At 42.7% G+C, this 72089-nt stretch overlaps 2 protein-coding genes across 5 annotated transcripts; one reads left to right on the top strand and one right to left on the bottom strand.

The window, feature by feature from the left end:
* Positions 1–33028: 33028 nt before the first annotated feature.
* On the bottom strand, positions 33029–36632 carry LOC131105148 (prostaglandin reductase-3-like). Of its 3 annotated transcripts, XM_078790921.1 has the most exons (4): positions 35918–36065; positions 35747–35858; positions 34532–35601; positions 33029–34200 (listed from the first exon to the last, which is right to left on the bottom strand). In XM_078790921.1, the coding sequence occupies exons 3-4, from the start codon at positions 34537–34539 to the stop codon at positions 33270–33272; spliced, it is 939 nt and encodes a 312-aa protein (XP_078647047.1). In that variant the 5' UTR covers positions 34540–35601; positions 35747–35858; positions 35918–36065; the 3' UTR covers positions 33029–33269. The 3 variants fall into 3 exon arrangements, with proteins under 3 accessions (XP_078647047.1, XP_078647046.1, XP_057908959.2); XM_078790920.1 differs by having other exon boundaries at positions 34532–35858; XM_058052976.2 differs by lacking the exons at positions 34532–35601; positions 35747–35858 and having other exon boundaries at positions 35918–36632.
* tshz1 (teashirt zinc finger homeobox 1) lies at positions 35577–71315 on the top strand. 2 transcript variants are annotated; one of them, XM_058052973.2, is made up of 3 exons: positions 35577–35808; positions 37483–37999; positions 65760–71315. In XM_058052973.2, the coding sequence occupies exons 2-3, from the start codon at positions 37960–37962 to the stop codon at positions 69293–69295; spliced, it is 3576 nt and encodes a 1191-aa protein (XP_057908956.2). In that variant the 5' UTR covers positions 35577–35808; positions 37483–37959; the 3' UTR covers positions 69296–71315. The 2 variants fall into 2 exon arrangements, with proteins under 2 accessions (XP_057908956.2, XP_057908954.2); XM_058052971.2 differs by lacking the exon at positions 35577–35808 and adding an exon at positions 35928–37331.
* Positions 71316–72089: the final 774 nt, after the last annotated feature.

Raw genomic sequence — 72089 nt, 5'->3', positions numbered from 1 at the left:
AACATCGAAGATTTGAGTCGGTAAAAGTTTGTCTATGGAAATAAATGTGGTGAAGCGTGTTGGAAGTCGCTGGATTATGAGCATTCCAAATGATTCCCAGCAGATGATCAGCAGAGATATAACACCGTTTCTTTACGAGAGCCGACATGTACTTTACATCAGCCATTTTTAACGGTGACATAAACTCACCTCGTCGTGGCCTGGGCATCGCTGTAGAGACCGGGCTGAGTTGTGACGGGGCCCTGAAGGACCCGGATTTGAAAAGCAGCTCGGCGTCCGGCCGTGGTGCAGCTTTAGTGCGGCAAGAGTGAATCCACAGTAGCGTACCTGGCGATATGGGACCCAGCTAACAGCCTCAGGGTCGACTTTAGGGCTCCGACTGCAGGCCAACATTTGCATCAGACCGCATTTCAAGATCTCGGCCGGCCGCGACAACCGGCCTGCGTTCGGGGAGCTGGCGGTATTTGCTTCGGAGTGCAAATCCCCGGTGCCGCTATAATACATTTTGTTATTTTTCTTGGGTACACGGCACAAACAGACACCCCCGGCTTGCTGACACTCCTGAGAAGGGACATTACCATGACAAGTAGTGAGTACATAAATACTGGGGGGACATTTTCATTACTCGCTGTAATGCTGCACACTTCTGTCTTTTCATATATTTCTGAATCTCGCCATATTTTGTGGAGTGAAATGACATTTTCATATTTGTATTTACATTAGAATAAGTACTGTAACACTTTTGTCGTCCATCATTTCTACAGCTATTTCATACATCTATTTTTTTTCTTGTACGATTATGTGAAAAGTATTTCTCAATGTGATTCTATATTTTATCAAGTGCCTTAATGGCATATGTTTAAGACACCTATGAATGTATTTACATAAAATGTCGCATTTACATCTGCAGGTGAGCTTCAGCCGAAGTCTAATAAAGAAGTAGAAATGAATTCAAAGTTTAAATGAGGAAAAGATGTTCACTTTTGCCTGTCAACATTTTCACCATTTTAACTTTCTTAGCAATTTAACTGGGGAGCCGTTGGCGTCAGTGTGATGGAGGGTAATAGCAAAGAACATGTTTTATTACTTAATTGAGTGGAGTTCCAGCCGGCCCTTTAAATGAGGAGTGACAGTAGGCGTTATCGCAGAGCAACCTGGGTAATTATGCGTGGAGTAGGTGACGCTCTAACAATGCTTCCAAACAAGCAGACTTTGGCGGATTAAAGCTGTTTTATTTCCGCTACAGGACACCTGTTTATGTGCGGGCTTATTGTGATGACTGCTTATCAACTTCCGCCGGCTCACTCCAACAGGTCCGGGCGCCACAATTAGCGTATGTAACAGCACGGCAATCAAAAACAAAAACAAGCATGTTTGAAGCGCTCATTCCTGGTGAGAGGTGTAATCATGCTCGGGGGCAATTAGAAAGGTTTGTTGTTGTCTTCAGCCATGTTAGGTACCTGTGGGATGCTGATTGACTCAACAATCTAATTAGGTTTCGTGATGTCGGCTACACAACATGTTGCAATTGGCTGCGAGCTGTTCGTGGCGCACGGGGCAACCGGGTCACAGTCACGAGTGGCTGCCCCTCCGAAGTCTCTCACGTGTTGTCGTTCTGTTGTTCAGACCTCCGGCCTTCTCCCGAGCAAAACAAGAGCTGTCGTCAACGTTGCCTCATGGTTCGTGCGGTTTTGTCAATGATTTTGTCGTTACAGCTGACCGTGACAGATATTAGAAACGACGGATCGAGAAGTAGGTACGGAATTTTTCTTATTTCCGAATGTTGACAAACAATTCATTCATTTTCTACCGCTTATCCTCACAAGGGTTGCAAGGGTTGCTGGAGCCTATCCCAGCTGTCAATGGCGTCAACATTGCCTCATGGTTCGTGCGGTTTTGTCAATGATTTTGTCGTTACAACTGACCGTGACAGATATTAGAAACGACGGATCGAGAAGTTGGTACGGAATTTTTCTTATTTCCGAATATTGACAAACAATTAATTCATTTTCGACCACTTATCCTCACAAGGGTCGCTGGAGCCTATCCCAGCTGTCAATGTCGTCAACATTGCCTCATGGTTCGTGCGGTTTTGTCAATGATTTTGTCGTTACAACTGACCGTGACAGATATTAGAAACGACGGATCGAGAAGTAGGTACGCAATTTCTCTTATTTCCAAATGTTGACAAACAACCATTCATTCATTCATTTTCTACCGCTTATCCTCACGAGGGTCGCTGGAGCCTATCCCAGCTGCCAATGTCGTCAACATTGCCTCATGGTTCGTGCGGTTTTGTCAATGATTTTGTCTTTACAGCTGACCGTGACAGATATTAGAAACGATGGATCGAGAACTAGGCACGGAATTTCTCTTATTTCCAAATGTTGACAAACAATTCATTCATTTTCGACCACTTATCCTCACAAGGGTCGCTGGAGCCTATCCCAGCTGTCAATGGCGTCAACATTGCCTCATGGTTCGTGCGGTTTTGTCAATGATTTTGTTTTTACAGCTGACCGTGACAGATATTAGAAACGACGGATCGAGAAGTAGGGACGGAATTTTTCTTATTTCCGAATGTTGACAAACAATTCATTCATTTTCTACCGCTTATCCTCACAAGGGTCGCAAGGGTTGCTGGAGCCTATCCCAGCTGTCAATGTCATCAACATTGCCTCATGGTTCGTGCGGTTTTGTCAATGATTTTGTCGTTACAGCTGACCATGACAGATATTAGATACGACGGATCGAGAAGATCAGTCAGTGATATCATGCAAAGGAGCGTTCCTGACCAACATGGTTGCTGTAGAAATAACAGACCACCATGTTTGTTGCGCTACGTTGGCTAGCCTGTGGAAGTCAAACCATAAATGACGTCTGCCGATGTAACCGAGGGTTTCAGGATGTCCGCCGATGTTGTAATGTAAATAAATGACGGGAGTTATGGCTACAGAACGCAAGTACAGATTCCGTCTCTGCTAGCAGTCAAGCAGAAACAGTCAAGAAAACTCAACCCACACGGCCTTCAAAGTAAGAGCGTTGAGGGCTACATCCTGATTACTCGTGGTTAAGGTAAAACTTTTGTGTACCTTTTCACGGACATATCATTTATAGTTGTTTGTTTGATATTTTACATTCAGTTATGTTTAAGTGCCTGCAGCGCCACACACCCACGAACACATAAACAACGACATTTGTGTTATCTATGTTATCTAATTGACATGGGACAGAAGATGATGTATGGCGAAGCCACCAGATTCAACCAGTTCAACAGTGTGAGCTCAAACTCAGGACCTCTGTGAGAGCCGAGGAGGCTAACAGTCGAGCTAAAAGCCTGAAGTGTCAACTCGATGCTCAGTATGTACTATAACGTACGCTTGTACATCCGTTACTTCTGGGAAATGCAATAAAACAAAACAAACAAAAAATGAAACCAACAAAATGATCACTTCAATGATCTACAGAAAATGTGAAAAAGTTCCACGTAGTCAGTGTGACCTTCCACGGCGACATGTACTTGATAAATAAGAACAATCTGGAATGGACCACTGAGCATGTATGACAGAGAGTCACAGATGTTACAGGAGTAGAGGAGGGGGGGGGGGGGCAGCGTCCGTGTCACACGTTATGTATGAAAATGGCTAAAGCGAGAAGAAGGAAGGATCAACACAGTCAGGGCAAAGTCTCCATAGACTAATTATTCCTGTGACAAAGTGGAAAGTGTGCCACCACTGTCCCACCCAATCACACATACGTGGCGCTCATCTGAGGAAGGCGCTCTGAAGGCTCCGCTTTCCACGGTGAGAAGAGAAGCTCTGATTAAGGTGGAATCCACACAGCTGTCCACCTTTGGGACCCTCCTTAAGTGGCCTTAAATAAGATAATAAAGGCCCTGTTCTGAGAAAAAGAGGACCGTGTCTGCTGGCATTAGTGCCACCGCTACGTTAGTGGCGATGTATTTTTTTTTATTATTTTTGGGATTGGGGTGGGCTAGTGTGCCGGTAATGAGACAGGGCTGCCTTCCCTTGCCGGCCTAATTAATCCTACATTTTCATAGCATAAAACGATGCCCACAGTGCAGCCTTCCACTGGCCAGAGAAGAGAGATGTCAGACGAGTCTCTATCCGTCCTCTTTCCTTCTATCCTTCCCTCCTTCCCTCCTCTCTCCTTCCTGCTGCAATTTATTACACTGGTACCCCGAGTGAAGTGAAACCTCCCAGTATGGACCTATCTGTCATCTCTTCATTATCACCAAAACACAATGCCTTCCATATTTGCTCTACATGGGACTCCGGCAAATGACTATTTTTATGAGACACGATAAAGGAAATGCTGCCTTATGTTCAAATGTTTGCCTCTCTCAGGGAAAGTGGCGCGAACCGAGTGCTGCGGATTGCCGTATGTGTCTTTGTGTGTTGTCCGTACTCTCCGAAGTGACAGTGCGCTGATGGAGTGAGTCATATAAAATGTGTAGCTGAGGGTTAAAATGCAATAAAGCAGTCATACGCGGCCGTGATAATAACTCTGAAGAACAAAGAGGAGGCGCTCATAATAGGCGTAGTTTTCATGCTTCATCTGTATTTCACATTGTTTCCGTCACATTATGGGCCAGAGACTGATAGTTTGGATATCGACCCCATACCAAGTCAGTACTCATACATTTTATTTATTTTTATTTTTTAGGATTGCTTTAAATTCAAACTTCTTTTTATAGACACATTTCTTGTGAACAATTTAACAATTTATCAATACAACAGTGGTAGTTTTTGATATGGGACGCAAGGGCAATTGCCCGTGGCGGCGTTCTCTAGGGGACGCCGCAAGGATGAGGTAAAAAAAAAAGAAGTTAATTACCGCTCCAACACCCAATGTCTAAGCTCAGTGTGTAACGTTTCTTTCTTTTAGACTCTTTCAGCTATATGCAACTCACTCCAGATTACTAATATTATAATATTTGACACCAGAACATTACCACTGGCTAGCACATGTAACCAGAAGTGGTATAAATGAACATATTGTACGAAATAACCTAATAATAATTACAAATGTAGTGTCCTATACGCGTACACGTCCATAGTACATGCACATACCCAACAGCAGATTCAGAGAAAAATAATAATAATAATAATTATAAACAATATATATAATATATAAAAATGTGTAAAAATTAAAATAAACAATAATAATTTTCATAATATTACGGCTTTATTCCCATAATATATGTTTTTTCTCAACCTAATTTATAAAAAAATACAAATTGATTTTGTTTGGTTGGTGTGATTCTCATGATATTTTTTAAAAAAAAACATTTTATATTTAATATTTCAACACTATGCTGCTAAAATGGCATTATTTTACACTTATCACTAGAATATGACTTTTTCAGTTATTATTTTTGGGACAATACAGCTGTTTCTTTCATTTCTTTTATAATTTTTAGAACTCATTTTCAACAACTTTTGTGTTGTATTTATGACTTTATCCCCATAATATTTTTACTTCATATTTATTACAATCTTTATTCCAACATTATATACTGTATTTCAACTTCATGATGCCAAAATGAATTTATTTCCAACTTTCTTCTCTTAATATTTTGACTTTATTCTTGTAAAATTATTGCAGATGTTTAAATTTTTGCGGGCGGCGTATGCGGCGTGTGCGGTGTGTGCGGCGTATGCGGCGTGTGCGGCGTGTGCGGCGTGTGCGGCGTGTGCGGGCGGCGTGTGCGGGCGGCGTGTGCGGGCGGCGTGTGCGGGCGGCGTGTGCGGGCGGCGTGTGCGGGCGGCGTGTGCGGGCGGCGTGTGCGGGCGGCGTTAGCGGCGTGTGCGGGCGGCGTATGCGGCGTGTGCGGGCGGCGTGTGCGGGCGGCGTATGCGGCGTGTGCGGCGTGTGCGGCGTGTGCGGCGTGTGCGGCGTGTGCGGCGTGTGCGGCGTATGGGTGCGGCGTATGGGTGCGGCGTATGGGGGCGGCGTATGGGGGCGGCGTATGGGGGCGGCGTATGCGGCGTATGCGGCGTATGCGGCGTATGCGGCGTATGCGGCGTATGCGGCGTATGCGGCGTATGCGGCGTATGCGGCGTATGCGGCGTATGCGGCGCTCCGTGCTCCGGTACTCGCCGCCATCGAAGCCTCGCCGCAGAAGGATCCCTCAGATGATAAAGAGAGGAAAGTGAAAAGTCACATCCTGTCACGTCTTATGATCTGCAGGCTGAAATGCGAGGCCCAGAAGGCCTTGAGGGCGACATCCTCCGTATACCAACACACGGCGGGATGAAGGAGGCGGGGAAATAGGGCGAGGCTGGCAAAAGGAGCGACGGAAGATTTAATGGTAAATACGAACGTATCAACTGATCTTGTCCCTTCCCGTCTCGGCGAAAGACCGCCGCCACTCCTCTTTTTTTCTATCTCTCCCTCTCAATCGCCGTCTGTGTGAGACAGATACTCCAACCTCAAAGTGACAGGCCCTCAAACGACTTGGCGAGGAAACCAAGCATTAATTAAGTCATTGCCGGACTGTAATTTCCTTGAGAAGTGAAAAAATGCACGAGAAAAGGTTACTGAGACCTTTTCTGTGTCAAAATTACCATTCGTCATGAATATTAATGCACCTAATGAAGACAACCTTTGCTTCATCAAGAATGTTCTGGAGCAGGGTGCCACGCTGATAGACTCTCCCTGGCTGTTTTTCTCCTTCAGTCAAAAGGAGAAACTGGCACACACACACACACACACACACACACACACAGTGGTTTACACATATGAGTCACGTACATGAATGGTTTCCTTTATGTGGTGCAATGCAGCCTTTAAATGCAAGGCGCCAAATTTGATCAAACAGACCACCGAGGAAAGAATGCAGTACAGATGCAACAGTTAAAGTAAATGTTACAAGAGGTCAAAATAACCAAAATCATAACATGTTCATAAACTTAACGTTCGATATGTGACATTAAATCTACTTTAAGTCGTCGGACTCAACTTTGAAAGATTTGAAAATAAAGTTGTCTGGCTGTTTATGCTGGAGTTGAACAATTTGCTTTCCATACATAAAAAAGACATTTGTGATGCCGTAGGTGCTTAAAGATGAAAGCGTTTAGCTGTCAAGCAAAGAGAGGCTCTTGTTGGAAACGTCTTTTTTTTTCTGGAAGTATGTGATCTTATTGGCAAAGTCTTCCATTTGATCTTGTATCGGGTCTTATTGGATCGGGCAGGTCAGCTATCTCGTGTCTGGCTGGCTGTGATGATGTCATTTAGACGTTAATAAGTTGCACTCCTTGGCTGTTTGAGGGTGTTTTTATTGTTTGTTTCGATCGAAATTTTGCAGAAACATAATTTCCGATGTGCAACCTAAAAAAAATCTAACTTTTCATTTTCTAGCGCTTATCCTCACGGGGGTCGCAGGGGGTGCTGGAGCCTATCCCAGCTGTCTTCAGGCAAGAGTACACCCTGGACTGGTGGCCAGCCAATCACAGGGCACATATAGACAAACAACCATTCACACTCACATTCATACCTATGGACAATTTGGAGTCGCTAATTAACCTAGCATGTTTTTGGAGTGTGGGAGGAAACCGGAGTACCCGGAGACAACATGCAAACTACACGCAGAGATGGCCGAGAGTGGGATTGAACTTGGGTCTCCTAGCTGTGAGGTCTGCACGCTAACCACTTGACCGCCGTGCAGCCCTCCAACTTTTTTCCCATAATCATGTAAGAATAATTCCTGCATGATGGGGAGACCCGTGCCATCTTGGCCTCCTCACTTCTCACCATCTTTTCATACTCCTTTTGATACGTTCTACAGGAAGATGGAAGGGTCATCGGCTCAACTCGTCTTCCGTGTCCCTCCTCCAACATCTCATCTCATCACTCCATCCAATGTTGTCTTTGATTTAGTCGCGGACACCCACAGAACACAGCACAACTTTACTGTCGAGATTAATCGATTTGAATGGTTATGTTTTTAAGACTTTTTTCGACTTAAAAATGGATCAAAATGTTCTTGCGTTTTTCTTTTGAATTTATGGTACCCTTAATTTGTAATATGATGACATCTTACCGATATAAATATTCAAATAGGTCAGGTAGAGATGAAAAAAACAACATTAATCCTTAACACAGATGAATTTATTCGGTATTTTAAATAGTTTGAGATCCTAAGTGTCCAGTGCATTGATAAAATTGTCCAAAACCCAAAATAATTAGCAGGGAATTTGTTGTCTATGTTATTTAATGTGTCTCATCTTAATCATTGGAATTATTTAATTTTAAAAAAGCTTTCATCAAAAAATGTTTTAAGCCTGGTTGGTCACACCTGAAAGAGCTAAAATGTCTCTGCTTCTAATTTGGATCATGTCATCCATATATGGCGGTGTTCTCGTAAAGGAGTTCAGAGCCTTCCTTTCCATGTCGTCCATGTTGAGGTTGGACACAGAAGAAAATACTGGTCACACAGCCCACTCCTTTAGAGGATAAATAGATTAGCTCTTGCACCGAGCTCTCAGTCTAGAGCTGTCCTATCTAGTCTGAATCAACATTTAAACAAGAGGATGGAACATTTCTAAGGTAAAGTACTTAATTTAACTGAACAAGAGCAAATTATTTCCTATTTGGAAGGTCCTGCTGTTCATATTTTGACACCCACGCCTGCCACACCTAACACACAATCACCGCCATCACAAGGACGTCGATGCAGTCATCAACACGTTTCAGAACTTGAATATACATTATAACACTCCCAATTTATTATAACACTCCCCGTTTACCAACAAAGCTGCACAAAAGGTGTGAAAGTTGTATCAACACGTGGCATATTACCAAACTTAATTATGGCCTCGGTAATGTGTCACCGCTTCACGTTGGAAACGTCGTCACTGAGCAGCTGGGGGTTTAAAGCTTTTCATGTCAATGTCGACCTGTTTTTTGGTTTTCTATGCATTTTTTTTATACATAAAAGTAACATTTATACATCATGTCATATTGCGGTCAGTTGGGTCGCACAGGAAATAGTCAAAGCAAAACTTTGGCTGCTTCAGGAACTCATGAAGCCAGCTTGAATAAAAGGCGGAATGTCGTCGAAGACAACCTGAACAGTCCCGATGTCACCTTGCTGTTTTTTATATGACGTATTCAATTCTAGATTTTTAATGTGCTACTTTTGGTGGCATGTTTTTGATTTTATATCACTCTCACAAATATCAAGCACTATAAATTCCACACAATATTCCCTTATGGCAGGGGTCTCAAACACGCAGCCCGTGGGCCAAATGTGGCCCGCAGGACACTATTTGAGGCCCCCGCCTTGATATGAAAGTTTAATGTTAGTGCGGCCCGCGCAAGTTTGATATGGATGCTGTATGGTATCATGTACCCAGAAAAAATGATTACGTTTGATTAATGTTCATGTTAAAGGTTAAATAACTGTTAATAGTTATCCTCCCTATCCGTGTGGAAGTGGTAAGTTTTTGGCTATTTAAGTTTAAAGGAAATAACTTGAAGGCTACCGTTTAGGTCGCTAGCTCTCTAGTTTGCGAGTTAGCATGTGTCTCAAGACCCTGCAGTTGCGCAATATGTTGTAAATAAAAAGAGTATAAATGTGACTATAGTCGTGTTTTGTCATGTCTACAGGGCTCTAATAATGCTTTGTTCATTTTAATCTGAAAAAAATAATTTGTCTACCCACCAACTATATGTGGTTTCTTAAGTTTTTATTATTTGCAGTTTTATTATTATTATTATATTTATTTATTTATTTATTTATTTATTACTGATTGATTGATTTTCTTTATTCCTGATTTGTTTATTTATTTTTCATCTTATTTTGTGTAGAAAAATAAAAAGTAATATATTTGAAAACAGTGGAATGTTTTATCAGAGCTTTTCTTGTAGAAAATTGGAACCAAAGCGAAGTTTTTTACTTTTTTTTTGTTTCTAATAAATGCGTTTTGTTTTTTTTTGGAAAACCTGATGCAACCCAGTCTCACCCAGACCCTAGCTCCAGTGGCCCCCAAGTAAATTGAGTTTGAGACCCCTGCCTTATGGGATTCAGAAAATGCATCTTGGGGTATCAATTATTACTTTGCAACAAACGAGATCAGTTAGAACACTTAAAAAAAAAAACCTGGACAGTCAACTCAGTCAACTAGCCGATGGACTGCATAACCAGTCAGCTGAGATGTGGCACCGTCACGTTGTTTGTTAGAAACAGACACCTGATTGGACGCCGCTAATGATTGGCACGCAGCTGCTCCAATGCGACGACTCCAACGTGATTTCATTGTGACCTAATTATGTACTGATGTGAAATAATATAAATCAGTCTTATTCTTCAGTTGAGTGGACTGCCAGCTGCAGACCGGAGATGCTGAGCAGATGAAATGGTGACAGCAATCTCATATAAATGGCTCCAACATTGGTTGGATGGCTGATCAATAAACCCACATATCATCAGCTCTCCTGTTTGAGAGGAGCGTTTGTGTTTTAAGCCAGCTGTTTTATGTTAGCATCACAAAGATTTTTTTTCCCGCATATCAGTTCCTGAGAAGATCTTGGAAGATGCTTGCTTCTAAGCAATGCAATACAACAGAGGTGTAACACACAAAATGATTTTCAGATGTTCTCTTCTTTGAACGTTCTCGTTTGTGCATTTGGACTTCGGCCCATGGAGGGTCCCCAGCCTCTGTATTTGCAGAGAACAGTTCTACCAAGGAAGCCCATCACTTCAGGACTAAGATGCTCATAAGACAGATGGAACAAACAATAAAATATTCCATCCAGCATCAGACACTGACTTTTTATTTCATTTTTTCACCCATTCTGACTTGGTCAGAAAAAAAATAATTGGTCAATTACAAACACAATGTTTTTTTTCTTTGTTGTGATCTGCATAGGAGTCACGGCCATACATTATCATGAATAATACATCCATATCTCCTTCATAGCCACGGGTGGTAGGGATTAGATAAAGCGCCATAAATAAGCTTCAAAGCTCGCTGTTTGCCATTTTGCTACACCTCACCATGGAAGCCTTTGCTTTAATCACAAACTTAGCCTTAGCTGGTAGGGCCCTTTTGTTGTGATTGTGCTGGTGTCGCCATTAGTGTAGGGTGGCACCGTCTGTACACATACCGTCATTTACCCAATTAACACGGGACTCACACTGGGAGTCACAGAGAACAAAGCTTCCAAAGGGAGGCTTGCTTCTTACTGATGCCTGCCATCAGAATGACTGCAAAGAAAAGCAAATGTATTAGGATTAGCATTCGGCAGGTTTATTTTTAACACGTACATATTTGTTGTCTTTCTCTGTTCAAAGTATTTCGATATATATGAAAAACATATACGTATGTCTGAGGGTTCCTGAGGTGATCGGGTGTTCTGATATTTGCATTATTTTTGTATGTGTGCTGTGTCTCAAATGAATGTACTAATGTTTGCGTTGTACTTTATATGGAAGCCATAAACTGTATTTTCCGGACTATAAGTCACACTTTTTTTCATAGGTTGGCCGTTCCTGCCACTTATACTCCAGAGCGACTTATAAATTGAAAAAAAGTGTTTATGTTACATAAACACTGGACACCTTTTCTGTTTATTTTTATTTTTGGTGTAGCTGAATAACCATTGTGTTAGCATAGCTTACACCTATTCAGCCTGTTCTCTATTCTTTTATTATTGTTAGAACTTGTAATGTCTGTTTTGGTCAAGTAATTTGGAAAATAAATTACCCACAAAAAATGCGACTTATACTCCAGTGCGACTTATGTATGTTTTTTCTACCTATTTAAGCATTTCTGGCCTTGTGTGACTTATACTGCGGAGCGACTTATAGTCCAGAAAATACGGTAATCCATAAATGTGTGTGTGTTTCTTCATAATAAGATCTGTTTCAGCGATCAGCACCACCAGTTGTAATGTTGTAGACCACCCATCTGTTTTAGGACTCATTCATTCATTCATTTTCGCGGGGGTGCTGGAGCCTATGCCAGCTGTCTTCGGGCGACGGTACACCCTGGAATGATTGCCAGCCAATCACAGGGCACATATAGACAAACAACCATTCACACTCACATTCATACCTATGGACAATTTGGAGTCGCTAATTAACCTAGCATGTTTTTTTGGAATGTGGGAGGAAACCGGAGTACCCGGGAAAAAACCACGCATGCACGGGGAGAACATGCAAACTCCACACAGAGATGGCCGAGTGTGGAATTGAACCCGGGTCTCCTAGCTGTGAGGTCTGCACGCTAACCACTCGACCACCATGCAGCCCGGGCCACTTTATAAAATAAAAAATATGTAAATATTCTCAAATGCATGAATAGTTGCTAATTAACCTAGCATGTTTTTGGAATGTGGGAGGAAACCGGAGTTCTCACATGGAGAACAAACAAACTCCACACAGATTTACCGAGGGTAAACACATGCAGTGTTTTAAGACTACCTTACACAAATATGTATATTTGTGAATATGACATACAGTAGGTTATTATAAGGTGAACGGATAATGAAATGCTATGATCATGCTGTTTATGGCAGAACACAAACAGATTAATTACATGAGGTTGGATGTTGCATCATTAGACAATTATCACCTGAGGTAAGTCAGTTGGCCGCAGTTTACCCTTTGTTTTTTTTTTTTTCCCTGTGTGCGCCTCCCCTGAAAGCCATCAACTCCCAGCAAATTGGATGAGGGGCAGTGAGACATATTACACCCTAAACACACAGTGACAACAAATCTGCAATGGCAGTAATAAACTCTCATCTATCAGGAAGAATGAGGAATGAAGGATGCCGCCCGGTCACGGCGTTGCGGCACATTCAGAGGAGAGTCGAACCGCGAGAGCAAAATGACTGATGTGTTTAAACTTCATTTGTCCACCAAGAGTCAGCAGTGACGAAACACTTGTTTATTCCTCCGTGTTGTGTTTTCAATTACTGCGAAGTGAGAAGGTTTATCCTTGTTGCCCCGCGGTGGCTCCTATGTGAGTTCGGCCATGTTTGACGCCCCCATAGTATCTGAGTGGGATGTAGTGGGTAGCCTCGGCAACCGCCTTCGATTAGCTTTTCAGCAATTACAGCAGCATTCATCGATGAGCTCTGCATAGTCTTCAATCCGGTCTTCCCAGAGGACAGTCGGAGTCAGAGAACGACTCGTCTCGAAGGACACATGTTAGCAATTAGCTGCTCTTGGTCGGAAGATAAATGTGTGGCACCACTTTTGTGTTTGTATGGTGAGGACATTTTATAGTCAGCAGATTTCTAATTTAATAATCAATGTCATGTTAGTTTGTTTTATTTTATTAGTTGTGTGTAGCATGTATACTTCTTATTTTTTGAGAGGATTATGGTAACACTGGCAACCCAAACGATGGCAACTACAGACTCTGTTTCTGATTGTTCATTCATTCATTTTCTACCGCTTTTCCTCATGAGGGGTGCTGGAGCCTATCCCAGCTGTCTTCAGGCGAGAGGTGGGGTACACCCTGGAATGGTGGCCAGCCAATCACAGGGCACATATAGACAAACAACCATTCACACTCACATTCATATCTATGGACAATTTGGAGTGGCCAATTAACCTAGCATGTTTTTGGAATGTGGGAGGAAATCGGAGTACCCGGAGAAAACCCACGCATGCACAGGGAGAACATGTAAACTCCACACAGAGATGGCCGTGGGTGGAATTGAACCATTTCGAACACAAGCAAGCAAAAACATGGTGAAACCAGAATAAATTAAATTAAATAAAATTAAATTAAATTAAATTAAATAAAATAAAATTAAATTAAATTAAATTAAATTAAATTAAATTAAATTAAATTAAATTAAATTAAAATAAATTAAATTAAATTAAATTAAATTAAATTTATAAAACAAATTATTTAAATAATAATTTTTCTGCAGAACTTCTCTGTATCCAACCCCAACCCACTCTGCTTTTTATTAAAGCCTCGTATTGCTGGAGCTGCTGTGACATAGTCCCCATGATAATGACCCGGAATGACCCATATATGACTACCAAAATAATTTAAAAAAAACACTGGGCGGCACGGCGGTCGAGTGGTTAGCGCGCAGACCTCACAGTTAGTAGGACCAGGGTTCAATTCTATTGAAATTCCAAATTGTCCATAGGTATGAATGTGAGTGTGAATGGTTGTTTGTCTATATGTGCCCTGTGATTGGCTGGCCACCAGTCCAGGGTGTACCCCGCCTCTCTCGCCTGAAGACAGCTGGGATAGGCTCCAGCACCCCCTCGCGACCAAATGGTAGAGGGTGGAATTGAACCCTGGTCTGCTAGCTGTGAGGTCTGCGCACTAACCACTCGACCACCTGCTTGTGATAATGTGTTATTTTCATAGACCCAGCAATAAGGGCGTCAATGTAATTTGTAGTTTGGCAGACGGTTCATACCACAGCATCCATGATATAAACATCAAAAAATATATATAACCTCTGGAGTATTTAGCATACTTTCAGACATCAGCCAATCAGAGGATGCTGAACACCTGCTGGATGGCCCAAAAACGCAAGTCCGAAGTCTAACTGGCTGTGTTTCTGTGACATGGGCCAGCACTCCTCATTCTGATGGCTCTATATTGACATAGCAACACATAGAAGCTGAAATGTAATTGGACCAAAAATAAAAAATGGAGCATGAACTCACACTACTGGAAGCTTGCTTCAAAATGAGACTGTTGGGAATTAATTAATACAATTTCACGGACAAACACCATAACAAATACAGATCAGTGATTCTTTAGGCCACCAGAGAAGGCTCTGCTGGCCACACCGCCGCCTTAGAAGGTATCAGCCCGTTTCTTGAAGTCCCCATTGGCGCTGGTCAATAAGATGATCCCATGATGAGATTCAGCAGACACGGACCAACACAGAAGACATTTCATGTAATGATTCCAGTGAACTCACATTTACCTCTCGCCAGCACCGTGACCTCACTCTTCCACGGATGATCTTTGTTGCCATGGAGACTGGCAAAACAAGTGTGACACTATTTTTGAGCGTTGTCAGTATGTGATAAAGTAAATGTAGCCCCGGGATCGACACCGAGCCATATTGGCTACAAATCAATACGTTCTGTGTCTTGCATTGGTTTGGGTAAGCTGTAACATATCAGTCCTCACGTACACACACACAAACACACACAAACACACACTGGTTGGGTTTGTGTGTCTGTGTGCATGTGTGTACAGTGGCTTGTCATGTGAGGAAGAGAAAGATGTTGCATTGAACAAAAGCCAGCCGCAGTGTTTGGACTGCTTTATTAAAACAATCTTTGTTTTTGATACATGGAAGGAGAAAACGAGCCAAGCTGACAGAGCATAGGCTGGATGTCAATCTAAAATTGGACTTTTGTTGTTTGGGTCTTGCTTTTCTTGAAATTTACTTTCTCATTACTGTGTAAGGCCTTGAGCAGAGGGGGGAGAAAACCGAACCAGAGATGCAGTGACTGAGCCCAGGGGCCCCCGAGAACCACGGGGGTTCCTGCTTTGATGGAGGCCTGAGCATCATTAGAACAGATAGCATGATGGGGTCAAAAAACTTGCCTTGCACAGTAACCCAAGAAAGATACACTGCTAAAAAAAAAAAAAAAATTTACAGCCAGCTTTTACTGTGACTTGTATTCATTTAAGACAGTTTCTCACTCGCTTTAGTGCAGAGGTCTCAAACATGCGGCCCGTGGGCCAAATGTGGCCCGCAGGACACTAGTTTGAGGCCCCCGCCTTGATATGAAAGTTTAATGTTTGTGCGGCCCGCGCAAGATATGGATGCTGTACGGTATCATGTATCCAGAAAAAAATATTACGTTTGATTAATGTTCATGTTAAAGGTTAAATAACTGTTAATAGTTATCCTCCCTATCCGTGTGGAAGTGGTAAGTTTTTGGCTATTTAAGTTTAAAGGAAATAACTTGAAGGCTACCGTTTAGGTCGCTAGCTCTCTAGTTTGCGAGTTAGCATGTGTCTCAAGACCCTGCAGTTGCGCAATATGTTGTGAATAAAAAAAAAGTATAAATGTGACTATAGTCGTGTTTTGTCATGTCTACAGGGCTCTAATAATGCTTTGTTCATTTTAATATGAAAATAATAATTTGTCTACCCACCAACTATATGTGGTGTCTTAAGTTTTTAGTATTTGCAATTTTATTATTATTATTATTATATTTATTTATTTATTACTGATGGATTGATTTTCTTTATTCTTGATTTGTTTATTTATTTTTCATCTTATTTTGTGTAGAAAAATAAAAAGTAAGATATTTGAGAACAGTGGAATGTTATATCAGAGCTTTTCTTGTAGAAAATTGGAACCAAAGCGAAGTTTTTTAAATTTTTTTGTTTTTAATAAATGCGTTTTTTTTTTTTTTTGGAAAACCTGATGCAGCCCAGTCTCACCCAGACCCGAGCTCCAGTGGCCCCCAGGTAAATTGAGTTTGAGACCCCTCCTTTAGTGGAAATACCTCTAAATATCGACTTAGCGTATGGATTGGAAAAAGATAAGAACTGTGGAATATATGACATGAATTAAAAAAGTGTAGGAAATAATCATGTAGCCTATTGCTCTTCTCTCCAAAAGTTCACTCCTTGATGTAAGCGTCTCTGTTATGGGCATCATAAAAAAATAATAGTGTTGCGCTTCAATTTTTTAATAAAGTGTCTCGGAGCCTTTAAGGCGACTGGCGTATGATAATAAGTCTAAGAGGAGCAGGCTGTCCAAACAGCAAAGAGAAGGAACAATTGTGCTTTAAACCATCCCTTGTCCTCAAAGGTCAACCATATTTTTGGAATATCGCCGTGGTGGCCGACACTAAATCTGTCCAAAGAATAGGCAGCCGCACCAATGAGAAAGTGTGGAAGATAAAATTTGGCAGCCTTCCTAATTACCACACTATATATAGGTGAGGCTGTTCTCAAGGTGTGTTTTATGTTTTATGGGGTGACTTTAAGTCCCTCTTATGTTAGAGCATGTTATAGAAGGAACATTTGTGAGGCTGATATTTAACATTCATAAAATCCAACGCTGGATATTTCTTTATGAACTGCGTCAAGCCCCTTGTGTTGAGCGTAGTTTCATCACTCAATATTCCAAGATTCTATCAATAGCCGAGCGCTGTGTTATGTTTATTGTTTATTTTTATGTATTTTCAGTTGTTGTTCTTCTTTTGATATATAAATTAATTACTCTGAAACAAATTCTACACTATTTTCTTTTACAAACATGGATTTTTACAAACAGAATTGAATCTGATTCACAGTGTATTCTTTAGCCTGGTCGTCAGGCTAACGCTAAAGGATAGCAAGGTGGTCGTGTTTACGTAATCCACCCTTTTGTAATTCCAGTCAAAATTCACGATGATATATTAATTTATGTTAGCCTCGTGTTTTGAGTCGGGAATGAGTGTCAAAGTTCGTGCTTCCACGGTCAAACAAAGTTTTGTGTCTAAAGTACACAACTACGGTGTGTTCAGGGACCTTTCCGACAGTGGTAAGCTGTATGTATGCTGTTAATTGTTCCTGTATTGTTGTGCGAGTTCATCAAAGTTCATTCACACAATATACATATGAATAGTTCATGTTTATAGTTCACCATTTCAAATACAAGTTCTGTTCATTTCAATTTTCTGGGAAAACTATCATTCATTCATTCTTTTTCTACCGCTTATCCTCACGAGGGTCATGGGGGGTGCTGGAGCCTATCCCAGCTATCTTTGGGCGAGAGGCTGGGTACACCCTGGACTAGTCGCCAGCCAATCACAGGGCACATATAGACAAACAACCATTCACACTCACATTCATACCTATGGACAATTTGGAGTCGCTAATTAACCTAGCATGTTTTTGGAATGTGGGAGGAAACCGGAGTAATGGTAATGGTAATGGTAATGGTAATGGTAATGGTAATGGTAATGGTAATGGTAATGGTAATGGTAATGATAATGGTAATGGTAATGGTTTTATTTCATTTGAACATGCATCAGATTACAATTGAATGCATCCCATAATCAGTTCACAGTCCCACATGTCCAAAAGGAGTAGGAAGAAGCAAATCTTATTAAATCCTACCCCTCCATCTGGTACTTTTACAATCAGTAACTGTTACATTTGCTCACTTCCTGCTTTCCATAATACAGTTTAAGATTGTTGTTGTTGTTTTTTTAAATAATGTACCTTTTACCGAAGTACGAGGTGAGTACGCGGAGAAAACCCACGGTGGAATTGAACTCGGGTCTCCTAGCTGTGAGGCCTGCGCGCTAACCACTGGTTGCACTATGCAGCCGGAAAACAATCAAAATAAAAATACATATTTCTGACCAAAAATGTGCAAATCTGCGTGGCTAATCATAAATGTGCAGGCATCCACTGTAAACATGGCCGAGAATCCTTAAGAAAAGCTCCCTAAAATAACCATTGTATCAAATATGCAGGATTTAGAATTAAGGACATAAAAAAAAGTTCAGATTGACATTTGAGTTTAGACTGGCCTCTCATCGGCTTCTAAATACGAGCATCACCACACCTGGATGAGCCGTGTGTATGCACACACAGTCACACACTCCAAAACAACTGTCACAACACAATCCGCAAACATTGGGGTACATGGCACACAGAGGATACTGTAAGGCCGCAGGGAAAAAACAACATTATGGAATGACTGATGTTGTTTCCAAGGCTGAATTGTTCTTCATAATAAATCCTAAACTAATAGATTTCCATGTTGTTAAATAGATTAAGCTTGAGTTGTAATAGAAGACCAATAGAGTGCCCTCAACACTATATCTTTCATTCCTTTTGTGTGTGTGTTGGTGTCAGCGTTTTGGAATGAAGGCGTCTCTCTTTTTTTTCCCGTGTGTGTGTGTGTGTGTGTGTGTGTGTGTTTCCGGGTGGTGATGAGCCCCTGTCTCTGACACGATGCTGCTCTGTTAAGGTCAAGCCCTACAGAATGTCAGGGATGATGACACGCACTGAAAGGTTTCATCTAATCCCTCCATTTCCTTTCTCCCCACCGCGTCCCTCGAATCGGACAACCCCACCCCTCCACCCCCCTCCTCCCTCCATCTCCGGCCCGCTTGCTCACAAGACAGACATATACCAGCCTTCACCTACAGTCTGTGTCAAGACTCGTTGCGGGTGTGTTTGTCGAAGTGTGTATAAATAGTGTCAAGGCAGGCCATCCCACTCGTGAGGCCAAATCAGAAATGCTCGCGGCCCCTGTCTCTTTGTCTGCATGGTTAAGCTAGTCTTTCTAACGCTGTTGTCCGATTCACATCCTTTTTACGAGATGTGAAGGATTAAGGTGAATGTAATTTTAGAATGCAACCCCGGGGCCGTTTGCAGCCAGCGATGATTGGCCCGCAGCACATAAAAAAAAAACAGCAAAAATTGGGAAAAATAGAGCAAAAAGACACAAGTTTTAAAAGCTGAAATGTTGATAATAACACAAAGATTTGGTTTTAAGTGTATGGCATTTTTTGGGACACTTTATTCATTCATTTATTCATTTTCTAAGGCGGGGTACTGGTGGCCAGCCAATCACAGGGCACATATAGACAAACAACCATTCACACTCACATTCATACCTATGGACAATTTAATGGACAATTAACCTAGCATGTTTTTTGGAATGTGGGAGGAAACCGGAGTACCCGGAGAGAAACTCCACACGGAGATGGCCGAGGGTGGAATTGAACCCCGGTATCCTAGCTGTGAGGTCTGCGCGCTAACCACTCGACCGCCATGCAGCCCGGTCCACTTTATAAAATAAAAAATATGTAAATATACACAATTGCTTGAATATTAGCCAATATAATATTTGGGTACATTGCACAGATGTGGGGACTTGAGCAAGGCAGTAAATTCCCTAAAGCCCATTATGTTGATGTTGAAGATATTGTGGCTCGATCGTATAAACGTCACTTTTAAGGTGCTGCCCCTCGGCAAAGATGAAGTCGTGAACGGACGTATACAAGTATACAATACAACTTTTGAGGCGTTATGTTTAATTACTGTATTTTCTGGCGTACCGGACTATAATGTGCATGCTAAAACATGTGGTCTACAAAAAAAAGGCAACAGAGTTTAGCTGAACTTTATTCGACTATTTAACAACACACTCGCCGTATTTGTAATTCATCAAAGTCCTCATCTTCTGGATCTGAATTGAACAGCTGGGCAATTTCGTCGGGTTCCCTCTCATCATTGTCGGAGTCGGTGTCATTGTCAGGTTGTTCACCACTCTCACGCCATTTGCAACTTGACTTTGAACGCCCCGTTTACATCGATGTCCAGCGATTGGAGTTGTTTTGTTAATCCTCCTGGAATGACGGCAAGCTAATGGCGGGGCAGACATTAAGCGTATGGACTATATGTATTATGTGATGTTGGTTTATCGTTGTCGGGTACGTATTACCCCCTCCTGTGTCAGTGGAAAATGGTCCATAGATCCATCAGTCAATCAAGTGGAGCGCTTAGCAAAGTAACAACATTTTTACAGATTTACAGACGTTGACAGTGAAAGTCGCTGCTACAAATACAGCATAGACATGTAAATATGGAGTCAGTTAATTTGTTCAGAGTGCGGTCTAATGCCCATCATATGACACCAGCGAGAGAATGGTTTTAACAACAAAAATGGTCCTCATGGCTTCCAACGTTACTGACATGACAAGGAGATCCCACCTGAGATGTTCTCCACACGGCACGGAAGATCTGGGGTGGATTTTTCCTTCAGTTGAACAATGAAACTTCAGGTTGTGCAGGGGCGTCCAAAGGCGTTAACAGGTTTTCTATGCTCTAACTAGGGAAGTGTTTGATTTATGAATAAGGAATCCTATTTCACTGAAATGTATTTATCACAGTCGGCTCTGGAACCAATTAACTGTGATAAATGAGGGATTATTGTAGATTCTGTGTTAATACAGCAAAATTTGTACAGACAGAAAATCTGTTTTGGGATGATCCAATATGATGACCACCAATTTCTTTGAAAATATTTTTTTTTTTGGTGTAGGTTGTTCCCTTTTCAGATTTTCCCTGCAAAAAGAAAAATCCTATCTCCCGTTGATGCTCACCGAACTGGGGTCTAGTGAGTCATACTGAGGTCATGACACTGATTCAATGGCGCTCTCAATGGCATTGGACTTATGGGATTCCACTGTAATAACTAATTGTGCATATAATCCGAATTATTATCTAAAATCATGGTTGTAGTGAATTTGACTGCTTTTTGCACACACTAATTAGAAACATTGCAAATGATCAAACATGGTATCTAAAATCTGACTGAGGATGGATGACGCCTGGTTTTGTTTAGCTAAGCACAGAAGCCGAATGCTGTTTTGTACCAAAAGTAAGGAAACAATGCTAGACTCAAGATGTCTGCCTTCTTCCGCACCTTCCCAAGCTGTCATTTATCCTCTCACCTCTGTGGATTGCGTCTGCAACAGCGGAGGGATGGTGGAGATGGAGCGAGCAGAGGGAAGGGGAGGAAATGAAGGATTATATAAAGAAGAAGCAGCACTTGACGGTAACTGGTTGAGATTAGTGCCTTAGGGGTACAGCAGTGGCTGTGATTTTGATACTGCGCCCCCAGCTAAACGCTGAAGGCCGCCTTGCCTGGAGGAGTCTGCCTTCACCCACAGGCAGTCAAAGATTGTTTTCTTACCATCTCCTCCTCCTCCTCCTCCTCCTCCTCCACCCCACAGACACCTGTCATCTCCAATGTCAAAACTCCACTCTGAAAGGAAAAGACATCGGAAGGAATAAACAAAAGAAACATGCTTTTTTAAAATGGCACACTCTGCATACAGATGTGGGAGGGAGAAGCTTGCAGGATCTCACAGCAGTTCACCACAAATTGTGCCCTGATGGCTAGCAGGGGTTAGCCTGCTCAGCTAGCATTGATAAGTTTGTTAAATTACGCAAAAGCTATGCTATCGTTCATGAATGGACCAACACACAAATGGACAAACCTTTATTAAAACTCAATCTGTGGTCCGTGCCGGGACACGATAATCATAATAACACGATAAATAAAAATGAAGTCAATAATTGCATGTCTATGTGTGCTTCTTTTTCTCCTCTTTCGACCAAACGAGAGGTTTTACTCTGCATCTCAATACCTAGCATTGGTTCTATATATCGGAATGAATGGAGTGAAGGAATCTTGGCGGTCGAGTGATTAGCACGCACTACCTTCAACATCAACATAATGGGCACCCTAAATTTAGGGAATTTACTGCCTTGCTCAAGTCCCCACATCTGTGCAATATACACAAATATTATATTGGTTAATATTCAAGCATTTGTGTATATTTACATATTTTTTATTTTATAATTTGGCCCAGGCTGCATGGCTGATGAGTGGTTAGTGCGCAGACCTCACAGCTAGGAGACCGGGGTTCGATCCCACCCTCGGCCATCTCTGCGTGGAGTTTGCATGTTCTCCCCGTGCATGCGTGGGTTTTCTCCGGGTACTCCGGTTTCCTCCCACATTCCAAAAACATGCTAGGTTAATCGACGACTCCAAATTGTCCATAGGTATGAATGTGAGTGTGAATGGTTGTTTGTCTATATGTGCCCTGTGATTGGCTGGCCACCAGTCCAAAGCCTGAAGACAGCTGGGATAGGTTCCAGCACCCCCGCGACCCTTGTGAGGATAAGCGGTAGAAAATGAATAAATGAATAATTTATTATATTGTTTGTTTATTGTATTTGTTATATACTCTTCAGAGATTGATGTTGCTTTTGATATGCTGTACTCACATTGTTATGTCATATATTATCAATGCATTAATGAAACAAAATGAAAAAGTCAATTGGTAAACCCAAATAAATGTCACCAGACCTGGGTCAGATGATGGGTGTCCATCAAGTGGTTCAGAGTGCGGTCTAATGCCCATCATATGACACCAGCAAGAGAATGGTTTAACAACAAAAATGGTTCTCATGGCTTCCAACATTACTGACTTGACAAGGAGATCCCACCTGAGATGTTCTCCACACGCCACGGAAGATCTGGGGTGGATTTTTCCTTCAGTGGAACAATGAAACTTCAGGTTGTGCAGGGGCGTCCAAAGGCGTTAACAGGTTTTCTATGCTCTAACTAGGGAACTGTTTGATTTATGAATAAGGAATCCTATTTCACTGAAATGTATTTATCACAGTCGGATCTGGAACCAATTAACTGCGATAAATGAGGGATTGTTGTAGATTCTGTGTTAATACAGCGAAATTTGTACAGACAGAAAATCTGTTTTGGGATGATCCAATATGATGACCACCAATTTCTTTGAAATTTTTTTTTTTTTTTTGTAGGTTTTTCCCTTTTTTCCCTTTTAAGATTTTCCCTGCAAATCCCGCAAAAAGAAAAATCCAATCTCCCTTTGATGCTCACCATACTGAGGTCATGACACTGATTCAATGCCGCTCTCAGGGGCATTGGACTTATGGGATTCCACTGTAATAACTAATTGTGCATATAATCCTAATTATTATCTAAAATCACGGTTGTAGTGATTATAAGCCTTACAAGTGTACAGGCGAGTTCTTAATGAGTTTATCCTCAATTTCATATTAAATCCGACTTTGGCCGGGAAATCAAGAGTCAAGGACCTCGGCCACCTTGAGCAAAGACAACAAAGCCAACGGTAAGAAAAACTAGTCCGATCGTGATGGTGAAGTCGGCCATGTCTTCTTCGCAGACGCACGAGTTGACGTGACACTGGCAACCTTGCCAGGCGGTGTTGTACCAGTCAATGGGGGGGCAGAGGACACCACGGAGAGTAATGGCTGCTCCATGTCATCAACCTCACACCGATAACAACACGCCGCTGTTTCGTCTGCTCTCTTTTCCCCCCCATTTTAATTCCTTCTGTTTGTTTGTTTGTCGACCTTGCCCGTGTCATCTGACCTCGCTCCATCCAGGGCCGTGAAAAGAGGAGGGGTACGCTGACATTTGCGCAAAGAGAAGGAACAAACAGCACATACAAAAAAGCAACCGCCCCCTCCCCTCTGATAGATTTACTCCAAAATATGTGCATGCCTTGGATGTCCGGCCGGTTCTCCGCTGCCATTGCCAAGGAAGTGTCAAGGTATTGTGACAACTTCAGCGACTGTAGAGACGACGGGTGACCCTCAGCCAGTGGAGGGGGGGGTGTTGAATCCCCCACCCACCCTGGATTCTGACAGATGTCATATACCTCCTCCATGGGCACCTTCTGTTTCCTGTTCACCTTTCTCCATCCTGCAGCGTTAGGGCTCCTGTCTCCACCTCGTCAAAATGCGCACACACGAGCAAACACACAAAGAGGGAAAGGACGAACACCAACATAATTCAACATGGTGTTTATTTTCTAATTAACAACCATAATAGAACATTGTTGGCAAATTATTCGCTAAGAATTCATATTTCCCATTTCAATCAACATCTTGAGCGCACAGCTGCATCGACATATCCTGACGAACAGTATGTTTTTGATAAAAGCCCAACATTGGCTTGATGCTTCCATTTTATTCTGTTCATCTGTTTGCACTGAATCTTTTTTTTTTTTTTTATGTGCTTAAATACTTGTTTTAATAGACAGTCTTGCGTCTGTGCTCCCTGGCGTTCACATCGCCTTCTCAGGGGTCGTTTCCTGTTATTTACCAAAGGATTTTCGCTGAGAACAGTTGGTATTTTAGTCTTAGCACACCCCACTCAAAACCTGTTTGCACAGATTTTCCCATCATCCTTCAGACCAGTTTGACAGAAACACTTCAACAAAATGAGATTCTGCCTCGTTACATTGTCTTATACTGTTATATCAAATGTGTCGCCTGCCCACTCTTTGAATAACAAGTCCAACAAAGCAAAATGGCTCATGATATTAGATTTCCATAAACCTTCTGTTGGCTGCCTCCTCGCAGACATTGTGCATCATCCACTCCAAACGCTCTCCTGGATGGAAATGTGCAGACTAAATCAGATCACGGCGCTAGATAATGTTCACTTCTCACACCCCAAACACTGACACGGGTACAAGACGAAGGGGATCCTGTGACTAAACCATCAGTCATGCTGACATTTTGCACGAGTGATGGATATTCTAATTTCCATTTTCCATACAGGTACAAAGGATTGATGACGATTACTGGTCGGGCAAGGTTATTTCCACTAAACAAAGGAAGATGCCTCCAGTGTCACTAACATAAGGAAAGCCATTTTCGGAGCTTTGACAATGATACTTCACATTTGGGAATTGATTCAAGATAAATGAGCTAAGACGAAGTAAACAGCTTCGACAAAGGTGTTGCTAACACAACAATTGCCTTCCCTCTGAGGGGACTTACGACGACTTCTACAGTCACTTTTGTGATGGGCCTTGACACCCTCACCTTATTTTCACACAACCTGTTTCTCACATTCTGTCATTGCTACCACCTCCGTAATTATTTTTTTTTTTATAACTTTCAGCTTCAAACTGCATAGACTTGCAGTTTATTTACCACAGCATCCTCCTCAGGCCAACTCCTCCAACGCTTATCTGTCAAACTCTTCAAAGACAAGAGTTCTGCCAGTGATGTGTTTGATGAAATCCTCTGACATATCAACGCTGCAGGCTCGTACAACTCTCCACAACAACAATTTTCAACATTTTTTTTTTCTTTTTATGCTTGACTTTCACCCACAAAAGTCTCTCACATTGGTGAATTTAACTCTTTGAGCGCTGTATATGCCGTGCTGGAGTATAGAAGTATATGAATATGCAATATGGGCAAATATAAAAAGGGGTGTCAACGCACAGGAAATGACGTCGGGTTCCACACAGCAACAAGGTTGCTACCTCAGTGTGTCCACAATCTGGATTTGTTTGTTCTGCCTGCAGACGGCAAAGTGCTGCAAGGGGGGAGTAAGGCATTTTTCTTTAATACTTCTGATCTAAAATATGTTTTGTTCATGCATAACATTCTGAATGAGCGCAGTTTTTTGTATTAAACAAGTATTTATTAAGACTAACCGCTTTCTTGTTGATACTAAATTGACACAAAGAGAACATTTTATGTTTGTTTACAATTGGTCATGATTTTTTTTTCAATTACTTAATGTTTAAATTTTGCATATTATCATATTTGTTTTACTTTGTACAGTGTTTATTTGTGAGATGCATCCAGTGCCATCGCAGTAAACAAAGTATAATGTACTCATTACACAAGATGTGACCTGACATTAGTTTGAGGGAAAGTGATGAAGTGCAGGACAGAATCGGTATTTTGGATATCGGTAAGAAAGCCAATATCGAGCATCAAACATTAAAAATACATAAAAAAAATAATGATAATGAGCTTCACAATCAGATTTCAATCACATGTGGATTTAAAGAGCTTGTTCATATTTCTCTAAAAAAATATTTATTATTAACAAAATTTATTTATTTTCAAACTCAATTTCAAAATGTGTTTCTCTCGAGTGTACAGACATATGCAAATATTTTCTTGATTTTCGTTCTTTTTATATACTGACTTATTCAGGGCTCAACATTAAAAACAAAAATGACTTGCCCATGGGGGGTCCTTAAGGTGAGACCTACTTGCCCGAACTTGCCCCATGTAAAATGAAAAGACTGCCATAATGATATCATCTAATTTTTGTGGTATCACATGAGAATCTCAAATAAAGATTAAATAATTTATTGTGGTTGTTTTCCTACATAGATCAAGCATCAATATATGCTGATAATTCATCAGATAATAGTACTGATGCATTATATTTGGAGGAATTGTGGAGATGTATGTTAACATGGCATGTCATACTACCTTACACATGGTAGTCGTAGTAAGCAGTGATATTTATAAGTTGTACACCGCAATGAAACATTATTGAATAGACACATTTGCATACTAGTTAAGTGTTTTTAATCCATAAAAATGGTCAATGGTCAAACAATAATTTGTGAAGCAAAGGTGAGAAAAATACACAGAGAGATTTTGCAGCTTGTGCAAAATCAGCACTTGGTATTGGATCTAATCGGTGGTGTTTCATTGTTACCAATTAAAATTGTCACAGCAATGTGATTCACTCACCTGTGCCATCATTTGATTGGCTGTCGCTAATAAAATACTTGTTTAGGAGGCACTGATTCATCACTTTTTGGTGTTTTCCTTCATAAGTTGTTGAAGAATTAGACCATGTTGGCAGGGACGCCATGATAGATGTTTTGGTAGTGAAACGATCGCTGATTGGTTGATCGTGAACGGGTGTGGGTAAAATACGGACCTCGGTCTAAATAAACGATTCTGATTGGTCCATTTCAAGATTTGCAAGGATTGGTTTGCAAATTACCAACCGGAATTCCGCAGTTCGTGTTTTACACCCAACAAGAACCGCTTTTAAAAAAAACTTTTCGCTATATGGCATGCCAAAGTGCACTTGCCCGACGGGAATATTTTGTTTTAACTTGCCCCGGGCCATCGGTACATCGTTATTGTCGAGCCCCGCTTATGGTGGTACTTTGCTGCACTGAGCTCCTTGGTTGGACAACAGCAGCAAAGCCTTCTACTTGTGATTTCCAGTTTTTCCTTTCCTTTCACAGCTGAATCTGGACATCAGCGTTCTTAAACCATCCTGCACTCAAGACTTTTCAAAAGAGCGAGAGCTCTCTTCCACCTCTGTCCTTCTGCGTCTGCGTATGGCACTTTATCTCTCACTCTCTGTGCAGCCCCCTTCCCACCACGTCCCTGTCCGATGCTGTCCTCCCAACCATCTGTCATGTAATGTTTATGGGCCCTTTTGCTTTTGTGTCTTGATGACCACTGTCACAGAGACCCGGCCATTACCGATGCGGCCTGATGAACGATGTTACCCAGACGCAAAGCTGACACCCTTGTGTCCTTGGCTGCAGAGAACGCTGTCTGGCTAGCCTTCCCGGCCAGTAAAGAATGAGGACAGGGGGACCTGGGGGAACTGGACTGAGGACCTGTCCGTTATCCTGACGACAGGATGCTCATATTTCTTCCCCCCCTTTGCAGCCCCGTCTCTCATTTCCTCTTTATCCGGCCAATGGAATGATGGCTGGTCAGCATGGCGATGGCGATGATGCTGTCATTAATCGTAAAAGTGTTGAATAGTGTCCTTACCTCTCACCTTAATGCATATCTACATCCTCCACAGATGTAGTTTGGCACCCCCCCCACACACACACACAGAAGTTGCCAGATAGGGTTAATGCAGGTGGGGAAATGATGAATGCTGTGTGCGATTTTATCTGTCAAATGAAATTGTTTGTATTTGTTTTGGTCTTTTTGCAGGTGGCGTAGTAGCCGGCTGAAAGTACGTTTTATCTCACCGTGTTATGTTATATGATTCAGTTAGCATGCAGTTGTATCATATTATTAAAAAAGCTCTCATCTAGACACTCGTGCACTTGACCACAACCGACCCGACATCCTTGGCAAGTTCCTTTTGACAAATATGAGATACAGAGCGCACTAACAATTTAAGTTCTCATCACAAAATTAATTTATTACATATTTACGTAATACGGTTCTATAATTACAATAAAAATTTTAAATTAACACCTCTCTATGTCAATTAAAATGTAGCTTAATAAATTATCTTGACATTTGTAATGAACTAGTTTATGATGGTGTGTGCATGTATTTATCTTAAATGATCCAAGGTCGTTTTAATTAGTATTTTTGAGCTCCAAATACACAAGTTATGACTTCTTGGGGTCCGAGCACAAAGTGTGCAAATGTCCTTTTGTATCCATCGTGAGAATTATGTAATGCAGAAATAAAATCACCCAAATTAGCATGCGAATCGGGAATATTTTAGTGGTGCTGAAAACACGGATGTCCAAAACTCGGTCTGAAATTAACCGTATTCACTTTGTGCTCCGTTTGGTGTAACCCACCAGTTTCACCGAATGACAAAAAACTGGTGGATAGGATGACCGAATAAGTCAGCATAGAACTAACTCATGTTTGAAAACACAAAAAATCGCCGAAATTGGCATGCGAATCGGAATATTTTAGTGGTGCTGAAAACACGGATGTCTGAAATTAACCGTATTCACTTTGTGCACCATTTGGTGTAACCCAGGGGTCGGGAACCTTTTTGGCAAAGAGAGCCATGAAGGCCAGATATTTTAAAATGTGTATCTGTGAGAGCCATATACATTTTTTTTAAACATTGAATGCAATAAAATGTGTGCATTTTTATGTAAGACCAACAGTTTTAGATAATGGGCTCTAATTACGTAGACCAGGCACACTACCCCACGCCAATGGGGTGTGGCCAGCACACTTTCGTGAGCAGCGCAGTGTCTAATAATAAATCAAATACTTGTTGCCATTAATACAACTTCTGCTGCTGCATAGTTTTGCACCGTACTCCGTAGACGTATTTCATTATTTTGGCCATCTTCGTCAGAAGGCTTGGTTCTGTAGCTTTAGCTATTTGATTAAAGGAGGAAAGTTTACATTTACATGTTTTTTGACATCTCAATGACCGAGGTAGACTACAGCATTACCCAGTAATAATCAAGTTTTGGTGTTTGACCTGGAAAATATCATCAGGAAAGATAGATATGGTTGGCCGTATTGCAGCAGAATATAGATGGACGTATTAAAATGCATAAGAAAGTTGTTGATTTTGAATATTATTTTTAACAGTCATTTCTGTGATGGTTTACTTTAAAATGTTAGCAAAAATACATTTTTATTGTGGTAAGAAATGCTTGAGAGCCAGATACAGTCATCAAAAGAGCCCTACCTGGCTCCTGAGCCATAGGTTCCCTACCTCTGGTGTAAGCCACCAGTTTCACCGAATGACAAAAAACTGGTGGATAGGATGACCGAATAAGTCAGCATAGAACTAACTCATGTTTGAAAACACACAGGAAGCCAGCTATTTTGTTTAGAACCAGTCCCAGACCTCAAACTTTGTCCAAATGAACCCAAATCCAAACCATGGATCCTCGACAGACGACCGACGATAATTTATGATTGGAGTTGAACCTGCTAAGTGGACAGATACATTCATCAGACACAATAAAAAATAATCACGTTACAAAGATGCCAGTCGCCTGAAAGAAAATAAAACTCTCATTTCATCAGCAGGACCCGGGGACGTCATGTGTTAGACCCCCCCACACTCCTCCCCCTTGTCTCTCCATCGCTCTCTGAACATCTTCACCGGCTGCTATAAGGCCACTGATGAATTCTTAAGCAGATCACACTGATAATTGTATTTCATAACTGTCACTTGTATGAAGGCTGCCAGTGTGGTCGGGAGCTATTTGCGTCTCAGTGTGTCCAACCACCCCCGTCACCCCCACCCCCCCAACCTTCCCCACCCTGTCCAGCACCCCAATCACCAGGGATGTGTTTACTGTCTCCGCCGCTGAATAACTCAATCAGGGGGACACATTTATGGATGACACCTTTATTACAATTAATCAGGGGGACTTGATTAAGAAAGTTATTTCTCCCCTTCATTGAGACTTCCACAAGTGGTGGCGATGAATATTGTAATTTATGTCCCACTGAGCTCTCGATGCTGATGATGGACAGAGGAGCTGACACATTTCCATTCGTTCCGAGACATGTAGAAGTGTGCGTATGAGAGGGAGAAGAGATTGTGGGACCCTCGCGTTGGTGCAGAAATGCAAGCAAGGCCACAACAAACACAAACCCCAGTCATTCTGTCATGCACAACTCAGCAGCGTTTGCAGTTTAATAAATGACTTTAATTGGCTGTAGAGATGTGCTGGCTAAAGGAGGCTCAAATATTCCATTTCTTTCCTGTCTCTGTCACACACACACACACACACACGGACTCACACACACACACACACACACACACACACACTCTTGAATGAAGCCATCTCTTTACCTTTACTCACAGTTCCTGGGTCTGCTGTGGCTAATTAGTTGAGTGGGGTTTTAGGTTTGGTAATTAGACAGAGGCAGGAGTGACGGGGGCTGTGGGAGTTGGGGAGTTGATGGTGTCTGACTGACTGCATGGAAAGAGAGTGGACTGTCTGGATCCTGGCAGTACCAAGCAAGCCAGCCAGCGTCCCTCAGGCATCTGGTGGTGGAGCACCAGAGCTCCACACAACAGCGCTGATGTCTTTGTTTTGCGCCACATGTTACAGCAGGCAGAAAAATAGGTTTGTGAGAGTAAAAGGGAGAGACCTTGGAGAATTCCACTTGCTTTCGGATAGGACACCCTCATCTGGGATAGTGAAGTGGGATAGGAAGTGAATACTACATGAAAAAGCTGTTTAATTTCTAATGTAAATGTGAAACCTTTTAGATAAGATGACTATTTCTCTTTCGATAAATACAACCCGATGGATAATTAAGATATGGTCTTCTGGCCACTACATTCGGTACACCCACAAAATTGGATGCAGTATTATAAATATATTTAAAAGCTCTGAATATTTAAATATGTTTAACACTGAAAATGACACATTATGCAAATTGTGGCTGTACACAACAGATTGTTGCCATAGCTCTTTGACAGTGTCAAAACTCAAAACTGTTATAGCATTTCTAATTCAGCTTATTTTATTGCACCTACTGAAGTGGCATGTATTTAAAACTAAGTGCAAGTGGTTTGTGAATGAACATTTAATAGGCAACGCAACAATATTTATAAGTAAACGGCAATTAGGCTAAATCTTCGAATCAATAGGAACAAAAACACACATAAAAACTGTCCCTGGAAGAGACTTTCTCAGTCTTTAATGTCTTGTTTACTCCCAACAATTCCAGGTTGCTTCCCTGTTGCCGGTAAGGAGCCTCCGACAGCAACACAATCCAATTAAATAAAGAGTGTTGTCTCTCCAGGTTCCTGTGTTCTCTAATTGGGGCTGTGACTGCTCACTAATCAGCCGAGGTACAGGTGGGCCCTGGAGGACGCACAGACAGGCTTCTCCTGTTAATTGAAGAGATGCTATACCTGGCCTACTCATCGCCATGCAACGTAGATGCAAACAGAACTGTAGCATGCTAAATTTATCTAAACATCCCGTGCATCATCTCCCCTCTCACCTTTTTGTGTGGCTGATGTTTTGTTTTTTTTCATAAAAAATACACGAGCAAACAGTGGTGTTACAGAGGTGATTGCGATAATTAAATGATCACCTGCGCTGTTGATCAAATAATCTTGTGTTTCTCCCTTAATTATACTCTTTAAACCAGTCAAAAAGGACATTTTTGACTTGATGGTAATTACGCACATGAAAGCTATTAGGGGCCTCAAGGACCCCGCAGTAACAATACTTAATTTTAATTAACCTCTGTTAGTATTTCCAGATTTTTTTATTTTTTTCCTCCACAAGTGCTGAAGCCATCTTGGCCAGGTGTGTTGGTTGATTTCCTGTCCCGTCTGGTGGTAGTCGCTGCCGTGCATGCTGGGTCACACCTATAATGTACATCACGCTGAGTTATATTGTGAGCGGCCACCTGGATGAGGAAATAACACGTGAAGCGTACACAAAGTCTACATCCGTACTTGCCAGATAGGAAGTTTCATTCACTACTTCATGTAAAAAAACTATTTTCCTAAAAAAAAAAAAAAAAAAGGTGTAAGCTCATTATACGATACAAATACACTAAGCGGCCTTTATGCAGCATTTAGTGTGGCTTGTATATGATAATGAAAATAACGTTAAAAAAAAACAATTCACAGTAACGTTCCTCTGCATTTTGAGTGCCAGTTAGGTGGACACGTTATTTTTTTAATTATGTACAGCTTTGGGGCATGCGAAGGCAAAGATTGATGGTGTGGATTGTGTTCCTGTCAGCAACACACAGGCAATAAAATATAAGGCACACCTGGAGCAGTACTAACATTTGACATAACAACGTGAGCCCTTAAAAGACAAACAATGAAGTCTATAAAACATTTATAGTAGATAAAGTGCTGTAGAGTGCTAAAAGCAAGCAGAGTGAGGCATCTGGTCTGAAATGAGGGAAAGTGGGTATGAACATTAAGAAAATGTTGCATCATCCACTATAAAAAGATGTTAGCTCTATAAATTAATAGAACACTTTATCTATAATACTAAATTGTGATTGTGCAAAGAAAAGAAAAAAAATCTGACATTTACAAAATTTGACTCACTTTTTAATTGCAATTACGTACATTCAAGCCTTGCATAGCTGTTATTAATATTGCAAAAATATATCTATTCTGATTTACATTATTAGATACCTTCTTAAAATCATTCATGATTTCAAAGTGAACGTTTAAATTTACAATTTACTTTGAGAATTAGAGGGAGGTGCCACTTCCACTACAACCTTGCCCAGGTTCTTCCCCGCGTACATGTAGTCTACTGCTCTGAAGACTGACTCCAGGCCAACAAACCTCCCCTCTTGAGCCAAATCCCCATAATCCACCTCACACACAAGCTTCCCCTTGGCAAACATCTGCATCATGCTAGCCAGAGCCTCCTTGTAGTCGCCGATGAAGTGGGGAAGGAAGAAACCTCGAATGCTGGCTGATTTCTGGAGAAGTTTTACAGGTAAAGTTGCTCCTCTGAACTGGGGGATCCCCGACGCAGACTGGTATCCTGAGATGAAGCCGATCACTATCAGACGTCCTTTTTGAGCCAAACGATTGACTGCCAGTTCAAAAACATTGCCTCCGATTGATTCGTAAACCACGTCTATGCCTTTTGGGTACTCTGTCTTTAGGATCTTGGCCAGGTCCTCTGTTTTGTAGTTTATTGGCCTGTCGCAACCGATAGATTTAAGGAAGCCCGCTTTCTCATTGGATGAGCAGGTCCCGATCACGTGGCAACCGGCTTGTTTGGCAAACTGCACCGCAAACTGTCCCGTTCCTCCTGCAGCTGCCGTGACCAGAACTGTCTCACCTTTTGTGAGTTCACCCAAACGTTTCAAGGCAATGTAGGCAGTAGCGCTGCTAACCAGAAGGGTGAGGAACTCAGGCCTCACCGAGGGGACAGGCACGCTTAGCTTGGCGGGAACCACGGTGTACTCAGCAAAGGCGCCGCTGTTGAAGTAGGCCACCGCGTCCCCGACGGTGTACTGGGAGCTGGCACTGAGACCGAGGCCGACCACCTCGCCGATACCCTCGAATCCGGCATCGAAGGGAGGCTGCACAGACGGATCATAACGTCCTGCCGAATAATTAATATCGGAGGCGTTGATTCCCACAAAACTGAAAGACAATGACAGAAACAAAAAGCTTGGAATGAAAGATGAGACAGAAACCGTTGACGTGATGACCCGACTTGAGATACATCTGCACTTGGATTTGTTCTGGCAACGATCTGCTTTTTCTCTTGAGAAGAGTAGCAAACGCCACTGACAGGAAACGCTTGTATCACCGAATACAATGCATGAGATCGTGATTCATTGCCTTCAGACACCCACAAAAAACTGCACTTTGGAAACCATGCATAGTTGCCTCAACCCGAGGACTGTTCATCTTTGGCAACAAAAAAACATGTGAAAAGGAAAGTGTATAAATAAGCAATTTACTGTCTTACATCAGCATTCAGATCTTATTATTGTGCATGTTGTATGTGCATTCGAGCCTGCAGATAACGCTCCTGCAGAGGAGAGATGGGTCACAGTGGGAAAAACAACTTAATCATTGAAATAAATTTTATAAAAACATTACCATATTAAAAATATAAATGTTAAATGAAACCAAATGAGCAGATAGTTGTGACACTGTAACCACATTTATTGTAAACATTTGTGTCTCTTACAGCTTCAACACGAACCTGTTAGACTTTATTGGTTGTCATTAAAACATACGCCATCCATCTATGTCGCTTATCCTCACTGGGGTCGCGGGTATGCTGGAGCCTATCCCAGCTGTCTATGGGCGAGAGGTCGGTTACACCCTGGTCTGGTCGTAACACATACACAACAAATGAAATTGTGTTGTTTATTCTATCAGTTTATTTTGGGGCTTCACTGCGATATTTATATTTTATTTGGAATTTGGTGTGTCATCACAATGGTAAAAAAAATAATGACATCATGCATTTAATATTAATAGTACTTAATTAGCCTCAATAAGAATTGTGCAAATGTTGATTCAATTTGATGTAAATACTTCCCGATTGCATCACTACTCGACCTCCTCGCTCCTTGCCTAATCCCGTATCGTTGATACCAACAACGGCCAAGTAACCTGACGGTCAAAGGTCTTAGTTTACAAGCAAATAATCACAATCCTGCAAGGCTATATAATGTGATCTTCACTCAGACTGGTGCAAAACTACATTTTATTGGGCCGTAAATGCCACAATATAAAACCTAAGCGGATTGTGAAAGGCGTATTTAACATAAAACCCCAGGTCAAGCATGCATATCTAATAAAAAAGCAAAGGTAGGATATTGCTTTCAGCAGGATTTATCACTTCAATCCTACCAGTGTGTTTAGTGCCATCATCTTTTGACCTGAATTGTGAAAAAAAAATAGGTGCTTAAATTGGCTTCAGGCATATAACCAGTCTTCTGCCACTTTGAAAAGGAGAGAAGATGGTGCAGCATCTCCTTCCTCCCCCCATCATCTCATCTGCTGGTACTAGTGGGCCCCCCATGACTTTGTGTTTGCAGGTTGGTGACGTATACAGACATGAGGACAGAGAGAAAGGGTGGGAGGGAAGAGAGAGAAATGCCGAGATGGATTGATAGACAAATGCAGAGAGGGCGGAACTTGGAATTACAGTACAGCTCTTATTCCTCACGTATTTTTTGCCATCTTGTGATGAGGATGATTGCTGCTTCTGGCGGACATATCTGAATCGAGGTAAGTCAGGCTAAAGCCCGATTCCTCCTCTACAACTTCTAAACAGCCACCTAGTGAGATGACATCATTAGCGTTTTTGTGTTTAAAATGTACAAATGTGAGAACTTACCGATTTCTGACGAGCAAGTCCGCGTCTCCGGGTGTAGGAACCGTAACAGTTTGCACCGACGCCGCCTCTCTAAAATTGGGACTCAGCTTGTTTACAACCACCTTTTTCATGCTGCTTGGTATGGAGGATCCTTTAAAATCAATGAAGTGCGCCGAGTAGGACATGTCGATGATAGGGCGCCTCGGAACCGGAAGAAGTCCACAAAGTGAATCGGTGCCTCTCCGTCTGGAACCGAGGGAAAACAACGCCGCGCTCCTGGCGTTTCTTGCCCACATTGGACCGGACATTGCCCCCGAAATGTGACAAAGTTCACGGCCAACTTGACGTGCTGTTAGCTTGCTAGAGGCTCGTCCTCTCCGGGCTTACATCATACAGGCCGCGGTCGTGTTCAAACAAGCCAATTATTGTTTTCTGCTTCGGATCGAAAATAAACGTGCTAATACCGATGGTTTGTAAACGAGTCCACGGTGCAGTGGAGATGGAGTTAAACCCTAAACGTTTGGTGGTGGTTGAGCCGCGGAGTAGAGCACATCAGCGCCACTGACTCGCTCGTCGTCGGTGTAGTCCTGTAAAGTCCCTCCCCCTTCCTCTTCTTCCCGGACACAACATTCACTTCCTAGTAAGGTGAAACAAACCACCTCCTCTCCAAAAAAACACAACAACGGGACTACCGTGCTTAATAATATAACACAATAAAGAAAACAACGTGTTTAAGTGACGTCTTGGAAGAGTTATGGGGCGTTCGCGGACCCATGTACCTGTAACCTTAGCCTGTATCGGTAATTGAATGAGCAGCTGTTAGCATTTTAGATTCACCCAACATATAAATATATGTGTTTTTATTCACATCGTAATATCGCATGTGTAACACAATGAACTCGGGCTTGGTCGCCGCCTTACTTTTTTTGTTGTTTTCACGAATATGACGCGACTATTTCAATATGGTTGTGGTTGCTGTGCTGGCTTTTAATGGCTACAAGAGGATGTGCTGTGCTGCTATTGTCGGGGTTGATTTTTTGCAGCAGGGAGAGAGAGGAGAGTGTTGGTTGGGTAAGGGGACAAGACAATTAAAAAGATTGACAGGTAGCCTCCTCTGTCAGGGCTGACGCTTGTGGAGAAGGGGAGGAGTAAAAAATGTAGCAGGAAAAGCCACTCGATGCGTCTGTCTATCAGTTGAGACGGTCTGAAACAGCTTCTGGATCCATTGCGTTTCCATTTTGACTTATTTTTTTTAGGAAGGGGGTTCGAGCTCGGATGTGTCCCCCCTCCCTCCTTCCTTTTAAGAGACAAACGTGTTAGTAGTCCATGTCGCCAAAGCTTTGGATGCGTCTCAAGTGTTCCTTCTCACCGCATCAAACAGACTCCGTCCTCAAGATGCAGTGATATAATCATTCGTGCCGTTCCTTGAGCGTAGGTAAGAGATGTGTTTATATTTGGTATGTTTTTTTGAATCGGAGCGAAGCAAAGTCCGGACTAGGGGGGCTGAATCCGGGATGAGGTGGCGTAGTGGTGACTGGACTGACATTAACCCAACTAATGCCTGTGTGTCTTTTATCTCTTTTCAGGTTGCCTGACTCTTATGGGGGGGCGAAACGGACTCGCTTCTTATCAGATTGGACTTATTTGTTTTGCGTGTAGTTATTTTTGAGTTTTGTTGCGCGTCAAAAGCGCAGAAAACTATCGCCCCTCAACAACTCCAAAGATTTTTTTTTTTAAATTCGAGCGGAAGTGAAGGGAAAACTTTGCCTTTTGAACTGTTTGTTCTTCTTTCCACGGGGAAAAAATGAAGGAAGATGATATTTGATGGACATGAAGGTCCTCCGAGCTGCTCCAATCCCTTCGTAATTTTTCAGCTCCACGTCGCTGGAGCCGATCCAGCTATTAAGTCTAAAAATATCAACCAGTGTGAAGACAAGACTGACATTTTCAGCTCTGAGATCAAAACGTGCTCCCCCCCGTAAAGGGATGATTTTTCACCACTGACAGACTACCAGTTCGTTGTAATTCCTGCATGAGAAGCACCGTGGAGGCTGACGGTCACTATGCCGAGGAGAAAGCAGCAAGAGCCGCGGCGATCAGCAGGTATAACCCGCCCCCTGCTCCAAAATCATTCTCACCCCTCTAGCCGAATTGCTTTTTATTATTCATTCATGCTGTCTATCTCTTCACATACTACTTTCTTTTGTTGTGCTGCATGCTTCAAATCATATGATTACGTGTGATTTACAGTTGTCTTACTTTAACTATGGCACTTGAACCTAACCTCTAGTTGTAATTGCAGAAATGACACAAACCCTGTAAGTTGATCCACGAAGAACATTTCCAAATTAAAATAACTGTTTTGTGAATTAAAGGGACCATTTGAGGTCCAGGAGTATGATGAGTGGGGAGGAAACTAGTGACAACATTTTTTTTTCTTTTGTATTATTTTATTAGAGGATTGCCGTCATTGATTTGACTGGTGATTGATCGCCTGTCTGGGGACTCTCTGATCTGTTCATCCCTGATAAACTTCAATAAAGTCTGGCATCAATACTCTTGTCAGGTTTAGCACACCCCCCCCCCCCTGTGATGTCTCAGCCAGGATGAGAAAAAAAGTTGGGTATTATAGTTGGAATTATTTTTTGTGGGGGAAATCATAGAAAAAGGATGGCGTGTGAATACTTTCTACATTATACTAAATACATTTTTGCAGATTTTTATTCTTATACTCTTCTGAATGTTGGGATTGTATGAGTGCATTCCCATCCAGATTCACCCCACATCCTTTCCAAGAATCAGTCTAGTATCGTAATCGATATCCAGTGCCGGAAGGGAGTCTAATATTTACTGTGTGGCCAGCTGATAAACCCAGGTGTTGGCAGAGGGCTGACACCATTGACTTCTAGTGGTTTGGATCTGGACTCCCCCCTTTTTTCCTCTCGTCTCCCTGCAGCCTTTAAACAAATGTAAATGAGTGACAGGGGTTTCTACCTCTGTGCTAATGAGGCCGACTCTTTGAAGTTAGGCATTAACAACTGGAGTGAACAAAAGACAGTTACAGAATTTTAAAGAGATTTTGAAATATGAGGTGCAAAGCGAGTCGAAGAGGAGGGCCAGCCGAGGAAGACTTTGAACTCGGCAGGTTTTTATCTTTAAGCGTGGTGCTGCTGGTGATGTTGAAGAAGAGGAGGAGGAGGAGGAGGAGGATGTGAAGGAGCAGAGAACATGCAACCAGTGCTCGCAGTTGACTTATTTTTCTCATGCCTTTCTAGCAAAGCTGTGCTCAAGTTCGAGTTTTGGTCCGTATGGGAAGACTTTTCCTTGCAGGGTGTATGCGTTGCATGCTGGAGTTTTGGTTGTTTCCATATACGACCAGTCTGGAAAAGGTCACCCTGTTGGAATCGGAGTGACTCCCATTAGCCTTCTGCATGAAAACATGACATCTCTTTGACCCCTCCATTCCCCACCATCCTGCCCCCCCCCCCCATCCCTCTCTCTCTCATATCACACACCCCATTGATCCATCACATTGTCCACTGAGTGCCATCATATGTTACAGTGGTCTATCACAACTTTGCATACAGGATATGTTGTATTACGACAGTCAGACAGCGTCATCTGATTTTTTTTCCCTTTATGATCCCAGTATCTGCAAATAACCAGTACACACCAGTACTACTAATTTTCCCAATTGGAGGTGGTCCTGACCTGTGGCTTCTTTTTAGTACATTGAAGACCGAGCTTAATGTATAGACAAAGATTCTAAGTCAGAGTTAAAAAGTACAAATTGTCCCTATTTGTTAATGTATTTTAGCGATATTACTGTAAATATGCATGTGTCAGAACTCTTAATGTATTTCAATTCAAGTGCTGCAGTTTTACATTTTAAATGTATTCATTACCGGTATTATATTTAGTTTATCAACACGTCCATCTACTTTGTAAGAACTTGCTGGCCAAATATAATCCTTCATTTACAGTAAATATTATTTTGAATTTTATTTTACAGGAAAATATTCTTACTGTAAAATAATACTCTACATAATAGTTTTAAAGCTGTTGCGTTTTCATATATTTGCAAAAATTGTCCAAAAATAAAGCTATATTTTGTTGACGCGGTACTACTTTCTTGTCATTTAAACATTTTCCGCTATGAATTCGATACGATGAAAGTGATCAACAAGTATGGCAAATAAAAACAAAAAAAGGCATTTATTTCCCAAGCACGTGTGTGTGTGTGCTAACAAAATTATACACTCAGTGCATCCTTGAGCGACTTCACATTAATGAGAAGGCATAATGAATAAAACAAAATAGAAAGATTAGAGCATTGCTCTCTTGCACTAGGGGTCAGTTTGTTTTAAGGATGATAAATAGGAAGGTAAGAAGGACAGATAACACTTATTTCTGCGGAGCACGATGGTAATTATAAGACTGTGTGTGTGTGTGTGTGTGTACATTTGGAGTAGGGAGCGATGGGGGTAAGGTTGCTTCCGTCGGCTTCATTAGAGAGAGCCCTAATTATCTGTGTGGCTGATGGATTTGTGACAGGGCCTAACGATTAATGCTGACAAATTCAGTAAGGTGTCAAGTCCGCAGCTGCCTTGATGTAATCAAGCTGATATTATACAGTCCCCATAGCCCCTAGTGCAGCACCAACTCAATTTGCCTGCGCAGGTGACAAATGGACTTTGCTACCTGACTAATCACGTCAAGAGACAATGCCAGTTAATGACCTTTAGTAAGCCCTCCCCACCCCCGCTGCCACCCCTCCTATAACCTTGTAATAAGCAAGCCGGTGCGACCTTAGCACAACACAGTGATCCTCTTGGATTTTGTACGGTTTTCCTTTAAATGCTTCCATTTTCAAGGCATCTTTTCCAGTGTGTTTTCCTTTAATGAAGTGAATGTGGATGAACATTTACAAAGGTTGCCAAAAGTTTTTTTTTATTTATTTTTGCCCTAATGACCACTCCAAACGTCTTGATCTATTCTGTGGACTGTTTTAAAAATGCAGGCATTCTGTTGACGTGTTTACAGTTTTTGCATGTGTTGTCCTCCTTGGAGTAAATCACCCCCAAATCAAAACACGGCCGCCATGTACTTTGACTGCATGAAAGTAAAACTGTGTCCCGACTCAGTTCTGTTGCCGCCTTGCTGAAGGCCTCCTGTTTATTCCCAGCTGGAGGCTTGCTGTGCTCAGGGATTAATGATTTTGCATGCTTGGGGTGGCTAAGATTACACAGCGACCTTTATGCTCTTACTTGACGGTACTGTTATGTGATATTCTCCCCTTGAAATGATCAGCAATACCGGGATTTATGTACCCCCCACTTGTTTGTCTGCACCGGTGCCCCGAAGAGCGTATCATCTATAGTGGTGCCTGTTCCTGTTGATAGTGAATATTATATTTATTGTTACTTTAAAACGTACATTTTTAGCAAAAGAGCAGTCCTACATGATGTGATCTGATGTTTAAGGCTTTATAAGTTCTAAACGAAAAAAAGTGTCTTCAAATTAAATGCTAAACGTGTGTTTATGTGTATGAGAGTGTCCTTAGTCAGGTCTGGTGTTAGTTTTCCTGGAATGAATAACTTGATCGCGTGGAAAAAGGTAACCACACCGTGTTAGTTATCCTCTGCAGGAGGAACCGTTTTCAGAGTCATTCTCCTCCCCCCTTTTTTTGTTCTCCACCGGAGCAAAAAAAAAAAAAAAAACAACCTCAAAGGGGACCTCCACTTATTTTACCTCCGACTGTCAAATCTGTTGACTCCTCCCAATCACGCGGGAGCTAGAACACGTATTGATCCGCTGCCGCCTGTTTTATTTCCCTGCTTTAGTCGTACAGTGTGTGTGTGTCCACAGTGTTCCGTCTGAGTGTGTGTGTGTGTGTGTGGCATTCAGACTCGGCTCGAGGTTACTATAATTGGAGCGGTCATGTTGTTAGCAGGTGGCATTGATCAGCCTCATCGATAGCCACTTTTCCTCCTGGGTCACCTCACAAATAAACTGTTACATTTACATTCGGGGCTCAGGCCATTCAAAGGTTAAACATTGTCTTACTTGTATATCACCACAAATGGGTAGTTTCATTTCTCTGCGCTCGCTGTGCCCCGCTAGTAAAAAATATTAAAACTATAGTATTGATTATTAGTGACAAATGGTGAATATGACTGATTTTGGTGTGTTTTTTGTGGCTAAGGACATATATAATGCAAAATATTCAGTATAATACCCCTCCTTGTTTCACGGCATCCTTACCCAGAGCTGCCCCCAGGCCACTGCCACCACGGCTAGTAGTTGTGTTGCTTTTGCTGCACTTTACATACACAAAAACACATGCACACACACACACACACACACACACACTTCTACCTAAAGCTAAAGTGGAGCCGGCACATGTCTGTGGGAGGTCATAACGGAGGTGGGTTAGTATGACGGCAAATTGTATCATTAAAGTCGCCAGATGTGCTTTGTAGCCTGCCTTGCAGCGCACAAAAACACCACCGAGTCATGAGATCCTAAAAAAAGCTGAGAAAATCAAGTTTAAAACAGATATAAAACTGGCCTCTGGGCAGGCTGTAGTCAGGAGTCAGTCAGGAGTAAGGCGGCTTGTCAGCCTGACTTGACTGCCATAAAAAAACTATTTCTTCCTGAATAAAAAAAAAATATATATTTTTTTACTTTTCAATGTTGCTGCAGCAGAACTAAACTTTTTTTTTACTTTAGTGAAATTAAGCTTGGATGGAAACCTTTGATACATGATCCATGCTTGCTGTCATCTCTTCTTTATTAATGGTTACTCTTTTTACTTCATATCAACAGCAAAAGTGTTAAGATTTAAGTTTCTTTAGAAAATGTTGATACGCTATGTGTTTCCACCCCCTTTGGCTTCTAATTTAAGACATGAGCGAGATAAGAGGGGAAGCGTTCAAGAGAAGTAGTCATGCAACATTTAAGGCGCAAAAAATGACATCTCAAATTTTCTTAAGTAAAGTATTACATATTTGTAGCCAGGGTACATTTGCCGTCTTGATCAGCGCTTTGGCCCCTCAAGAGGCTACGTGGAAGACAGCTAGAGCCAAATTTAACATGTTGCTTCTATCAATAAAATATGAGCAATTACAGAATATTTTGTCTAATAAGTATTTGAATTCCTCAGCGCAAGCAAAAAAAAAAAAAAAAAACATGTAGCTTACCCACTCATTACATCAGTGAGCAGGGGGAGTGAGAGGCAGCGCTTTGATGCCAACAAACAAACAAGACAAACAAGACTGGCCCTCTACAGAAGAGTCCTATCCAGGGACACCCAAACCCTGCTCACTCCTCCGTCTCTTGATCCTCTAATGCTGCTCTGCCGCCTCTCCATCTCTCTTTCCACCTCTCATCTCTTCTTTTTCCTCTGCACTTCCCGCTCCTTTTTTATTCCTCGCTCTTTTCCACTCTCCTGCATGATTTTCCTCTTACATCCCTCACCCTGCCGGATAAATACTTGTTTTCCGACACTCAAAACCAGACAAAATAGTCACCAGGCAGCCAGAGCTTGGGCTAATTGAAATACTGAGATTTACATTGAATTTTTTCAATGCCCTTTGCTGTATATGATATGGTTATGCGGTTATTGTTTGCTTCTTTCGACTTTTTGATCCGCATACCGATTTTTGGCTTGAGCCGTTTATATTCCGGATGCCCATCCTGATGAATACCGATGATGCTTAAACCCGAGGAATTCGCTCCAGAGTCCAGAACACAAATACTACACCACGGCGGGCACTATGGTTATGCGGTTATTGTTGTTATATGTCATGAAATAGTTAATCTTCTAAACAGTGTTCTCGTGTATACAACAGTTCAACATTTCTTAATTTAACATTACTGTTTATAGAAGGGATGCAAGATTTATGATGGCAGATAGCATCAAGCAGGAGCATCAAGGATGGCTTGTGGTTGGATGCCATTGAAAAGGGTGGGGTGGGGCGGGCAGCTTTTAGGATGGGTATTATCTCTGACAGATGAATGAGACGATGGACAAATTCTCCCCCAACAGCTGGGACCGCCACCATTATCTTGACAGGTGTCAATTAAGAATTACTGCTGGCCAAATGCCTCCACCCCACCAACTCCTTCGCCGCACACATACACACATGTAAGTCCCTTCATCCCAGCAACACGAGCGCCACACACAAACACACACACACACAAACACACACACAATGTCCAGCTGTCGACGTGCGAGAGAAATAACATTTTACCCTTGTCAGCGTTGTCACAGACCCCGAAGCCTACTCGTATTCCTATTTGAAGCAGCAGCCAGTGGCAGACGCTCGCTGATCAATAGCTCAGTTTGCTTGTGATCATGAGGATGGTTTTGTCAGTCTCTGGAGGCGGGGGGGGGGGTGTCCACTTTTTGACCCATCATGGCCAAAGTCTTCCTCTGTGTCACTCTGCTTACGTCGCCAGAAATATGCAAGAACTTTGGTTAGTGTTGTTAGTCTGTTCCCGAAGGTGCGACTCAAACCAAAACGTACTCTAACCAAACCAACTCTTCCAATAATTACAGTTAATCTGGACTGGCAAAAATGTTAACACAAAACATTTTTCAGTACTTTAACAATTACAATTTTACATGCAGACGCATGAAAATAAATGAAAATAAAAATTGATTGATTGAACATTATGATCACCCTCACATTTTCAAAAAGAGACTCTAGAGATACTGCAGTCCAGGTACACCAACAACCTTTGAGGCTCACATTCACACCTACGGGTAATTTAGAGTCCTAAACATGCTTGGTTTCAGGCTGTGGGAGGAAAACACGCATACCCCAAAAAATCCCACACAAGCACAAAGAGAACATGCAAACCTCTCACAGACATGTCTGCCATATTCTGCCCAAGTGGTCATAATTGGTGTACCAAGAAGTCTATGTTTTTGATATACGGTATACTGTATGTATGAAAATCAACATACAACAAGACATGAGCTGAAGACCAGTCTTCATTGCGGCAAATAATAAATAGTTGTTAAGCTCATGTATTTCTAATCCACAGCTTTGGAGAAACAGAGAAGCCACATGGATGCTGCAAGTTTGCATTCTCCATATAGCATTCTACATTTCCAAGTTTTAGTTTCTGCTGTGGAAGAGGACTTCATGATGCCTTGCTTTGTGATTGTACAGTAAAACTCAGATGATTGACTATTGTGGTTGTCTTGTGCGTAACAGATACACATTATATTTACTGAAATAACCACATTTCTAATTATAGACCATATCAAACAGACCTTTTTAGTCTTATATGAACTTTTGGCACATTGATTTTGGTGCTGGAGTTCTGTAATTTATGCTGTATACTTCCAATGCAGACTAAAGATGAGGCTGCTTTGTAGAAAAACAAAGAGAAAGAGTGACAGTGAAGGAGTGACACGAGTACAGTATGTGGATTTGCATGTTCACTTGGGAGTTTTGGATTTCCGCTTTAGAAATAATGATCCTCAGATAAGATAGTATTGCTGTTATTTTTGCTTATTCTACTCAATTTGCACATAGAAGGCCTTATAGGGTGCATGGTGGAAAAAGTGGTTAGCATGTAGGCCACACAGTCAGGAAATTGGGAAGACCTGGGTTCGATTCTCCGCTTGGGCATCACTGTATGGAGTTTGCATGTTCTCCCTGTGCATGGGTTTCTTCCCACATTCCAAAAACATGTTAGGTTAATTAGTGATTCCATATTGTCCATAGGTATGAGTGAGTGTGAATGGTTGTTTGTCTGTATGTGCCCTGCGATGTACCCTGCCTCTCGCCCAAAGTCAGCTGGGATAGGCTCCAGCAAACCCGCAACTCCAGTGAGGATAGAGCATAGAAAACGGATGGATGGATGGATGGAAGCCCTAAAATGGAAATTTGGGCAGTGTTTGGAGTTCACTGTCTTTGCCCCCTTAGAACACACCAAACCATGTCCTTCCATTTCATTGAATTATTTCTTTAAGACTATCTCTTCTGTCTCAAACTGGCAATGGCCTGCTCTGGGTGATTCTCAGACCTGAAAATATTCAGCCTGAAAATATTCTCCATCTCCATGCAAATCACTTAGCATGCATGCACTCTTATCATTCTTGCTTTGCTCCCGTTCACCCTAAACGTTGTGTGTGTAATCAAAGTAAACGGCGGCTAAAGCTAAAAGGGAAATGCTCTTTGTGGAGATGGATGGAGGGATTAAATATTAACCGGATGCGGCTGACTTAAGGCAAGTGTTTTACATAGCTGCTCTTGCCGCAGATGCCGTGCATTGATTCCATCTTTCTGGCGCCCTTACCCATTTGGCTTCTCGCCATTCATTTTTCACTATCATGGTACTGGCTAGGCTTTTAGAACAGAAAGGGAAACCAATGACTGGTTCACTCGTCCACCTCGAATCCCCCCCCCACTTCATTGTGTAGGGGCAGGTGAGATGGATGATAGCAATTTGAAATTTTGTTTGTGCGTGTCATCATGGAGATTGTTTTTGGTATTACCATGGTGTAACAATTCCGGTGATTAATAGAGGTGAATGTGTTCAAGTGGGAGAAGAGAAATAAGGGGCGACTTGATGTTCACAAGTTCTCTGTTTTCCCCGACTCTCGACTTGTGAATGTGTTGTTTATCAGCTGACCTTGAGGGCTGACACTGCTGCCTCTGGCCTTGCAAACTACCGCACACTGCCCTTCTTGTCATGTCACTTCCCTCGTTTCCTCGTGCTGCTTTCTTCATCTTGTTCGGCTGTGATTATAAGAGAGAAGTCAAGTCAAACTTTTTTGCCACAGAGGAGACTAAATGAAAACAAAATGCCCACAGTGGCTTCAGTGTTTATGTAGGTATTAGTGGTATGAATGCTCCTCCAAGGGCGGTGACCGTGTGTGTTTTCAATGTGTTTGTTGTCTACATGTGTACGCCAATATCCTGTGGGTCACAGAGGCAGCTTGTTAACAAGGGGGTGCATACCAGTGGTGTTTCAACCCCCTCTCAACTGTACACACACACACTTGTACACACTGCCGTTGACAGCATTGTGAGGGCCTTCTCGTATTTTTAAATGCAGTGTCAATGCTGCCATACCCTGCAGTCGTCTGACATCGGCACCACTCATCACTCAGCCCTAATGATGCCTTGCCCCCCACACCCTCATGCACACAATCCAACCCGGCCAGAGAACACATCTGACGGGGTCGTGAGCGGGTCACGACCTCCAGGTGGCTGCGGTCCGGACAATCACTGAACTCCATGTAGTATGTGTTTTTGTTTTCTTTTTCTCTATTTGGCTTAGTTTCTTCCCCCTCGGCTCACTTAATATGTTTAGATAAAGCGTACATTAGTAACTTAGGTCTATTATTAATATGTCTGCTATTCCACCAAGACTCCTATATAGTCTGTGTTTAAAGCTTTACAGTCCGTCTATTTGGCATACTGCTTAATCGGCGCATGGGCATGTAGGTCATATATAGCAGGGGTCTTAAATTAAAATCACGTAAGGTCCATTCATGCATATGTTTTCACATCGAAGGTCCGAAGGCCTCATTTTGCCTCAAATTGCACCAAGTAGACCAGCTCATATGAATGTCAAAGTGGCGTTTGAGTTTGCCGTCCACTTGTAATATTATTATATATACAGCGTGGGACAAAAGTAGGGTTACAGTTAACACAGTTGAGTTTTATGTGTGATATATGTGTGGGTTCGATTCTCCGCTTGGGCATATCTATGTGGAGTTTGCATGCGTGGGTTTTCTCCAGGTACTCCAGTTTCCTCCCACATTCCAAAAACATGCTAGGTTAATTGGCGACTCCAAATTGTCCACAGGTATGAATGTGAGTGTGAATGGTTGTTTGTCTATATGTGCCCTGTGATTGGCTGATTACCAGTCCAGGGTGTACCTCGCCTCTCGCCTAAAGACAGCTGGGATAGGCTCCAGCATACCCCTGCAACCCTAATGAGGATAACCGGTATAGAAAATGGATGGATGGATATTTTACATAAAGGTTCAGTATTATTATTATTAATTATAAGGTGATAATGAAGTAACTGTAACCCTACATTTGGCCCACCCTTGTATTGTAGCTCCCATTCAGTCTAATTGGTCATGGTGTCTGTAAACCTCCATCACTGGGTCCGTATCCGGACCAAGGTCCACTATCTGGTGATGGTTTAAATATGGATATATGCTTCCCTCCAAAACATAGTCCTTTGTCTTGGTGTATTATGTGAATTGCTTGCGTATCAGGCGTCGCTAAGGAACATCCTTCGGTCACGGCTGACTCGTGCATGTTTTTTTTCCTCCCTTTTTGGCTGTTAAATCTCCAGAGCACTGATAACAGGTCAGCCGTTGAGAGAGAAACCGTGTGTGTGCGTGCGTCTCAGGAGGGAGGATATGATCAGAGAATGAATAAGAAAGTGTGTACAAGAAGAGGAAAGACAGAGATTGGTCTTATTATACTTTAGCCCACCCATTGTGTGGGCGATGTATGCTGCGGAGGGGTCAATCGGATGCTGTGATAGGCTGTCCGCCAGGAAGGCGGGTGGGGGCAGGTCTCTGGAGTACAGCTCATTGGCTGGGTCCTTTTGCACTACAAAATAACATCTCTACATCTTTTAAGTGTTTTCATCGTTTGAAGATTGATGGTGCAGGCTTCTTGCTTTTCAAGTGCTTGTGTTTATACTGTGCCTTTGCGTGTGTGCGTGTGTGTGTGTGTGTGTGTGTGTGTGTGAGTGGCTTACTTTTCTAAGTTCACCCCCGGTTCCTGTGGGAGTGTGTGTGTGTTGTGTACAGTTTAGCTGCATGTGCTCATCCTCCAGTCAAACACATGGATGACAGATGACCCAGTGGGAGAAATCAATCATTCTGCACAACTGGAATTTTGTACCCCCCTTCTTCCTTCCTTGTTCACCTCCCCTCCACCTCCTCGCCTGCAAAAAATGTTTTCCTCAGGTTTTAGCCACAAATCTTTGATTTTACTGAAGATTTGACTTCTGTAAACGATCAGAATAGCAATGTGATTTGTTTGTTTTGTGCGCTTGTGCACAAGTGAAAATGAACTTTAGGCTCAAACTAGCTTCATGCATGCCTCTCTCTTACTGTAGGGGGAGAGAGGAGGTGGGAGCTCACTCGACCGGGGGAAACCTAAATCCTCATATAAAAAGGCCATGCACTCAGCCCGGGCTGAGAGGAGGCGGGAGAAAGCAGGGAGAGAAGGGACGAGAGAGTCAGACATACACGGGCAGAAGGAGAGAGAGAGAGAGAGAGAGAGGGGAAAAAAGTTGATTTCCTTTTTCAGCAGAGCCATACATCACAGGGCCTCCCAGCTGCAGTGTCACAAGCTGACAGAATGACATGTGTCATTTATCAAAGGGGCCAGGCGGGGGCCTTGGGAAACGCGCACCACAAAGCCTGAGAGAGTTCATTCCAACACTCAACCCTCCCTCTCTCCCTCGTTCCCTACCTCCCTCATCTCTACTCCCTCAGCCCGCCCCCGCCGTTCACTCTCCTCATTTTCTCTCCTCGTTACACCCGCCCTCTTTCCCAGCGACTACCTCGACCCTCCCTGTTTGCTTGTGCCAAAAATTGGCCCTGTACTGTTTTTGTCTTCTGCGTCCGTACTCCCTAGAGCTGTGTGTACCAGTGTATTGTTGTGCTTACGATTACGAGCCCACAAATATGTACAGCGTGTTTTCTGCCAGTCCACCTTTCCATTCATTTTTCACCAACACTAATCAACACGGCTTTATTCCCAATGTTCCTAAAAACACGCCAGCTTGAAGACATTTTTGAAAACCTTTTCGCCCTTCAACATCGTGAGCTTACATTGACATTCTGCATACCTGCCACAGAAGTGTTGCTTGACAAGGAGATTACTGCTTTACTGACAAGCTATCCCCCCCCCCCCCCAGTCTGAAGGGTCACAGAACCGCGAGCCCTCACAGCCTGTTAAAGAACATATTACATTGCAAAACAGCATGTAAACAGGAGCGCCTGCTGTAACTGACACGCCAGTTACAATGTCCGTCTGGGCCCGGTAACGGCATACCTTTACACAACTTTTGGAGTTCATGTCTTTAGTGCCGCGTGTTCACTCCTCTTCCAGCTTCCTCTCATTCATCACCCGCTCACCTTTCATCTGGAGCCCTCATCCACCCCCATCACCGGTTCCCGCCAGCGTTAACTCCATCGGAGCCACAGCCAGAATCATTAAATCAGCTCATATCCTTATAACTTTTACTGCGGTGAAGTTATTATGATCTAACTAAATAATACAGGAAATCTATTGAGACATCATTTTTTTTGCAGAATGCTACTAAATAGACAATTTCTGCAGACATGTGAGGCAGTCTGATGAAACTCTGTGTGAGATTGTTCAATAATTAAGGCTAACTTTGGGCAGCGCGAGGTGGTGAAGAGACAGAAAACTGATGAGGGAGCCTTCCTGTTTCCTTGCTTTGTGTGCGGTGGTTAAAAACCGTTATGGGTCATGAAAGCAAATATTCAGTGGCAGTGTCACTGAGAAGTGACCCTTCCTGGAGGTCACGGATAGTTCATTCTTTTTAACTCCCCAGTCAGTCCACTAAATCCTTCCCACCACCCCCTCTTCTGTACACACAGCCCAAGGTAGTGTGTCATGTGGGAGTTGCGATGCTAAGATTTTGAGTCGTACAATGGCCAAGAAAAGCTTTTGGTCTAAAGCGGTGTTGAGTGTTGAGCTCAATGGTGGAACTAAATACTTACTCCTTGGCCTGTATTGACAATAAGAAAAGACGGGGTTAGCTCCATTCTTTACAACATTTTACTATGTGGGGGATTTTTTTTTGTACATTAATTGGCGAGATTGGAAGTCACTGTTGTTCGACAGGAACAGGAAATAGCAGCCCACTTTCATATGCCTTCATGAGCCTGTTTATTTTCTCAACCAGATGTAAGATGATAGAAATCACTCAATCAGCCACCAAAACCCTAAAGCCCAAACATATTCCATGCTGCCGCCATAAGGTCAGGCAAGAACCCCCCCCTCCTCCTCTCAACTCCGCCTTCGACCCCTCTTGCCCCAACATCAGCATTTCAGAAGATGGATGTGTCTTTAAAGTAAAGATTGATTGTGGGTATCAGTTATGGCACCATACATCACCGCTGATGTGATTCAGACGAGCAGGGTTGAACAAAAAGGTGGGACTCCGGAGCCCATGTGTGGGTTCTGGCGGGACAGCACGGATGCAGTTTAATAGCTCGAGGATGACAGCGAGCGCCTCGCTCGTACGTCCATAAGTCAGCCTTGCTTGGGAATTCTGGCATGTGTTTGTTGTGTCTGGCTGTTTCTCATCTTTACTCTTATCTGTATGCGTATGTGTGTGCGTACGTGCATGTCTGCATTGATCTCCTGTGATGCGATCTGCTTTCAGAGTCTTTTCTCATCTGACTCTGATTTACGGCTTCATTAGGATCCTTGCACTCCCGCCCCTTTCTTTTTGTCTCCCCGTTTCCGCCAGGTCACTCTTGGCGAAACACACATGCAAACGCAGCAATTATGAAAAGCTGCAAGTAAAGGACATTTCATCCACATACTTTGTGTGGTTCACTTGGGTACTGTTTGTCATCTTTTTGAATCATCTCTCATTGTTTGGTTTCCTTTGCACCTCATTGTCCTCGGCGAGTTAAAGCACTGTGTCGGTTTTAGAGTTGCTTCCCTACCCCCAGGCAGCCCCACTCCACTCAAAAGAGCTCTCATTGTGTGTGTCTTCTTTTATGGTGCTCTCTGAAAGAGAGGGATGCACTCCAGTCCGCATTCAAATGCACGTGGTAAAGCAGCCAACAGAGCAGGACAAACACCACAGGTTGTAAATGCTTTGAAAAGGTGTTTTTGTGTGTCAGGGTTTGCACGTGAGGATGTGTTACTTTGAAGGCGTACGTCAGTGCGCAGGCTTCAGCAGGTTTTCACTTTCAGCACATAGCCAGCTTCTTTATTCTTTTTTTTTTTTTTTTTTTCCTCAATCCATCTGTTGTCTGTAGTTGCCTGGAATGACTTTCTTTCCACCTCCACGAAGCAATGAAGTTTTGCTTCTTATATATTTTTTCAAACCTACACCATTATCAGAAGTCAAGTCATGCAGACGTGTAAAAAAATGAAGAAGAAGGTAATCACACTTTGTGCCGGTGCTTTTGTCGTCAGTCCGTGATGGAAACGGGTCTAAATATGAGATTAGAACCTGCCGCTGACTGATGCTATTAGGCAGATATGCCATAGACTTTACTATCTCCCATGAAGGATTAGTGCAAATTATACTGGGAGACAGGCCTGATTTCTCCTCTGCCTGCCTCGATGTGGGCATTTGAGGCACTCTAAGTTGACAGCGTCTGTCTCTGCTTAGTTCTCCGAGACAGGTTGTGTGACAGCTGATGCCAAGCGAGGGCTTAAAAAGTGCGTATGTGTGGGTGTCTGTTTGTGTGTTGGAGGATGTTTGGTCTGTGTGTGCACGCGTGCCCGAGTTTGTGCCGGTGTGTGTGGCTATGCAAGTTTAGAATTAACTGACGGGAAAGTGTGCTCTGCATCAATGACATTTTTTTGCTTTTTTTTTTTTTTTTTTTTACATGAGGAAGGTTCTCTTTGAGAATGCCGAAAATCGGGGAAGGCTCATTATAAGCTCAGTAGCTTTAATTCTACTCACTATCTGACTTTCTTTTACAATAATTGAAGTACCTTTATGACTGGTCAGTGATGCAATTTTTGGATGAGGACGGAAAGCAGCTGCCTCATTGTAATATATTTGTAGGCATGCTGAACGAACAGGAAAACACTGATTAAATAACTGTTTTGTTCATAAAAGTCATCCGTAACAGTGAGTGTGTGGCATATATCATTTTGCATTTGTGTTTGAACTCTAATTGATGTACCTTCTCCCATTGTCACCTCTGAGGAATGCTGGCAGAAACATGCAAATGCTTCCTGCTTGAGCCACGCTGTCTCCTCCGGGCCCGCTGATTTAGTACGGCGACATGCCCTTTAGTATTTGGTTGTAAACTGAGATGGATTTATAGGCCCGAGTCTTGTTTTTCTCCCTACTGTCTCTGCACTTTTGACAACAGACCAAGCTTCTCCTTCCCTGCCCTCAAGATGTTTCTATGCTCCAGCTGTTAGCCATTTTATTTGTGACTAAAGCAACCATTGCGAAGCTTAAATGCAAAAACAACAGGCAGCCTAAAATAAATATTTTTTTCCAAGTCCATCTCTAAACGCCATGATTCCCCATTTGACCTTTTCTCATCGGGTTTGTCCTTCTGTCTAATTGTAGTCAGATATCTGCTCTCACAAAATATCTCCTCTCTCCTGCTTAGTTGGTGAGCTGTTATGCTCGGCAGTGCAGAGTCAGCAAAACTGGAACAGTTGAGTGCAGAGGAACTCCAACTGTGAGGACACTCGATTGCGTGCACAAGTGCAAAGCAAAATTCTGCCTTAAAATAATAACAGTTCAATCAGTCTGTATTGACATTGTTAAACATTTAAGTCACCTTTATTTTACATATAGATTGCATTGTTGTAGAACTTCGCTGCATTATCCAATATTTTTTATTCCATTTATTATCATAATATTTACAAGAAACTTATTTATTCGGTCTGCTTTACTTTTTTATGATTATGACGTGGTGTAAGCAGGTGAATTAGAATGTTGCGCCGCTAATAGCAAGTGATCTGTGTGAAGGATTTGGACTTCTACTGAAACATACCATCTCGGGATTGTAGTCTTTCACTTTAATACTGATCTAGAAATAGTAAAAATCATACCTTACGGCTCGTGCGTGGAAGCTGGCTGGGTCAGCGTAGTTTAGCAGAGCATGCTAGTGCTGCTGTGTGTGTGTACACCGTGTTGTGTTTTACAGCTTGAGCATTTTAGGACGCCCAATGTCATCGTGCATGTTCTGAGTGAAATAAAAGCCAAAGATACAGAGGGCACTTTTATATCTGCGTCCAAACTTGTCTCATTTAAAAGTCAAGAGACATTCTCAACACACATTTTTTTTGGGCTAAAATAAAGGTGTCATAAACAGTCGCTTACATCAATCAAATAATTGGACATCTGTCTTACATTACTGATGTAAGACAGGATTACATCATCGGTGCATTGGTGATGACATCTTCCTCAACGGTAAACATTACAGCATTACAATGTGTGCAGTGGCTGACATCCCATTTGAACAGTTAGCCAAGGTTTATCTGTTTTTGAAATGCTGGGTCAAGTTATCTAATGATGTTGAAGCTTTGTACCCTCTACCTCCCCCCTACACACTCAAAAACATCTTCATTAACTTGAAATTAATTGAACATAATTAATTGGTTAATTCCATACACCCATTTTCTATGCTGATTATCCTCACTAGGGTCACGGGGGTATGCTGGAGCCCATCCCAGCTGACTTTGAGCAAGGGGCGGGGTACACCCTTGACTGGTAGCCAGCCAATCACAGGGCACATATTATTATCATTTAATTATTTCATAGTAATTGTTGGTTAAAAATGTGTATTTGTAAGTTTGACATGAGTACTAATAAATAGATACTATAAGTAATCATACATAATCATACTACATATGTTTGATTCCAGTTTGATTTTGGAATCCTTCTGTTTGAATACGTCGAATTTGAGCTTCACTTTGATTGTTTTGTTTAATTTAAACACTCAACCCACCATCCGGTCCTGTCAATAATGCAAACTCGGCAAAACACTTCCTGTATTTGGTACGTCTGACCATCAAAATAAAAGCAAAGCGCTAAATCATGCACAGTTAGACCACAAATTCACGCATTAAAAAAACCCTTAGCTTGGTGAGCGGATGTTGCACTGCCAGTTCGTTTTGCTATGATACGGGGTTAGCAAGCAGCAATTAACCCTCTTAACTCCGCTGCAGCATTAGCTGTACGCTGCCAATGAGTTGATGGAATGCATAAGTAAATCCGTGCAAACAGGATGTTATCGTTGGCTGGACAGTGTTCATCATTGTGGTATAGATGGTTCCCACTTGGTGTCACATGTCAGTCACTGAGTTACATAGCAAAATGGTACGAAATATATTGTGTTTATTATATTTAAAGTTCAGGATGGAGTGTATTTTGTGTTCTGTATTTTCAGTGCGCGATTGTTTGGAGGGAACGCTGTTTCCTATTTTCTTTGCAGAGGATGCTTCAAATCAGTTTGAGTTTGCTTCTGCCAGCTTGGGATTCAGTGTTCATTTATTTATTTCCACAGCTCCGTGCTTTTATTTCCCCATATAAAGACAGTCTGTGTCCGAGCGTGTCACTGCTTGATGGATTGCATAGTCCTCTTCGCTCAGGAGAAAAAAAAGGGGGGATGGTGAAAGCAAGAAGAAGGAAGGCAAGGAGAGGAAGCATTGAGTAAGTGAACGAGGAAGAGTGGCGCGGTGAGGTGCAGCAGTGAAGGACATGGCAGCTTAGCGCTGGCCAAAAAGACTGTGCTGAACACCTGCTCCTGTCTCCAACGCCCCTTCAACCTCCTCATTACCTGTCAATCTATCACAAGGCAGCCAGATCAAATGTCCGCAGAAGCCAGGCTTCGCGCAGGGGAGGGAGGAAGACGAGGGAGGAGCAGTGAGGAAAGAATGGGGGACAGAAAGTAAACAACCTTTCAAAAATGGGATGAAAATTTGCATTAAAGTTTGCTATTATTTACAAAGGTAAATGTTATTGGCACACTAGTGTGTTAATACAATAATAATTATTGTAAAAAAAATATTTAAAAAAAATTATTACAAAAATAATTACATTAACCAAAAATGAAAGCGTAAAAGCAGTTATATCAATTCAGTGGTAGTTTGCCTTTTTTTAGTAGTTCAGCATTTTGTCTTGTCATTCCAAGCCACCCTTCCCCACCTACTGGCTTTTGATTGGCGCCTCTATGTAAAAGCATTGAATCCTCTGACAGACGTGCTTCAGTAGGAGGTGGAGCCTCCGGTTTCAGATTACAGCGATAATAAAGTATAGCTGCAGGTGGACTTTTTTTGTCTGTTTTGTACACTACCGACACATGGTATTTTCCATTGTGCTCGTGCGTAGATTTGTATGAAATGTGTGTTGATAGGTGACGGTGCATTTGTTGACTTAAGACTCGTTGTATGTGTTCCTGGAAGAAAAAAAAAACAAATGAATTTGAACTCTTCAAGGCGTATTAGTGCACACATGACTAGTGCTGGCCTCGCTCTCTCCTCCCTCCCTACTACATCCTTCTTTTCTCATTCTTTCCCCAGCTCTCCCACCTCTATCTCGCTGTTGGTGTGTGAGCTGTGGTGATTTACGGTAATTATCCATCGTTGGGTCATGTATCAGGCTGGCCGTTGCTAGGAGATGGAAGCAGCTGCTACTGGCTGTTGTCTTGTCCTCAATTGTGTGTGTGTGTGTTAAAATATATGTAATGTTTGTGTGCGTTCTGTGGGATGTGGTGTGTGCTTGGGGGTGTATTTGTTGTCCGTTTGTGTGATCAATAGTTGTACATGATAAATATAGGGTCGATAATTATTGGGGCGATGTGAGGAATTACGACGTCATATCAATAAATCTGATAACATAAAAAAATAGCTGATCATTTTTTTTAAATGCTCCAATGAGGTGAGATTAGTGTGCTGTAGATTGAGAGGGTGTGCAGATCAAGCGCTCCTTTTTTTTTTTACGTGTGACGTGCTGTAAACACATGTGGCAAACAAACATGCCGTCGGTCATGTGGGACCTCCCCACTGCATCACACTTCACGTGGTAGTCCAATTCCTGTTCCCTGGGGGGGATAGAAAATAATTGAGAAGCACTGCGCTAGTCAAACCAAATACTCCTCAAATACTTTTTTACGACGACAGAAACATTGCCCCGACAGCCCACAAAGACTCCTGACCACCAGAGAAGAAAGAAAGGTCCGGGAACCGCTCTCATAGCTGCAGATCCTGGCCAACAAACCACTTTGAGCCGCGGTTTATACTTCTGAGCCGCTGCTATTTTTTTAAAAATGTGTTGTTAATAGTAGTGATGTCATAATATTTTATAAGAACAAATCTACAGATACATTGACACAGTTTGAGTCGCTCTTAGCACTTAGGCGTGCACAAATCAGCTATTGGTTTTCGGTATCATCCTTGAGAAGTAGAAGGTTATTGGTATCAGCTTGAAAAAAAGTGATGAAGTGATGCAGGGATTTAGGACGTGCAGGCGGTTCTGAAGAAAGCAGCGCATGGAGGGAAAGATTACAGGAAGTAGGGATCACTTGGGTGATGACGGGGTCAGAAGTTGAGAGAGGCCGTTTGGAATACGAGTCTGTAGTTAGAAGACGGGTGTCGGTGTGTGATACAAATGGGAGCTGTAATCAAAATGACACTTAAAATCCAACACAATGGTTATATCTGCTTTTAAAAAGATAAATATGCTGCATTTTTATTTGTATAGTAGGGAAGCACAATTTAATAGTGTAATGATAAATCATAATGATAAAGACAGATTTTACATACTACTGCATATGCAAGTGTTCCTAATAAATTGTACAGTGATTGTATGTTTAATATGTGAAAGCAGATTGCAGTTTTAAAAAAGGAAGTCACACCAATAGGGGATTTGTTTTTGATAAATAAGACAGGGGGAGTGTTAAGGGGCCAAAGTGGAGTGTATTTCCTATTGGCAGGCAGTCATAACACAGATGGGTGCTGGACCAGGTCCAAACTGGAGGACCTATTTTGACTTCCATTTGGTGTTGTAATCCACCATAGCCATTGTGTTGAAACTGTTTCAGTTTTCATGACCTACACCAGGAAGCAGACGTCCAGCATATAGCCCACCCAAAGGTCACGGACACACACACTGCAAAATTACAGTGCATTATTATTATATATACGTGTATATATATATATATATATATATATATATGTATATAACTGAAGTTGAAATGGCAAGATGTGTGAAATGCATGTGTATTCAAGCCACATGTCCATATGACACAGCAACTGTAAATACAGCCTCCACTCTCCCATACAAGCCTAATTAGCACCAGTTAGCATTTGTCATTGTGTTTAGGGGAGAAGATTAGGAACACCTCTCAATTAATCTGCAATCAGTCTGTTTGTTAATTAGCTAACCTGTTCTAAGTGGCCTTCAGGGCTCTTGTGTAATTAGCTGGGCTGCTGGGAAGCAGGCCTGCATGTTGACATTGACCTGAAATGTACACACATGCATGCAGACACACACACACAGAAATACAGTTGATTGTACAGTATGTACGCTTAACGCACAATACATGTTTAAACAGAAGGTAGCAATTCTGCATTACTCACATTCTTAGAAAAGCAAAGCGTAAATACGATATATACACATTTGCACGTACACTTGGACGTATTTCATCCTTTTCAAGTGCAACAACATTCACCAAATCCAATATCTATGTCAAAGTGTTTTTTTAGCTCACTTCAAAGCCATTTGTTTACTCTGCTGCCTCCTGACATTGTCTATGGTAATTAAAGGAGCGGCCTGAAATTTATGGTTTAATTATACAGGGCTTGTTATGCAGAGAAGACCAGGATGGAGCTGATATGCTCAATAAAAATAAATAAATTCCTCACTTGTTTATTGAACCTTCATTCCCATGGAGGCTGCGGTCCTTTCACACGTTCAGGTGTGTTACCGCGTTTATGTGCTTATGGGTATGCCTGTGGGTGTATATATATGTTTATTTATGTGCTGTGGCACGGTGAGTTCTGTACATTGTGAGAGTGGGTGAGAATAAACATGTAAAAAAAAAAAAAAAAAAAGCCAGATGAATTACTATCGATTGCTGCTGGTTCACTGTATTGATCCCCTGCATGTTAAAGCCTCCTGTACTCATGAAGAACACTCAGTCAGTCAGGGTAGGTAAAGAACAGTCTTGCTCAACTGACACACAGCAGCATAAGCTGTGAATACATCCGTGTATTGTTATTACATGCAAAAAGAAGACAATATTTCTTTCAGTACCAAGTATAAATTTATATATGTGTGTGTATGTGCGCTGTAATTGAGAGTGATCTTGACTATGGCCCACAAGCTGCTTCTCTGAACCGATCTTTGAGGTGGGTATAAATAGTGCTTACTCTATAAATAAAACAGCAGTACCTTTCACACTTTCTTTCTGCACTCTCTTTCTCTCTCTGTTTGTCTCTGTAAAACACACACATACGCAAACACATGCTAACCATATGCACATGCGTCTCGGATTCGGATTCCCACCTGTGTACACACACAATCCTATGCACAAATACTCCTACATAGACAGACCTTCCGTTAATCCATAAGTCACTTTTTAGAGGTCAGGTGGAAGGATGTCTGAGCTGTATTGATGTATTTACATTAGAGCATGACCTCCACAAGCTTAGCACTGACTACCTGTCTGACCTCTGACCTCCTCTGCATGACCTACAGTCGTGTATTTCCAACATTAAGCCCCAATGGATACATTTGGGCATGATGCTTTTATTCAAGGTGAGCAAGACGCTGATGGAGGACTTTCCCATCGCATTAATAGTAAGACAGCTGTTTAAAGACATTGAACTTGAGCCACCTATGGAGATGTTTATTCACCCTCTCCGGTTGACTTTACACGCACTTCTAGGAGCAAACTGTAATGACTGAATACCTTTTGCCAGTATGGCTGAATGGTATTTGCACAGTGCTTATTCACGTTCGCATTCACACACCATTTTCTGCTTAGGTCCATTATGCAGCTCTATGTATCTGCAGAACAACATGTCCCATCTGCTGCTATCTGCTGAGCTCAACTCAGGCTAGAGGTGTTTTCAAATGGGCTGGAGAGAGGGGTGAGAGATAAATTGGTACATCGAGCTGGAATGCTGCAGCAGTTATTTAAGGCCCTGTAGGTGCTGCCTAGGCCATATGCTCCCATTATTCCGCTTGGGAGGGGCTCATGTGAGCATGTGAGCACGTCTAGGGGGGAGGAAGAGGATGATGGGAGTAAAAGAGAAAGAGGACAGGATGATGGGAGTCAAAGGCGGAAAGGTAGTAGAGGTGTTATTTCAAGGAGAGCACCGACGATCTAGCTTTTAAAAAAAAAAAAATGGAAAAAAAAGACCGGGATACCGGAAGACGGCTGCAGTGAGATGAGAACGAATTAGTAAATGATCGCTTTCAGCCTCAATATCCGACTCTTTCACTGTCGTCTTTGCATAATTAATCTCATCAAATGTTGAGGTGTGACAGAGTATAACTCATGAACTCATGAACTCATATCATCATATCCATATCATCAAAGTGCACTAGAATATACATATGTGGCACATTATTGTTTTTTTAGAGATAATTGATGACTCAATGTAGAAAATAGTGTAAATACGAATACAGTATCTACACTGTTGAGTATTTGCTTTGCAGATATCGGTCACTTAAGAAAGCTTTTGTTATGAGCTTCATATCCCATCTCCTTCCTGTCTGTCCTCCACCTTCTCTATGCAATCTCCTGTCAAAATGAGGCCCAGTGTTCCTGAGCAGGGCATGGCTCTCATGTTAGCCGCTTCATGGGAAGCACATCCCAACATTCCCTCTGACACGCCAGCAGCAGCATTACCATAATTGGCTTTTCTACATGACGGGACAGAGGAAATAATAATGTCATTTTATTTACAGCCCTCTTGTCCCAGTCCGAGAGCGATCACCCCCCCCCCCCACACCACCACCACCACTGCACTCTCTCTCCTATCTGCCATACAAAACTCCTCCTCTTTTTTTTATATCACATCTCCCACTCACCCCCCCCCCCCCCGTTCTCTCCCCGTTCAGGGCGCGTCTCTTTCTGCCACCGCTTGTAGGTCAAGTGATGGCTTTTTGATCAGCTCCTGTCCAAAACCATCAGCGTTGAGAGGCACGTAATGGAGAGCGGGGTGACAAACAGAATCTGGGGAAGGAATAAGACTGCCAGTTTCCTATTAGGAGCCAGCCTAAACGGCACGGGTGTACGCCCCCCCACCCCCGCCACACACACCCACCAACCACCTCCAGCAGCATTCTCCACAACAAACGCACTCTTGCACTGGCTAAATCACATGAGTGAAAGGACCTGTGATTGGACATTAGTGCTGCAAATGACTACCGTGATTGCCCCCTCTTCCCAAACGCACATCAAATAAATAAAGAAATGTGTGCAAATAAATAGAAGAAGGGGTGTTGGAGAATCGGCGCTGGTGAGGAGAGGCTGACTGGTTTCATCGCTTTCTTTTCACTCTTGTTTCATCGCCTTTCTGCCTTTCTTATCTGGTTTGTTTGGCTTTGACAGCGGCCAAATGGTGAAGCTTTGCAAGCCTGACAGAGAGTGTTATTGATTTAACAACCAAGCAGACTCTCTGCAAAGAAGAGGAAGAAAGCGGGGAGAAAAAGGATGGGTGGAAAATAGATAGCAAAGTTTTGAAACTGAGTGATGTGTTGTTTCTTCAATGCTTGCCAAAATGCAGACGTGTGCTTTGCTTGGATTCAATGTGGTATCGTTTACAGAAATCAAGTCATAAAAAAAAGTCAAACTGCGTACTGGAGAGAATGTTTTAGAGATGATCTTTTCATAGGTCAGACGTGTTGTCACACTGTGAGGCCCAATGTTGAGAGACTCGAGACTGCAGACTCAGTTTTAATTACATAGCATACTATGCACAGTGTATATATATACAGTAAAGTCTCGTTATATCGATATCGGTTAAAACGAATTACTACTTATTACGATACTATTTTCATTTCCCGGCAAATTTCTAGTCTTTTATGATATAATTAGCTCTGTTAGTACGATACCCGGTTATTATGATAATCCGGTTACTAGGATGCCCTTTTCATCTCCCGCCAGCCAATTTGGTCTGCTTATATCGATACAAAAGCAGCTTAAATCAATCTTTGCTTAAGGATTTCAATACCAAAAAAGAAGACGGCGAACGGCTGCTTCCAGTCAACTTTATTTTTCACACTTCCACCACCAGAGTGCAGCACACACAGCGGAAAACACCCGTCCCTCCGGGTGGCAACACCTTCCCTATCGATAGTTCCGCGGTGAATTATGTCCCGGTAACCGGTAATCACTACAGCGTAAGTTTATTTTTATTTACTGTAGTACAAAATTTATTGTAGTACAAAAGCATGCTAGATACGCAATCCATGAACTCAAGGAGAAAATTACATGCCATATCAAAGATCCGCCCACTTTTAATGCAGTTCGGCGCAGGATCGGATATATGGATAGTCCGGTTATATCGGTATTTTTTTCCGACTCCCGAGAATATCGATATAACGAGACTTTACTGTATATAAGTTTTCTTTCCTTTTATTTAGAATAACAATCGCCTGATCATCCAGCCTCTTATAGCCGACCAAGTGTCCTAAACCCAAAGAGCATTATCTAGTCTGGGACATGAGAACCTACTTCATACGACCGTAATGTGCGTGTCAATCCATTTTCGCATTACGCTTTCCAAAGGGTCTTTTTACGACATGCAGAGGGGCTACTAGAAACCTTTTTAGTACTTAACATATTTCAGATCCCGCCACGTACGTAGCAACTCTATATGTGCAGAAGCCGAAGATGAGTGATTCACCGGGGTGCAAATATCCCGCCTCTTTGGTGTGTGTTGCTGGTGATCTAGTATGGCTGGTGGCAAAGCTTGATTGCTGCAGTTTGTGACAGTCTGTCTGTGGCGCTATCCTGGCCACACTGCCGCCTGTCTTCTTGATGGCGGCGCATTCCCGAGCAAAAGTGACAAGCGCTTTGGTGCCCGTGCAGATGGCCCTACTCACAGCCATCACCCACTCTGCAAACCAAACCGCCAGGGATGCCAGCCCGAGCCCACCCTAAAGCCCGCCCCTTCCTGCTGGTGTAACATTGCATATGTGTGTCCAGAGCACAAGGGCGGGGGGGGCGGCGGGGGCGGTTGTAGGCTTAATCTGTTTGCCAGTTAGAATCACACATCTTCAAGTAGCAGTGATTGAAGCGACACGTTTGATGTGAAGCACTTAATATTTTTACCTCCTCATTGCCAATTCAGATTTCAGCGTCCTGTCAGATGAGCGTTTTCAAAGGCGAGGCAGAGAGCATTCATTTGAGGCTAACTTTAACCATGTTTCATCACTAATGTACATTATGGTTTGCAAAACAATCGGGTTTGCTGTCTATGATTTTTACAGATGTCTCTCTCCGGCGCTCTTTTGTCTGCACGCTTTTGATAGCTCCCTCTTTGTTGTTTCCATGACAACATGGCAGGACAGGCATTGATTGACAGGGATCATCAATGGGTTCCCTGGCGACCTGCTCATCGCTGCAAGCCCCTCCCTATTGCAGGCTGTGTTTTGTCACTCATACACAGATTTTTCCTCTGCAGCGTTGGTGTGCGTATGGCTAAATATCGGGGGTTAGCTCTTTCTTTTGAGCCGCAGCTGACTCAAGTGACTCAGATGGGTGATTCCTACTGTATGTACATCGGGGCGCATGATAAATGGACAGGCTTTCTGCAGGATGCACGGCATATTAAATGGCTGATGTGCCTTGATAGCCACATTCTCTGCAAGCAGTGCAGAGTGGGAAGGCTCCCTCACAGAAGACACCGAAGACGTGCAGATGTGTTGTAGAGAGTACATCACATAATGCTAATCTGCTGTGTTAGGGATTTTCAGGAGTTTTAGAAACTGTCTCGGTCTCAGTCTGTCAGCGGGATTGAAGCGTAGCCAGGTTCTCCTGTAGCGCTCTCATTTCACTGAAATCCTGTCAGGCATCGGGCGGAGTAAGTTGCTCATTTGGAGAAGGGTGTATCAGCAGCACACAGCACGCTCAGATTTATAGACAATATTATGGTCGGCCGTCTCACGTTTGCACCGTACAGGCGGGCTGAGTATAAGCGGCATTGTGAAGGTGAGCGTGCAGGCAAACGTGCGTTACCAAACAGGCACTTACCGATGCGCTCACATGCACATCATCACATAGTGCAACGGTGCAGCTGCTCACCTCCCCCACCTCCTCCACCCATCTCCTCTCAGGCAGCAGTAAATGGTGCCAGTGTATATATATCAGGTATTATGTCCACTTAGATTATGATATGACAGGTTAGCGTGCCGTTTGAAGCTGACAGCACATCTGTTTCATCAGGAAAGATTGATACTGGCATCTAGGACACACATCTCACCATGCAGGAAGGAGATAAAGGAAGAAGCTAGGGGGCTGTCTTTCCTGTCTCCCTGCCTCCCTCGTCCTCTCTCTCTCTCTCTCTCTCTCTCTCTTTTCTTTCTCTCGTATCCCTACCCCCCGCCCCTTGTCGCCGACAAAACCCAGCACTTCATTCGTACTTTTGCTTCATCCCCCATGTCTACTTTTCATTCACCTTAACCACTTTGCGTCTTTCCTACTTACAGTTACTTGTTGTGTACGTTCTTCCCAGTATGCAAACACATGCATGGAATAACGTGTCCTGGTCCACTTTATATGTTTTGTCTGTCTGCTCCATATCCCCGTCCTTAACAATCACTTGCAGCCTGATTCCCAACACCATTGCTCTGTCAGTTTCTGTGCTTATTATCTCAAATGGGAGTGACCTTCTGCTCAATTTAGTGGCTTAGGAAAAGCTGCAATACCGTCCAATTAGTGTTTCCACATCAGCTGTATAATCTTAACATTTGAGGAGTTGAACTTCACGTGGCGGATGATTGAGAGGCAATAAAGCTTAGAGAAGAGAAAAACAAAAAGGAAAAAGGGAGTTAGACATGCAAGCATGCAGCTGGCTAACAAGGCCAAACAGCCAGTCATTTCCCGGGGAACATGAGGGATGTGTGAAGGAATAGGGAGTTGGGTAGGAAAAGGACAACTGTCAGAAGCGCCGTGATTTATATTTCCCTTGGAGGCTTTTTTCACCATGTGCTCTCAGAGCCACATGTGTGTAAAATATAACTCGTGCGAGCATACGTGGAGACACAGACACACAATTGTAATGGTTAAGAGCAGGGGTCTCAAACTCGTGGCCCGCGGGCCAAATGCGCTACTTTGAGGCCCCCACCTTGATACCAAAGTTTAATGTTGAAATGACAGCTTAAAGCTGTGTGCACACCGGACACAATTAACATGATTTTGCCCCGCCCATACTGTTACCCTACCTTGTTACCCCGCCCTGTTTTGTTAATTTGGATTAGCAATGAAGCTAACGGCTTATGACGCTGGGTACAAATAAATGCAGGAAATGATTTGGAATAAAAGGGAAAATACACGTCAAGATAAAGCAGATGGAACCCAGATGGAACCGAGTACGATGCTAACTTGCTAATTGGGTCTAATTATTAAGTTTCGTTAATGTTCATGTTAAAGGTTAAATAATGTTAATACTGTACATTTGAATCTGAAAAAAACAATTTCTCTACCAGCTGTATGTGGTTTCTTAGGGTTTTTTTCTTAATTTGTTTTTTTTCCATCTTATTTTGTGTATAGAAAAATAAAAATTAAGATATTTGAGAACAGTGGAATGTTTTATCAGATATTTTGGTGTGGAAAACCGGAACCAAAGTACTGAAAAAGTGTAGGGTATAGCAGAAGCAAAAGCATTGAAGATAGTTTTTTATTGATTTTTTTTTCCAGTTTTTAATAAATGCGTTTTGGGGGTTTTTTTTTAAACCTGATGCGGCCCGGCTTCACCCAGAACCTAGCTCTGGTGGCCCCCAGGTAAATTGAGTTTGAGACCCCTGGTTAAGAGAAAAAAGAATAAAAGGCCCACATTTCCTACCAAGTGTCCTTTATAGCTCGTTTTAACGTACTGTGAATCCTTAAATTTACTCTGCTAACCGCCACCCTCTCCGTTTCTCCCATTTTGTCTTCTAGCGTACATGCCCGAAGATGAACTGAAGGCACCCACTCACGATGACGAAGAGCACCTTCAGGATGACGGCCTCTCATTAGATGGTCAGGACACTGAGTTTCTGTGCAATGAGGAAGAGGAAGACGTAGAAGGAGGGCAGCCGCCCAGCTACAGAGACTCGCCACTCAGCAACGGCACCAATCCTGATGCCGGATACGGGTCCCCGCTTAGTGATGCCAGTGACCGACTTACAGACTTCAAAAGCACCTCCTCTCGGGAAGGTCAAGAGAAGGAGGGTGCAACGTTGCCCTTCTCGCCCAGCAACGGCCTCTCTTTCCAGGATAGCCTGGCACAGATGAAAGCCGTCTATGCAAACCTCATTTCAGATGCCTCTTGGTCCAGCATTACAATGGACATCATGAAATCCAAGTCTGCTGCAGTCGGCAGTGTCAGCAGCGTCCTCGCCAATTCAGAAGCTGCCTCTACTGCCCCGGTGTCCGCAAACGCGACAACACCTCCGAGTAAGAGCAACGGGATCAACATAGTCAACAGTCACCACAATGGCAGGAGTTCCAGCGCCACTGTCAGCCACACCGGCACCACAACTGTTAACACTAATAGCACAGCGGCTAGCTCGGTTAGCAGCCACAGTGCAACCAGTAGCAACGGGAGCAACGGCGGAGCGGCCAATAACGGCAGCGGCGTGGCCTACGACTGGCACCAGGCGGCGCTTGCAAAAACTCTCCAGCAGACCCCCTACCACCTTCTACCAGAGCCTAGCCTTTTCAGCACCGTGCAGCTCTACCGCCAAAACAATAAGCTGTATGGCTCCGTCTTCACCGGTGCAAGCAAATTCCGCTGTAAAGACTGCAGTGCTGCCTACGACACGTTAGTGGGGCTGACGGTCCACATGAACGAGACCGGCCACTATCGAGACGACAACAAAGACAAAGACGAGGATCACGGAAAGCGCTGGTCCAAACCCCGCAAGCGCTCCCTGATGGAGATGGAAGGGAAAGAGGATGCTCAGAAGGTGCTGAAGTGTATGTACTGTGGCCACTCATTCGAATCACTGCAGGATCTCAGCGTTCATATGATCAAGACCAAGCATTACCAGAAAGTGCCTCTCAAAGAACCAGTGCCAGCCTTGGCCACTAAGCTCGTACCCGCATCCGCTAAAAAACGAGCGATCCAAGATGCTATCATTTCGCCGTGCTCCCCGGACTCCATCCACGCTGGCGGTACTGGTGGAAATGTGTCACTCGGCGATGTCAGCAAAGACGCAAAAGCAGCGGCTAACCCTTACGTCACGGCAAACAACCGCTACGGCTACCAGAATGGCGCCAGCTACACGTGGCAGTTTGAAGCCCGTAAAGCTCAAATCCTCAAGTGTATGGAGTGCGGTAGCTCTCACGATACGCTGCAACAGCTCACCGCTCACATGATGGTCACGGGTCACTTTTTGAAGGTCACTAATTCTGCATCCAAGAAAGGGAAACAACTGGTGTTCGATCCTGTCGTGGAAGAAAAGATCCAGTCCATTCCACTACCGCCAACCACCACTAGGCTGCCCGTTCCTAATAGCGTCAAGTCCCAGCCAGTGTCCCCTGCGCTCTCGTCCGGCTCAGAGGAAAAGCGGGAAGTGAGTGAGGATGAGAAGGTCGACAGCGGGGAGCCGGTGGAGAAAAAAATCAAGGAGGAGAAAGATGAAACGGGTGAAAAAGTCGAAACTGACGCCACATCATATAAATATCTTCGAGAGGAAGATCTGGAAGAGACTCCGAAAGAAGGTCTAGATATACTCAAATCCCTTGAAAACACGGTGTCCAGCGCCATTAGCAAGGCTCAAACAGGCACTCCGACATGGGGTGGATATCCTAGCATCCATGCGGCGTACCAGCTCCAAGGTGCTATCAAGAGCTCCACTGCCGTTCTGCCCCCCACCATCCAGAGTGTCCAGATGCAGCCGATGTTCAACAGTGGGCTCCGAAGCCTTGTGAGTGACCCCAGTTCGGTCATACACTCACCTCACAGCCCTTCTTCGCCGACTCCTCTCAGGAGCAACGTCACCGCCATGGAGGAGCTGGTCGAGAAAGTGACGGGGAAAACTGCCACTGTAAAGAAAGAAAAGGAGGAGAAGGTATTGAATGTGGAGCGAAGCCGACCTCCATCATTGGTCAAATCTCCTTCTCCTGCACTGAGAGAGCAAAGAGAACAAGTGGTTTCTCCGAATGAATTCACTAGCGGGAAACCATCTGGTATGAGGAGCACCAGCCCAGGAAGCGTTGAGTCAGAGTTCATCTGCAAGAAGGAACCTAAAGAAAGTCTTGTTGACGTCCATAATAGCAATTCAAGAAACGGCCCCGAGGCGTGCCAGTCTCCGGTAACTAACGGCAACAGTCTTGGCATCATCACCGATCACTCACCGGGAAGTCCTTTCATCAACCCTCTCAGCGCACTCCAGTCAATCATGAACACACACTTGGGTAAGGCGTCAAAACCAGTAAGCCCAGCTGCAGATCCGCTATCCATGCTGTACAAGATCAGCAACAGCATGATGGACAAGCCGGCCTTCAACCCGCCATCTCAGGGCAAAACCGCCGAGCCCAGCAACCACTATCCTCTGTATGAAAACAATGACCAACCCATGGACTTGAGTAAACACAAGTCTACCGTTAAGAGTAACAGTCACAGTAACAACAGCGGTAGCGCGGTGAAAAATATTGTCAACGGTAACAAACCCCTAATCGCTCTTGCTGACGCCGTTTCTTCCCCTCTGAGAGAAAATGCTCTAATGGACATCTCTGATATGGTCAAGAACCTCACTGGGAGACTTACTCCCAAATCCTCAACGCCGTCTTCGATCTCGGAGAAGTCAGATGCGGACGGAAGCGCATTTGAAGACGCTCTAGAGGACCTCTCGCCCGTGCAGAAGAGAAAAGGGAGGCAGTCCAACTGGAACCCCCAACACCTCCTCATCCTGCAGGCGCAGTTTGCGTCCAGCTTGCGAGAGACCCCAGAAGGCCGCTACGCCATGACTGACCTGGGCCCTCAGGAAAGGGTCCACATCTGTAAGTTCACCGGCCTCTCAATGACTACCATATCCCACTGGCTAGCTAACGTCAAGTACCAGCTGCGACGGACCGGGGGCACAAAGTTTCTCAAGAACATGGACTCCTGCCAGCCTGTGTTCCTCTGCGGTGACTGTGCTTCCCAGTTCAGGACTCCCTCCTCCTACATCAGCCACCTGGAGTCTCACCTGGGCTTCAGCTTGAAGGACCTGTCAAAACTGTCAGCCGAGCACCTACGGGAGCAGCAGGCTGCCTCAAAGGTGATCACGGACAAAATGACATTTGGCAGTCCTCTGTCAGCCTTGACCACGCCGGAGGACGATATGGGCTCCGTGTACCAGTGCAGACTTTGCAATCGGACATTCGTTAGTAAACACGCAGTTAAACTGCACCTCAGTAAGACCCACGGAAAGTCTCCCGAGGACCACTTGGTGTTTGTCACAGCTTTGGAGAAACTGGAGAAACTAGACAAAATGGAAGCAGTCTAAGGAGGGTCTCGTTGACGGACAGCTACGGAACTGACTATAATTTCATTGCACTAAAAACAACCTTGTTCACCATTACTGCACTGGGCCGAACTGAGCCAACAGAAAAAAACACACACACAAAAAAAAAGAACTGGTATTTTCTGTTGTGATTAATGCCTGACTGGACCATGTTTGATTTTCTTTGTTGTTTCTTTGTTTTGCCAAACCTTTTTTACACTTATTTTGTAATATATTTATATGCTATTTGTCTGATCTGTGCATGTATTTTAGTGACTCGAGGTTAAACAAATGATTTTAATATTCTCATTGCAAAAATACAACTACTGTGTCAATGGTAAAAGTGAAAATGCATTGTAAGAATGGAAAATCTGTATAATACTTGATATGAAGAAGAGGAAAATTAAATGTATACACCAAAATAATTGAATAATCCCCCCCACGAAAGACTGAAGTAGCACCTTAGATATTTGAATTTTGCATTTGTAAAAAGAACACGTCCTGCATTTGAGATTGATACCTCCCCCCCATCATGTTGGGTTCCTTTTATTGAAACATTTTTGAAGAAGAATGGCTTGCTCGTTATATATATATAAATATATTGATATATATATATATAAAAGATTATATGAACATTTGGAACAACTGAATTGCTGTTTCCAGTGAGTCAAAAGTGGCCATTGTATGCAAGTTTGCTCAAAGAAACTTTTGTTGTTGTGAAGTATCACCTAATGTCACATTTCATTTCCATGTTTTCTTCAACGCTTATGTTTTTTTTTTTTTTTTTGTTTTTTAAACCGGTGTTGCTTTCAGCTGTAAAGAGAACAGTTGTAAATGATTACCAGTGAAACGTCAGTACTCCCATAAGACATATCTCATCATTTGAAATGACTCGGCAGTCTTTGTATCTTAAGGTGTGTGCATTCTCTAACTTTTATATTGTCATTTTATGTACTAAAATGATTAAAAACAAACAAAAAAACAGATTGTGTACATAGATATATGCTGTAGAGCTACAAAATGTCTTTTTTAAAGAAAATGCAAATTTAGCTTCTTTGGCTTGGTTTACAGAAATAATTTTAATTATACTTGCATCCAATTTGATGCATGGAATGGTGTGGAAAATAAGCGATGCACAATGACTGTACATTTCAATGTTGTATCAACAATATTGTAAAAAAAAAAACAAAAAAAAAAAAACGAGAAACATTTTTAGCGCCGCTTAGATTGTTTTTTTCCTTTCTCAATTGTAAAATAAACCCCAAAGCAGTTGTTAACGGTCACACGTTTGTGGTTGTGTATTCATTTGTCATCATGATGCATCAAGTTACTCTTTTGTAGCAAATTAAAGAAAACACGGTAAAAATCCACCCACTACCCCAGTCTAATACTTTTTTTCACTGACTTTTTAAAATATTCTTAATTCTCCTGACTAGTAATATTTGTACTGAACAACAGAAAGGCAACTTGGTGTCATCGTGCAACTGATGCGAGAGCTGCCTCATACCACCAATGATAATAATAATGCTTAAGATGACAGGAATGATAAGCCTTTAAAGAGTGCCTATTGTGCTGTGAGAAACCCATGGTAGGCTTGTGACCGGCCTTCAGAGGGCATGCTGTGTAGGGCCAGTGTTATATTAATGACAGCAGTGTACTCTAACCAGTGATCACATCAGATGGGTGTCTGTTCTGCTTGATGTAGCCTCCTGACTGGTGACACTGAAACGACTATTACGAAAAAAAAATAATAAATACATTTTGATGCGACACAGAACAGAGCCTGGCTTTTTACTTTGCTCAGTTGACTTCGGTAGTGTTTTTGTGGCGGTGACACAGGTGAGACACGACTCGTGAAGTGTTAGCAAAATTTGGACCATGTTATAATTCACACAATTTAAAATGATACTAATGGGGTGCAACTCATGTGGAATGTTTTTTTTTTAATCCGTGACAATAATGCAGTAGTAGTAGTAGTATTTTAGGGGTGTAACAGTACGCCATCCTCACGGTTCGATACTGACCTCGGTATTAAGGTATTAAATTTTGGTTTATTCCGTCACTGGTTTAAACTGGGGGTTGGGGGACATGTCCCCTGCACTTTTTCCAAAGGCAGTTTTGTCCCCCTGTATATTAAAAGACTATTGGTCAAGCACCAGGACCAAAACTATCCAAGACTATCCACATTTCTCATGTCAGTGAGATGAATGAATAGGCTCTACTGCTTTACCAGTCTTAGATTAATCTGTAACTCTAAACCTAAGTTAACTCTATTTTAACCTTAACCCTTAAAGTATCTTGCATCATTATTTTGTTGCATTCCTTGCAGTATTTTCATGTCTTTATTTTCACTTTCTATTCCTGGCATTTGTGACTGTAATGGTAATGGTTTTATTTCATTTGAACATGCATCAGATTACAACTGAGTGCATCCCATAATCAGTTCAATGTGAGTGTGAATGGTTGTTTGTCTATATGTGCCCTGTTATTGGCTGGCGACTAGTCCAGGGTGTTTCTTGCCTCTCGCCCTAAGACAGCTGGGATAGGCTCCAGCACCCCCCCGTGACCCTCGTGAAGATAAGCGGTAGAAAATGTTCCACATGTCCAAAAGGAGTAGGAAGAAGCAAAGCTTATTAAATCCTACCCCTCCATCTGGTACTTTTACAATCAGTAACTGTTACATTTGTTCACTTCCTGCTTTCCTAATATAGTTAATTTTTTTTTTTTTTTTTTAATTTTTTGTCACATACCGAAGTACGAGGTGATATGTACACTAGTGACATCTTGAGAAAGAGCA

This window comes from Doryrhamphus excisus, linkage group LG5 (genome assembly GCF_037039965.1).
Source record: "Doryrhamphus excisus strain RoL-2023G ecotype Guam linkage group LG5, RoL_Dexc_Guam_v1.1, whole genome shotgun sequence".
Lineage (NCBI taxonomy): Eukaryota > Metazoa > Chordata > Actinopteri > Syngnathiformes > Syngnathidae > Doryrhamphus > Doryrhamphus excisus.
The sequence above is the reverse complement of the archived record's forward strand: the minus strand, read 5'-3'. Positions and strand labels throughout refer to the sequence as shown.

Excerpts from the sequence above, each read along its gene's own strand:
- LOC131105148 (XM_058052976.2), bottom strand. The coding sequence starts at position 36,204 with ATGTCCGGTCCAATGTGGGCAAGAAACGCCAGGAGCGCGGCGTTGTTT. Across the intron at positions 34,201-35,917 it reads GACTTGCTCGTCAGAAATCG|TTTTGTGGGAATCAACGCCT; the intron begins GTAAGTTCTCAC and ends ATTGTCTTTCAG.
- tshz1 (XM_058052973.2), top strand. The coding sequence starts at position 37,960 with ATGCCGAGGAGAAAGCAGCAAGAGCCGCGGCGATCAGCAG. Across the intron at positions 38,000-65,759 it reads AGAGCCGCGGCGATCAGCAG|CGTACATGCCCGAAGATGAA; the intron begins GTATAACCCGCC and ends TTTGTCTTCTAG.